The following is a 72,089-nucleotide window of genomic DNA, read 5'->3' as shown; positions in this document are numbered from 1 at the left end:
AGAAAACAAAAGTAGAAGAAAAAGAACACGTGAGAAGCAAGTAAAAAAGAAAGGAGCAAAGAAAGAATAGAAGAAAAAAATGAAATAGAAGAAACGAAGAGAAGCAGGGGTATGTTCATCCCTTTCAAACTCTCTTCGTCCCTCCTCTCTCTTCGCTCCACCTCACTCCTTCAAACCGCCTCTTCCACCACCTATCTCCACCAATGAAGAAAAAAAGCCAGCAACTTGCAAAGCCTACAACACCTGCGACCAATCAGAAGGGGAGACGAATTCGGCGCCGCAAATCACGACCAAGGAAAGGGCGGTTTTAGGGCGAAACTTGCTGCCCACTTCTCCTCTATAATTGGTTCGAAATTCTTCCACTTGGGCGGCGGAATTTGGGTATAAATACCCAATTGAATGTCCGAAAATGGGTTATGCAAGAATTTCCACAGAATTTCGAGTGAAAAAAATCAGAGAATTTCGCGAGGTTTCGAAGCTAATTGGGGTGCTCGAGTTCGACGAAGAAGACAACCTTTGGTTGGAGTCCTAGCACACAACCGGGAGGGTGAGATTCAAGCTTGGACGTAGGTGCGAAATCCGAAACCCGAAGGCGAATCTCCGCGCAAATTTATAAGTTCTTCTCTCTTTCTCTTGTACTTTCAATTTAGTTTCGAAATTTTCTGATTATACTATTGAATTTCATAGTAAGTTTGGATTGTATTATTTGAATTGAGTTGGATTGTTGTGTTAAATTTACAAGTTGAAATCAAGATTGGTATAGTTGGATACTCAAGTTATATTTGATTTTAATGTTCATATTTCAACTTAATGCTTAATTTGCTATCTTATTAGGTATAAAGTTGAGATTATTGCTAGTTATGTAATTTAGCCTAGTCTAAATTGTATAACAACAAGTGGCAACTAGTTTAATTTAGGCCTGCAAAGATGGTTGTAAGTTCAAAATAGAATATAACTTGGACTAGTTATTTAAACATAAAGATATGTTATGTTTAGATTAATTAGGGATTAATGATGTACTTCTCGTTCTATAATGCTTCTAGTTTAATCGTCGGGAGTTGCGAAATACTTGTGGTGATTAGATTAGTTTAGAATCGATATTCGGCCTAGTTCAATGTTGATAAAAAAGTATGGAAGTATAGGGGAGTTTGGCTACTTGAATTCCTACAGTTAATCTATCTGATCAATCTTGGATTTGTGAAATTCGAAGCATAATCAAGGTTAAGAAATTATATATCTCTGAAAATATTATGAGCGTAAAGTGGAATTACTTGTCATCACTTGTAAATATAGGATAGATTTATCTTTAGTAGTTTATAAATTCATAAAAACGTCTTGTGAACCCCCCAAAACAATGTGAATATGTATATATTAATAAATAACATGTATATAATAGTTAAGTACTCTTAATTAGTTGAACTTAGATTTTTGGATTATATAAACTTCTCTGTGGGATCGACCCTTATATAAAATAAGGTTTTAATTTGTACGCATAACGACACGTACCAGGCTCCCCTTTCCCTAACCCCCAATTAGTGTCGGTCTCCCCTTTCCCCTTCCCCTTGTCAGTGTCGGGCTTCTCTTTTCCCTAACCCCATGTTAGTGTCGGGCTTCCCTTCCCCCTCCCCCTCCCCCCTGGTTGTTAGTTTATCCAACTAGTTATGGTTGTTGTCAATTTGTCTAGTTTTTTCTTAAACTACGTGTTCAATCTCCGAATAATATGAGTGCGTTGTTTTTCTCGAGTTGCTAAAGATATTGTATGTGGTTGGTTGTGAGCCATCGACAACTGAGCCATCAACGAGTTGCTAAAGATATTGTATGTTCAAGGTTTTCATAATAGAATATGTCGGTTTTTGGGACTATGTGTTGAGGGACAAGGTGACTCAAGAAGTTTGTAAGCATGGACGAGGTGATGATAGTTTTTCACAGTCGGGGCGTATATTTTCCGTTTCGCAAATCAGCGGTGTTTTCGAGAGCTTAATTTGTTCGGCTCTCTTTTTAGCTTGGCATTGATCTTAATGGTCTTTGCCTTGACAACTTCAAATATGAAGGCGGCACCCCAGTTGCATCTGGGGGTGTTCAACACTACTGCTTATCGGTGTTTCTCCTACCTCATGGAGAAACCTAAAATACTCTCAATCGAGACTAATGAGTCGCAATGGAATGTGACTCCTCGCATGATCATGAGCTCGGAATCCCAAGCGATAACAGATTGTTGGGATTGCTCATGCGGCGAGACCCGATGCTCGCCGTTGGTTGTTCGTTGTCCGGATCGTGATCGTCATCCGGTTCTTCTTCCACTTCCATCATCCATCCGAACAGGCGGTGACTAGCGACGCGCCCTTTCCTAAGCGACTTTGTATCAGTTTTACTTATTTTTGTTCTAGGTGGAATGTACGAGCTCTTAAAGCTCTTTTAGGTTTGTTTCTTTGTTTTATTTGGGTTGTATTAGCATTAGGTTGTACTTCCTCTTTTAATTAATTGATGTATGATTTCTCATTGTCAAATAAAAAGGAACATATCTTCGTACCCGTAATAATGGTACGACTAGAATATCTCTCATTACCAACTAGAGCATCTCTTGGTTTGATGCTTGCACACGTCCCTTTATGGATTACACCTAGTCTCCTTTCAACATGGTACCGGTTTTTCTAGCTCGTTGTTTCTCTTTAACATTAAGAACTTATTTGGCCTCATAAGATTCATACCATTTTTCACCTATTCTAAGGGGAAAGATAATTCACCCCTTCTTATTTATATATGTTTATGATATATGGCTTATTGGGAATAATCCCACGCTTTTGTTCTACCTTTAAATTAAGAGGTTAAATATGTATTGTTGTTTCCAATTGAAAAGATTTGAGTCATTTAAAGTACTTTCTAGGAATTGTTTTGCTCGCTCTTTCATAAGTTTACATCTTTATCAACAAAAGTACACACCTTGGATATTTTCGGAAAATCAGGGCTTGTTGCTCCTAAAAGCATGGCCATTGCATGATCTATAGTCTAGATCATGAGGAGAGAAGGAGAAAAATATAATAAATAATTAGGAAAGAGAAAAAAAAAAGAGAGAGAAAGGGATGATCAGATTGTTGCAACGATCTGATCAAAGGTGGGATCGAAGCAAAAAGGAGACTGGAGAAAATTTGAAAAAGCAATGGCCAGTGAGACGCGTGAGAAGGAGAGCAAAAAACATTCTGCTGGCTCCACATTGCTGACAATTTAGCTATCCAAAGGCCAATATCATTTCAATCCTATGGCTCACATAATCAGAAATTTGTAATGTTGTAAATCTTTGCAACGATTTTTTTGAGCTGTTAACTTATTTTTTTAAAAATAAAAAATATACCAATGTTTATATTTTTTTTGTCTACAAATAGAGACCAATACTGAGTTACTTCCACAAATTTCATTTTCAATTAATTTTGCTATTGAAAGTTATATTTATTTTAATTTAACATTTATCCCATCTCACAAAAATATATTTTCTTATAGAAATGAAATTGAGGATAGAGAATATATAGTGAAGTATGGTAAAATGTAGAAGAGACAATGTGATGATCCAAAATGATAGATCATCCATTAGGGTAAACAAATGACGGTAAAATCAATAGTAGATCATGAATGAAGTGGAAGAGTGAGAAAATAATAAAGTAATTGATGATCCTAAATTTGGGATCATCCATTGGACATGCTCTAAGGTAGTCGACACCTCTCCTCCAGAACATCACAGGCTTGTGTCGTCAGTACTATCACATTGTATTTGGATCCAGCGCATTGTAGGCACATCATTGGGATTTGGGCGATTGATCATTTATCTTACTTTGACACATCCCGCGATTTCATAGTTAACAATTGTTTGTATAAGTTCATGCATGAGCCTATACGAGACTGTATTGATGATTCCATTAGCTTTCATATTATCTTTTTTTTTTTGACATCGAGAAAGTGTACATTAATTTAAAAAAACGAAAGTACAACCTAGGCTAATACAATCAACCAAACATAAAAACTAAACTGAGCTATAATCGCTCTTACATAACAGCTACAGAAACATAAAAAACGTAAAATAGAATAAGACCGCTCGATCTGGAGGGCTGAGTTGATAGAGAACTTTAATGAACCGCTTCTTCTGGTGGATGACAATCGCCAGAACCCTGATGAAAGAAGTGGACGGAGAGGGTTGATTTCATATACGGGGTAACCAAATACTTGCGAGATTAGAATCTCGCAATAGGACCAAAACCAGTGACCTCTTGTCACATGGAATTCTATGGTCATGTTCCCTGAAAGAGTCACATTCCTATGTGACTCAATACCCTTTTGGAAGGGTATTACTGGCTTCTCCTTTAAGGAGAAACGTAAATGAGTTGACGCGCTATAAACCCAATTAACAAATTGGGAAGCCGTCTACAGATATCGTTTTGTCAAGGCAATGACTGAAAAACTCATTACCAAGCGAGTTTGAGATCTAACCAAGGTTAGAACTCGAAGAACCGTCCGATTATAATAATCGGATAAGACAAACCCCAAACATGGAATCATTTGCCACGAAAACCCTAACCAACCACATGAACATAAACGAGAGCCAACCTTTTGAATACAAAGACTACCTCCAAGTAACAAAAAAATCAAGCAGACTAAATTAACAAACAACACCACCATACGAGTCCCACCAAGAACCCAAAAACGGACGTACTTCGAAGAAGCAAAGAAACAGTGAAGGAGTTTAGAGGCACAACCACCGGAGGACAACTACACAACACTAAAGGGGAAGGGGGAGGGGATGCCTGCAGCTTAACTAACTGCCTACAAAACACTAATAGGGGGAAGGGGAGGGGAAGCCCTACAATTTTTTTGTGAACATGACACAACACGAAGGGGGAGGGGGAAAGGGAAGCCCAAACCTGACAATTAGGGGTAGGGGGAAGAAACCTAACCACGAAACAGGGAGGAAGGGGAGGGGAAGCCCAAACAAACTAACTCACGGTGGGCGACAAGGGACGACGAGGTGCCGACGAGGGCGGTGGAAATTTAAATGAAGAAACGTCCAGGAGGCGGCGGGGTTGGAGGGACAGTGGCGCCCGAGAACAAACTGGACCGACCGGAAAACCGCGACAGGGTGGTGACGACGAACTGGACAAAAGAAAAACCGAGTGAATTTTTTATTTTTTGATTTTTTATATAAAAAAAAAAACGAAGTAAAAACACAAGAGAACTCGCCGGAGACCTGCGCGGCGTCGGATCTCCGGCGAGTTCTAGGGTTAGGAGGGTGAGTGGGTTTTGTTTTTAGAGAGAAGGCAGAGAAGTGTTTTCTTAGAGAGAGAGCTTTCACATTATCGATATTTCTAAAGGATATATAGACAATGTGGCTTATTATCTCGAGCTCATAATAACTTACACTTATATGTGCATATTGTGATTCTTTGGGCCATCTTCTTTTTATCACGTCATTCGGTGTCTGAATTTCTCATTTTCCTCAGGACATCTCCCACTTCTTGAGGACAGAGAAGTAGATCACGATGTCTAGTACTTTTTAGGAAGAGTATCATTGTATACGACATACATGTGTGTTTAAACTAGGGCTTTGTTTTGTTCAACTTATTTTAACTCATTTAAAAAAAAAAATCTTATAAGATAAGATAAGATGTTAGACACACACAATAAACTGTCTTATAAGATAAGATAAGATCAGATAAGATAAGATCAAATCAGATAAGATCAGATAAGATAAGATCAAATCGAAAAAGATAAGATCAAATCAGATAAGATCAGATAAGATAAGATCAAATAGATAAGATAAGACAAAATAAGTTGAATCAAACGGACCCTAAGTAGTTAATTATGCTACCCTCTTGCTTCTCTTGGTGTGTTTTATTGACTTATCAACTTGTTTCATTGACAATAACAAGTATCAAAAGTTATAATTGTGTACCATTAAAAATGTTTGAAAAAAAATACTTAACAATTAGATCCATTTAAAACACATTGAAGAGTTAAAAAATATACACAATTGATATATTGATGATCTCCTGTAAAATATCATATCAAATAAATTCTAAGTCATCCTTTTATATGATAGCTAGAAATATTACAATGTTCTTTAATTGTAGGTCACAATTATGATTTATTTTTCAACCCATGAATTACACAGACGTAAAACCATATAAGAGAATGCCTCATCTAAGACGAGTTTTTCCATCGTTAATGAGTCATTTCTCGTTGGAAAGGTCTTTTACAATCGACGAGAAACGCGTATCATTAGTCGATCTTCCGTCCATCTTTTAAAATTATTTTTCAAAATCCAATTTTTTTAACATGAAATTTTAACGACCTCAACAACTAATTCTATTACGGAAAATTTGCCAGGAATAATCTCACCTTTAGTCGATCTTCCAAAAATAATCACACCTTTGGATTATTCTGGAATAATCCTACCTTTGCTTACTAAATCGATTTTTTTGGTCCCAAAAACCTGTAACTTAGCAAACTGGTAACTTTTCTCTCCTAGATCCTGCCCCGGCCACCAGACCACGCACCAGGCACCAGGCCCCTCCCCAGCCACCAGGCCCTCACCCCCTCTTTCTCCCCGTCGCCGCTTCTCTCTTCTTCCTGTCTCTCTCCTCTTTCTCTCTCTCCTCTTTGCGGATTTCAAGGTGGTGCGAATGGTGGTGAGTTGGTGCGAATGGGAGGGGGTGGGGGCTGTGACAGAGGGAGGGGATGGAGAGGAGGGCTGCGACAGGGGGAGGGGGGCTGCGACGGGGGGAAGGGAGGGGAGGGAGGGGAGGGGGTTGTGACAGAGGAGGGGGATGCGACGACGTACGGGGGGAGAGGAGGAGGTGGAGCAGTAGGGAATTGGGGTGGGGGTGGGGGCTCTTGGGGTGATGGTGATGGTGGGGTGAGGGGTCGGGGTGGGCCAACAGAGGAAGGGGGCTGGTAACCTGTTGTTACCGGTCACTATGTTTTTGGGATCGAAAAATCGATTTAGTAAGCGAAAGTAAGATTATTCCAGAATAATTTAAAGATGGGATTATTTTTTGAAGATCGGTCAAAGGTTGGATTCTTCCTACAAATTTTCCTTCTATTACAATCAAACAACTCATATAATTAAACAACTTGTAAGTTTTACTTGCTATCTTTTCTGTTTCAACTAATTTATAAATTTCAACTCATTTTCGACTAATGTGACCAATTTTGACACATATACTACCTTTTTCTTTTTCCCTTCGTTCTCCATTTTTCCCCAACATTTAACCTCTTGCTTGGCGTTGATAATGATTCAACTGCACTCATAATTACTAATTTGCTAACAGCCAACTTTGCTATGATCAGCTTCTATCTTGTCGGTGCTAAATTTATCCGCATAACTGCATGTACGTAGGAAAGTCAACCAAATCCCCTTCATTTCCTTTTAAGGTGACACATACCTTTTCTACATTGCTATGTGGCACACAACAATATCTACCAATGTGTCACTTGCTCTATAATTAATTACATATAGGATCTCAATCCATATTATAACCTCATTCATACTATATTTTGGCAAAACAAAAAGTGCATAATGTTCATAGCAAAGATAGTAGTAATTCAACTAACATTTTTATGCATGTTTTTGCAAATTTCTATAATCTATTGCTCTTTATCACCCCAAAAGAAAGTGGCTAATGGAGATAGTGATGCAGCTTGTACAAATTGCACCATAATATGTCAATACCCATGTCATGCACCACCAACCCCAACCCCAACACCAAGGCTGCCGCCACCATCACCACCACCACCACCGCCTCCAAGTGACTCGGCCGAAGCTCCACCACCGCCTTCCGAATTTCAAGGGGTTAATTGTCCTCCGGGGAGTGTTCCATGTTGTCAATACCCAAATGGTCCTCCAATGAGTACAGTGCCTTATGTAGGACAATATGGTCCTCCTAGTCCTTACACTTATCTACCCTACAATAATTTTTCTGCTTCAACTACTAATGACTGCTTTGGAAAGCCTCTTTACTCTGCTATTTTCTTCATGTATTTCTTTTGTTTCGCTTAATGAAGAGATCCCAGTGTAAATATATATTGGTTTCAATTATCTGCAAGAAGAATATTGGTTTTAATTAACAAGTTGCTAGTCAGTGCTAGTGAAGGATATTGTTTTCGTTAGTGCTTTCCGGTTCACATTCAAAAATATGAATAAGTAAAAATTTGTGGACTCCAGGAGATTTTAGACTGCTTTGTTTGAGATAAACCTTCTATTTTTTTAGTAAAATAGAGGAATTAACTTACCCATTTACGTAGCAGATCCAGAATATTATATAAATGGGTTAAAAATATCATATTGTAATTTTAGTGGATGCAAAGTGTTTTTTTTTATAGAAAATTACAAATAATTTAGATTTAATTAAGATTACGAAGGAAGCTTCGAGCTCATATTGGTCATGGGTTGAGAACGGGAATTGAACTCTATGAGATCGAGTCTCCCAATTAAAAAAAAACAAATTCTAAGTGCTTCAAATGACTCCAGATTTGCAATAATGGTTTCGTCCTTGCTATTTTTTTAGACTAGTTTTATATGTATATATAGTGTGCGAAAATACGTAGAATATTTTTTTTGAAAAAAATTTATATAAACCCGGTATATACTAAGTTAGTGTACATCTTATCCATCTCACGTGAGTTTTAATGATTACAACTTTCCGTTTTTGCCGCGTCCAGTCTTCCGCTCTTTTATCTCTTCTGATAACTTCGATCACTCTCCTGATAGTGTATTTTTAAAATAATATAGTGTATTTTGAAATGATATAGCGTATTTTAAAATCATAGTATTTTGCTGAGTTTTTTGACATTATAGTGTTGCATGTTATAGTGTATATTGACATGATATAGTGTATTTTGAAATGATATAGTGTATTTTGACATGATAGTGTTTTGTTGTGTTTTTTGACATGATAGTGTTGTACGATATTTTGTGTTTTGACATATAATGTATTTTAAAATGCTATAGTGTAGTTTATTTGTATATTACACATAATTATCATAATCAACCGTTATAGTGTTTGACATGATATAGTGTATTTTAAAATGATATAGTGTATGTTTGTTCTGGACAACTGTTTTTGTTAAATTTTAGTGCGAGAGAATCTTATTGAAGAGAGAGAAAATCGCACAGATTTTGGAAAGCGGAAGTGACTAGTTTGTAGTGGGGCACGTGTCTAGGTCTGGTCCACACTATTTTTGATGTGAACCGGGTCCACACAAGACGAATTGATTTTTTTTAGCGGATATAGAAAATTAAATTAATTGTTAATTATATATAAAATTAGGGAATTTTGAATCGTTGACGGTTTATTTTTTATAATGTTTTTTTTTTAATTAATTAGGTAGTTCCCTTTTCTATTTTTAATTTTTTTTTTTTAATTAAAGTGAGTAGTTGCTCTTTTTTTTTTTTTTTTCTATTTTTTAGTGTCTTATTCCTTTTGACATATAGAATAGAGATAAGTAGAACTTTTTATGAGAATTTCACATGTGACCTCTAGTTAATTTTGAAATTTTCAAGAAATCTTTTTTCTTAATTTGAAAATTTCCTAAGAATATGTACTTCCTACATTTATAGTGAAATAACCGTTTAAAGTCGTGATACATTTATATGCTACTTCCTCCGTTTCATATTAATTTACTCATTTCACTTTGGGGGAGAACCAAGGAGAAAGTATAAAAGTATGAGAGAGAAACTAAAAAGTGAGAGAGAGAAACAAAAGAGTGGGTTAAAATATTAAAAAGTGAATGATATGGTTGGAAAAAGAGGAGAAAGTAGATGTGATACGTTATCAAATATAGAAAAAAACAACAGTGTGTAGATTAAAAAGAAACGGACTAAAAAAGAAAGTGTGTAGATTAAAAAGAAACGAAGGGAGTATAATATTATTGAGTTACTAGCTTGTAAAATTGAGTTACATGGAGAAAGTATTCTTCTATATTCAACATTGGACAATTGTCCCATATTATGGTATTTTTGTAATTACTAAACATGTGATATAATTCAATATAATATAACATTAACTTGATATGATAAGATGCATGCAGTCAAGATATGATATAATAGTCAATTGATATGATAAGATGGTGTCAAAAATAATATACTAGTCATCTAAAATATCAACTAGATTTCACGTAACAAATCCTAAATAAAAATATATAAAAAGATAATATCTTTTTATAATTTATAATTATATTTTTTGTCACAAAAATTACAAAATTACCATGATATTGGACAATTTATCCAATTTCGAATATGGGAATATCATTGCTCAGTCACATGCACTATGTGATCTATTGAATGGGTCACATGATAAAGATCATGTATTTCTTAAAAACACTTTATATCTACTTTAAGATTTTTCTAATTTTTTTTAAGGTAAGATGAAGGGGACTCACTTGAGGCGAGATAAGGGAAATCCTCAAATCAGTCCCATGACGTTTGATCCCTAAACCTCGGGGATATGAGGTGGGAAGCGATGTCACTACTCCACCACCTCAACCTCTATGATTTTTCTAAATATTGTAGCACTATTACTATAAAATGATTGTATCATATCCCTTCTATTTTTTCATCATCTTTACTTTTCTGTATACGTCTCTCAATACACGTTTTTGAGCTTAAATATCTTTCATTATATATTAGTAAAAATTATAATGGTTGAATATTAATAAAGTATTAATTAAGTCGAATCAAATAAGACCTCACATGACTATATTTTTTTCTTACACATCGAGAAGATTCTCTTTAATTATGATTAGTGTCAAACTTACAAGTGAGAAAGATATAAAAACAGAGGAAGTGTGTGATAGTTCATGTCAAAATGAAGTACATTGAGAACATGGATGAATTTTACGGCTCGTAAAGTACGGAATCATATGTGATAGGCAGTGAGAATGTCCTTCATTATGAGATCTATATATTATTAAAACATATGGGCGAACATTGTATACTATGTCATGTGTCACCCCCACCTCATATGTTAAGCGCCATACTTCATAGCTGACATGATGTAATCTTCAAAATGATCAAAAGACCACCAATGTACATCTCTTATATAACCAAATTCTAAATCTACTTCTTAAATCCTTATGCTAAATTGAATTTGTTAAATGTGCCTTGATTTCGTGGCCCAAGAGAAAAGAGAGATTGGGCTTTAAAGCCTTGCGTTGCACGGCCCGGATGAGCGAAGGAAACCCGTCCAAGCACAACAGCTCGGGCGGGCCATAGGGCTGCTCGGCCGGGCTCCACCACTCACCAAGTTTCTGCCTTCGAAGGCAGATTCCTCTACTTCCATCGGGCCCGGGCGAGCTGTGTGGCCCGGGCGGGCTGTGGCTCGGCTCGGGCGGGCGCACCATTTCTACCACTTTCTGCCTCGAAGGCAGAAGCTGCTGCCAAGGCCTGCCCCGGGCGGGCGGGCTGTCTGGCCCGGGCGGGAAGCTTGCCCTGTTTCGGGATTTTATTCTAATCCGGTTTTTTCCGGATTTAATGTATTGGGTTGAGGGTGATTTTGTAACCTTTAGGAAGTCATATATAAGGCTTCCTAAAGTCATTTGGGAAAAACAAGATTCAAATTAGCCACAAAATAACTCTCTCTCCTCTCTCTCTCTCCTCTTCTCCATTGTAATTCCTCCATTTTAGAGGCTAAAGAAAAGCTCCAAGGTTCTTGCTTGTGGATGTAGGTCAAGATTGACCGAACCACGTTAAATCTTTGTCTCTCTTTATTGCTTATATTTCTCATTTAAAGTTTACAACTTTGCATTTATTGTTGAACTTGAAATTGATTAGCAAACCCTAGGTCCTAGAAATTGCATTTATTGCTAACAATTGGTATCAAAGCTTAAGGTTTGGGTGGTTTCTAGTTGATTTTTTTGAAGAATATGTCAACAATGAAGCTTGATATTAAGAAGTTTGATAGGTCCATTAATTTTGGACTATTGCAAGTGAAGATGAAGGCAATATTGATTCAAAATGGTGTTCACAAGGCTCTAGAGGACAAGGTGAAGAAGCCTACTACAATGACCGAAGAGAAATGGGAAGAATTGGATTTGAAGGCCTTATCGGCTATACAACTTTGCCTCTCGAATGAAGTATTGAGGGAAGTTGCTAAGGAGGATTCATCGGCGGGTCTATGGTTGAAGTTGGAGTCTCTTTACATGGCAAAGAGTGTCATCAACCGACTTCTACTCAAGAGTAGATTGTATGCCCTTCGACTTGAGGAAGGTAATTCTCTTAAGTCTCATATAGATGAGTTTTATTCTATTATAATGGATCTTCAAAACATTGATGTGACTTTGGATGATGAAGATTTGGCTATTTGGTTGTTGTGTTCATTACCACATTCATACAAGCATTTTAGGGAAAACTATCTTATATGGTAGAGATGATTTGAGTATTGATGATGTTAGGGATGCTTTGAACCAAAGGGAATTGATTGATAGTCAATTGACATCTAAATCGTCAAACTCTAGTGATGGCTTGTTTGTTAGGGGTAGATCAAATGATGTTGCATCTACTCATCAAGGTGGTAACGGTGGTAAGAATAGGGGGCGTTCTAAGTCTAAGAAGCCTAATTCTAATAGACACAAGACTTGTAATTATTGTCATCTAAAGGGACACATTAAGTCCGAATGCTACAAGTTGAAGAACAAGCAATCGGGGAATAGTAAGCCCGGGAAAGGCAAGGAACCCATGAACTCCGCCGATGTAAGCTATGTTGATTTCGATAGCGAAAGTGGTGGATTGGTTGTTACTCATGATAGGCTCAAGAGCAAGAGTGAATGGATAATGGATTCGGGATGTTCTTTTCATGTGACACCCAACAAAGACATGTTCACCTCATATGAGGAGTTCAATGGAGGCACGGTCACCATGGGAAACAATGCTACTTGCAAGGTGATTGGCATAGGGTCCGTGGATATCACTATGTTTGATGACACGGTTAGAACATTGTCCAAAGTCCGCCATGTTCCGGAAATGAAGAAGAACTTGATCTCTCTTGGCACACTTGACAACAATGGGTGTAAGTACATAGCGGAAGGTGGAGTATTGAAGGTTATTAGGGGTGCACTTGTCTTGATGAAGAGTATTAAAAGGGGAAGTTTGTATGTGTTACAAGGTTCCATGGTTAGTGGTTCGGCAAATGTCTCCACCGGCACTATGAGTGATGATGATACCAAGCATTGGCATTTGAGGCTTGGTCATATGGGAGAGCATGGAATGTCCGAACTTTGCAAGCAAGGTTTGCTAGAAAATGTGAAGCTTGGCAACCTTGGCTTTTGTGAGCATTGTGTGTTTGGTAAACACAAGCGGGTTAACTTCAAGCCCGCAATACACAACACCAAAGAACCTCTTGATTACATCCATTCGGATTTGTGGGGTCCCTCTAGGAAGACTTCTTTGGGTGGTTGTAGTTACATGCTCACTATAATTGATGATTTCTCTAGGAAGGTGTGGTCGTTCTTCCTCAAGCACAAGGATGAGGTGTTTGATGTGTTTCTTCAATGGAAGACTATGATTGAGAAGAAGACCGACAAGAAGATCAAGGTTTTGAGAGCCGACAATGGTCTAGAGTTTGTTGAAAAGAAGTTCACTAAGTATTGTCTTGATGAAGGCATTGTTCGTCATAGAACTTGTGTTGGGAGGCCTCAACAAAATGGTGTTGCGGAGAGGATGAATAGGACTTCTAGAGAGAGCAAGATGTATGCTCTCACAAGCCAAGTTGGGGAAGATCTTTTGGGCCGAATCGGTTGCAACGGCATGCTATTTGGTGAACCGGTCTCCTCACTCCGCCCTTAACTTTAAATCTCCTCAAGTGGTATGGTTCGGAACTCCATGTGATTACTCAAATTTGAAAATTTTTGGTTGTCCGGCCTATATTCATGTAAAAGATGATAAACTTGAACCTAGAGCTAGAAAATGTGTATTTGTTGGCTATGGTTTGGGGGTTAATGGATATAGAGTTTGGTGTGAAAAATCTAGGAGGGTAATAACTTCTAGAGATGTTGTGTTTGATGAATCATGCATGATCACTCCGGAGAAGGAGCTTTCTATTTGTAATGATGTAGGTTCATCTCATGACACTGGGGAGAAGGTGGAGTTTGAAAGTGCTTCACAAGATGATGCTCTCACTCATGAGAGGCATGTTGAGGGTTCACCTAAAACCCAACGCAAGACACTTGCTAGTGAGAGACAAAAAAGGCAAATCAAGCCTCCTCAAAGATATGTTGAGGAGTGTGACTATGTGCAATATGCTCTCACCGTGGCAAATGAGGTGGAGACATTTGATGATCCATGCTCCTATAAGGAAGCAATGTCTCTACCCGATTCAAGCAAGTGGTTGATGGCAATGAAGCAAGAGATGGAGTCTTTGCACAATAACAATACTTGGGAGTTGGTTGTTTCACCTAAGAAGAAGAAGATCGTTGGGTGTAAGTGGGTGTACAAGAGAAAAGAGTGTACATCGGATTGGTAGGCGTGCGCGCACCTAACAAAAATAAATAACCTAACTAATCCTCCTAACTATGTAGTAGGGTAAGTCAGAGTCGATCCCACAAAGAGAAAGCTGTTCTATGATTAGCCCTTAAATAACGGTAAGACTAAGGGAGATTAATATCAAGAATAATGGTGGAATTAAACTATACTAATCAATATAAAAATAAAAGACTACAGTTAAGTATCCCCACTAGCACGAAATAATACAAAATAATTTCTACCCCAAACTAATAAATTAAATGTTCACAAGGAAAAGTACACCCTATAAAGTACCATAAACCTCTCCCGAGTATCTATGGCTTCTCTAATATGCATTCAAGCCTACTCCCGTGGAATCATGCAAATTAAAGACATTAAACACGACACTTTAACTTCCTAACAATCCATTCTACCTACTCCCGTGGAGAACTTCATGTCCTTAATTGAAATACTCAAATCCGTCAAAATCCAACTCCCGTTGTGATCAAGACAATGGAATCATAACAATACTAGTTATCCCTAATCTAGTATTGGGATATGCACAATCAATTAAGCAAGAACAATTAAATATTAATATGAGAATTTAAAGAAACAATCATGAATTAAATATACTAGGGTTCAACTTAACCATAGATAAAAGAAACTACTCTATCATGAAATAAATAATGAAATCTAAAACATAAAAGAAAACATAATTAAAGAAATCATGAAAGAAACTAATAGAACTCATGAATTAATGAAAAAGAATAAAAACTAGGGTTTCACTAAAAACTAGAGAGAAAGAGAGGAGAAAACTAAAACTAAACCTAAAACTAAAAATAGTGAAAGGGAGGAGGAGAGAGAAAGAATGAAAACCTATCTAAATAATATATTCAATAACCTAATATGACTTGGAAAGTAATTTACAAGATAAGGAAAGCTTAAATAAATCATTAATAGGCGGATTAGTGATCCGCGCGTACCGTGGCAGATTCCAGCAGAAACAGTGCAATCTTCCGAAAGGCATAACTCCTTGACTAGAAGTCTCCTCGGGGCGTGCCACCTATCGTTGGAAAGTCTTCAAGTCTAGTTTCCAAATATGTGGAATTACTCGATTATAAGAATCACATCAAAAATTATGATCAGAAGAGTAGACGTGACTCTTTTTCACATTTCTTCTAATGATTTTCCGCTTCGTTTTTGCTCAAACTCGTACTATGACATATCCATACGATCCTTATTCATTGTACTTCTTTCCAAGTGCTCCTAATCCTAAGCTTAGCAATCATACTCCAAATACGTCTCAATGCCTGAAATTCATCAAAACCAAGAAAACATACCGAATAGAAATAGAAAAACATAACTTAAGAATATAATGCATCAATGAACCTAAATATGAAACTAAATGCTCTAAAATGCAACCTAAATGCACCTAAAAACTATATATAAATATGACTTATCAAACTCCCCCAAGCTAAACCATTGCTTGTCCTCAAGCAATAAGACATAGACATCGGAAAAGTTAGACAACCTACAATATAGGACTACAACAGGGCTAAACACTCAATTGAAAACACAAGAGATATAATCACTACATAAGCCAAGCATCGAAACAAGCTCGAACAAAGCCGCATAGCATGTCATGTATCGCAATCGACTCTCCAATCAAACCACAAACCATCTCTCCCAAACTGGATTTAACCAAACCTGCAGACCTCACTATAGTTATGTGCACTCAAATCTCTCATGTGTTTAAGGGATGAATAATGACTCTCAACCTAAATCAGTCGACTCAGATGAAGCAAATATTCTTTAACTTTGACTTTTTGACTCACTTAATACTCAACAATACAATACATAATGATCAAGAGGACTTTTAAGGGTTGTAATGGGGTGAGGTTAAAGGTATGGAAATAATTTGGGAATTGTGGTGGAAAAACCAAGAAGGGGGAGCATCATATAACTGAAAACATGACCATGAAAAGTCAACAACTCCATGCAACACCAACAATCTCCAAATCTAATCAACAACCTTTTTACTTAAGAAATCAATCATAACCCTTTTTATTTCACTTTATTCACAACTCTTTTTCACTTCTTTTTCATTTCATTTTTCACCTTTTTTTTTTTCTTTTTTTTTCAAACTTTCATTTCAATTTCCAAGCTCACTAAACATACTTTTCCATCCTTCTAAACCACAAATAGAGCACTTTAATTCAATACAAACTAAACCAAAACTAATACTCGCTCCCCCAAGCTAGGCTTGGGACAAGAATCAAATGAGGCCAATGGCTTGTAATGTAGGTATCAATCAAACAAAGTCAGAAAAGGCTCAGCGGGGCTAAAGGAAGGATAATATGAAAACAAGAATAACTCTGGAGCTAAGATCATCAAATGAAACGCCTCAATCATATCAAAATGTATGCACTATCAAATATCAAGGAGTACCAAGTCAAAGTCAAGATCAATGCAACAACGAGGAACTAATCACACATGAAAGAACATAACTGACACAGATACGTCAGTTTATAGGCACCGAAGCTCACTTAGGTTAAGGTTGCATAGTAATGTTAAATCGAGCCAGAGAGAGATCAATCAATCTTACCACAAACAATCAATTGCGAAACAATCGTGCTATGAAGTATCATGAACAAGATGAGTGACACTTAACAAATGTAGTAAAATATCAACAAGGTTCTCAAAAGTTTTAGCAGTAGTCCCATAGATGCAACTAAAATGAGATGAAATCTAAATGAGATAATATATGCTAATGCAACTAAGAAAGCATTACAATTTTTTTGGTTACACGTAAACTCCCACTCCTGATAAGCAGTACAAACCGTGCAACATCCTACGAAAGCAATGAAATCTACACTAAAAAGCAATAAAAGATAGAATATTCCTCCCCCAAGCTAGAATTTGCAGTGTCCTCACTGCATAAACCAGTTTAGAAAAGGATCCAACACCAAACCAACAATCATCCAACACAGAGCACGCCCACAAATACCACAATCCACCACTAACACACCACACAAAACCCTCAACAATCCAATGAACTAATAATTAAATCAATGTGCCAAAATTTGGTAGGCGCCGGTTGTGGGGGCAGATTTTTTTTTTTTTGTTTCTCTGATTTGTTTGTTTTTTTTTTTTTTTTTTTGGAACTCGCTCCACCTAAAAAAAACACATCAAAGTGGTTAAAAACACTAGAAACAAAGTGGACAAAGTCAAAAATCAAAATAAAAAAATAAAGAAAAGAGAAAATAAGTCAAAACTCGGGTTGCCTCCCGAGAAGCGCAACTTTAAGGTCTTGCTTGACCGTTTAAGATTAGTAGACCACTCATAATAGTTCAATGCTCGAAGAAGCTTATCATATGTTCCTGCAAACATCTCAGAGCATATTATATAACAGTGAAAAGGAAAAATGAAAAATATTAGTACTCAAAAATTACTAAAACTACAAAAAGAAAATCAAAGAAAATTATATTTACAAGAAGAAAAAAGAAAAATCGTTAGTCTTTTTACATGACTCAAAAGAAGGAAAAGAAACGAACTGTACATTATTTACATTATCATGAAAGTCATTCAAAAGGGGAGAAAGAAGGAACGATGGAGGATATAATATAGGGGAAGAAGATATATCAAGTTTCTCAGAGAATGGAACATGAGACTCAAAAACAGTAGGTAGTACCGATAAAGACTCATAAATCACCTCACGCTCAACTTGACTTTCCTCCAAAGAGGAAATTTCAACCATGGCTTCTTCCTCCTGCAAAACATCCATCACATTAGTCGTTCTTTCAATCTTTTCATCATCCCAATAGCTCTCATTTATTATCCACCCCTCATTATCATCATAAATAAACGGATCGGGGTAGAATTCTGAGCAGATTGACATTCAAATTGGGAAGAGGGGTCGAAACCATCTATTAATGTCACATCACAAGAAGAAAATCATGATGAGAAGTAGCTGACAATTAGAACAATAAGGGGGTGGTGACATGTAAGTTTGGGGTGAAAGAGCAGATGAAGACATCTCCCACTCATAAGTATCTCTAGCCAACCACTCAATTAAATCCCAACAATAATCAGGCGATTGGAATAGAAATCCTCCATCACACATAGATTCTACCACCATCCTAGTTTCTTCATTTAACCCCTCATAAATCACTAGGCACATATCCCATAATTCAATTCCATGATTAGGACCTATAAAATCACCAAGTCTGTGATAGTATTTCCAAAACAATTCATTCTCATATTGAGGAAAAGAAAAAATTGCTCTAGAATTACTAGCATATACATGGGATTCACATAACATATGAGGTAATTCAGGAGAACTCATGCAAAAATTGGGAGGATTTTGATATGATGCATCAAAACTGTAAACATGAGAATCCTAAGAATTTCGACTATGTTTCCTAGCAAAAGAATTATTCCCATCATGAAAATAACATGACTCCATGATACAGAAAAGTTAAAAAAAAAATGTTCTTTTGAGAAAAAAAATATATTTACAATTTAGTCTCACCAACAATAAAAAAACTAAATAAACAAAACCGTCTCCCCGGCAACGGCGCCAAAATTTGGTAGGCGTGTCGCGCACCTAACAAAAATAAATAACCTAACTAATCCTCCTAACTATGTAGTAGGGTAAGTCAGAGTCGATCCCACAGAGAGAAAGTTGTTCTATGATTAGCCCTTAAATAATGGTAAGACTAAGGAGATTAATATCAAGAATAATGGTGGAATTAAACTATACTAATCAATATAAAATAAAAGACTCTACGGTCAAGTATCTCCACTAGTACGAAATAATACAAAATAATTTCTACCCCAAACTATTAAATTAAATGTTCACAAGGAAAAGTACACCCTAATAAAGTACCATAAACCTCTCCCGAGTATCTATGGCTTCTCTAATATGCATTCAAGCCTACTCCCGTGGAATCATGCAAATTAAAGACATTAAACACGCACTTTAACTTCCTAACAATCCATTCTACCTACTCCCGTGGAGAACTTCATGTCCTTAATTGAAATACTCAAATCCGTCAAAATCCAACTCCCGTTGTGATCAAGACAATGGAATCATAACAATACTAGTTATCCCTAATCTAGTATTGGTATGCACAATCAATTAAGCAAGAACAATTAATAATTAATATGAGAATTTAAAGAAACAATCATGAATTATAATAACTAGGGTTCAACTTAACCATAGATAAAAGAAACTACTCTATCATGAAATAAATAATGAAATCTAAAACTATAAAAGAAAACATAAGTAAAGAAAACAATGAAAGAAACTAATAAATCATGAATTAATGAAAAAGAATAAAAACTAGGGTTTACACTAAAAACTAGAGAGAAAGAGGAGGAGAAAACTAAACTAAACCTAAAACTAAAATAACGTGAAGGGAGGAGGAGAGAGAAAGAATGAAAACCTATCTAAATAAATATTCAATAACCTAATATGACTTGGAAATAATTTACAAGATAAGGAAAGTCTTAAATAAATCATTAATAGGCGGATTAGTGATCCGCGCGTACACGTGGCAGATTCCAGCAGAACAGTGCAATCTTCCGAAAGGATAACTCCTTGACTAGAAGTCTCCTCGGGGCGTGCCACCTATCGTTGGAAAGTCTTCAAGTCTAGTTTCCAAATCTGGTGGAATTACTCGATTCTAAGAATCACATCAAAATTATGATCAGAAGAGTAGACGTGACTCTTTTTCACATTTCTTCTAATGATTTTCCGCTTCGTTTTTGCTCAAACTCGTACTATGACATATCCATACGATCCTTATGCATTGTAACTTCTTTCCAAGTGCTCCTAATCCTTAAGCTTAGCCAATCATACTCCAAATACGTCTTCAATGCCTGAAATTCATCAAAACCAAGAAAACATACCGAATAGAAATAGAAAAACATAACTTAAGAATATAATGCATCAATGGACCTAAATATGAAACTAAATGCTCTAAAATGCAACCTAAATGCACCTAAAAACTATATATAAATATGACTTATCACGGATTCGGGAGGTCCCGTCTACAAGGCAAGAGTTGTGGCAAGGGGTTTCACTCAAGTTGAGGGTGTTGATTTTCATGAAGTTTTCTCACCGGTTGTGAAGCACTCATCCATTAGAGTTTTGCTTGCCTTGGTAGCTATGGAAGACTTGGAGCTACACCAACTTGATGTTAAGACCGCTTTCCTCCATGGGGACTTGGAGGAGGAAATCTACATGAAGCAACCGGAAGGTTTTGAGGTAGAAGGGAAAGAAGAGCATGTGTGCAGTTTGGTGAAATCATTGTATGGGTTGAAGCAATCACCTAGGCAATGGTATAGGCGATTTGATTCGTTTATGTTGGCTCATGAGTTCACAAGAAGCTCCTATGACAGTTGTGTCTACTACAAAGAGCTAGTAAGTGGTTCCTTTATTTACCTTTTGCTTTATGTTGATGATATGTTAGTTGCTTGCAAGCATTTTATTGAGGTCAACAATTTGAAGAAGTTGTTGAGTAGTGAGTTTGATATGAAGAATCTTGGTGAAGCCAAGAAGATACTTGGGATGGAGATTTGGAGAGATCGATCTAAGGGGGTGTTGTACCTTAGCCAAAGGAGGTACATTGAGAAGGTTCTTGAGAGATTCTCAATGAACAATGCTAAGCCCGTTTCTACTCCTCTCGGTTCTCACTTCAAGCTCTCAAAGGAGCTTTGTCCTCAATCCGAAGAAGAAGAAAGGGCCATGGCTCACATCCCTTATACTAGTGCCGTTGGGAGTGTGATGTATGCCATGGTATGTTCTAGGCCGGACATTGCTCAAGCGGTGAGCATGGTGAGCCGTTATATGTCAAGGCTCGGGAAAGGGCATTGGGAAGCTTTGAAATGGCTTCTAAGGTACTTAAAGGGTACCTCACATGTTTGCTTGGAGTTTGGTCAAGATGCAAATGGTGTGATTGGGTATTGTGATTCGGATTATGGTGGAGACTTGGATGATAGGAAATCGACTTCGGGTTATGTGTTTACCTTGGGAGGTACGGCCGTGAGTTGGCAATCTTCGCTACAAGATGTTGTAGCTCTTTCAACTACGGAAGCGGAGTTCATAGCAATTACCGAGTCATTCAAGGTGGCAAAGTGGCTCAAAGGGTTGGTTGGGGAGATTAGCTCGTGTTCTAAGGAGGTGTCCGTATTTTGTGATAGCCAAAGTGCAATTCACTTGGCTAAGAACCAAAACACGTTCCATAGAAGAACGAAGCACATTGATGTGAAGTACAACTTCATTCGGAATGTCATTGATAAGAAAGAGTTGACATTGATGAAGATTCGTACCGAGGAGAACCTATCCGACATGTTGACAAAGCCTTTGCCAACCACTAAGTTCACTTTGTGTATGAACTTGGTGGGTCTCTCCTCTTGTTCATTGTAGGCCCTTATGGGGTTGGGCCTTGGAGTTTGTTTAGTGTTTGTTGTTATTGGAGGTGTTTGGAGAAATTCAAGTCAAGGTGGAGAATTGTTAAATGTGCCTTGATTTCGTGGCCCAAGAGAAGAGAGAGATTGGGCTTTAAAGCCTTGCGTTGCACGGCCCGGACGAGCGAAGGAAACCCGTCCAAGCACAGCAGCTCGGGCGGGTCATAGGGCTGCTCGGCCGGGCTCCGCCACTCACCAAGTTTCTGCCTTCGAAGGCAGATTCCTCTACTTCCATCGGGCCCGGGCGGGCTGGCATTGGGCCCGGGCGGGCTGTGGCTCGGCTCGGGCGGGCGCACCATTTCTAACACTTTCCGCCTCGAAGGCAGAAGCTGCTGCCAAGGCCTGCCCCGGGCGGGTGGGCTGTCTGGCCCGGGCGGGAAGCTTGCCCTGTTTCGGGATTTTGCGATTCTAATCCGGTTTTTTCCGGATTTAATGTATTGGGTTGAGGGTTGATTTGTAACCTTTAGGAAGTCATATATAAGGCTTCCTAAAGTCATTTGGGAAAAACAAGATTCAAATTAGCCACAAAATAACTCTCTCTCCTCTCTCTCTCTCCTCTTCTTCTCCATTGTAATTCCTCCATTTTAGAGGCTAAAGAAAAGCTCCAAGGTTCTTGCTTGTGGATGTAGGTCAAGATTGACCGAACCACGTTAAATCTTTGTCTCTCTTTATTGCTTATATTTCTCATTTAAAGTTTACAACTTTGCATTTATTGTTGAATTTGAAATTGATTAGCAAACACTAGGTCCTAGAAATTGCATTTATTGCTAACAGAATTATAACATTATAAGAAAAAAAAAATGATAAATCAGTAGTATAATCTAAGCTACTATTATTATTTAATTAAAAGTGTGGACAAGAAATGTGGGCGTCTAGGGGGCCACATGCACCTCTTCCCCCCCTCAAACACTAAAGTATACGCCGCCATATAATTTGGGACTTGGCATCTATTTGGTCAATATAAAACTTTGAACCCACGACTTCAAATATGAAAAAGAAAGAGATTATTTCATTGTTTCAAGATCAATGATGATGTTATAATCGCCCATAATTTTAAAGGATTTTATAAATATATTTAATATTTATATGTTTATATAATTAAGTTTTAAAATGATTTGACTATTTAAAAAGGTTGACTATTTTAAAAAGTCAAATGAAGTTCTTTTAAGGATATAAGAAAGTTAAAAATATTATAATTAAGCATACTTTGATAAAAGTTTTAAATGCTAATTTATATTGGAAAAGAAGTCTAATGGACTTGAGGAACCCAATAAGGAAAATGAGTCATATTGATGATAAAAGTTCTAATTTCTTTATCCTATTCATCATCAATTTTTATTAAGTAAGCCCAATCTCCTTTTCCTAAGCCCAAAAGGGAAGCTCTTTGTATATATATCCTAATACCCAATTATTTTACCCCACATAAGAATTATTTTCTCTCTCCTCACCCTCAACTCTCACGGCACACACTCTCTCCTCTCTCTCGGTTTTCTCTCTCTTTCTCTCTTTCAAGTTCTTTCTTTCTTCTTCTTCAAGTAACGTTTCTTCCTCAACAAGAAAGGTCACAAGCCTTCCAAAACCACCGAAACTTGTGGACTGTTGCTGCTGCCGTGCGCTGCTATTGCCGGCGTGTTCTAAGCTTCTTCTTGGTGTGGTTGTTTTCTTTTTTCTTCTTCCTCAAGATTCCATTAAAGACTATGTTTTTATGCTTTCTTTTAATGTTAATCATGATAATTGGTTTTAATTTACTGTTTTAATAAATAATCTTGATTCTAATATATTATATATTATAAGAATAAAAATTCAGATTTGTTTATTATGGTTAGATCGAATTTTTAATCATTAAAGCATGGTTTTCACGACCCGTTTGGTAGTTGGTTATAAACGGTGGTAATGGGAATGAATTTGTGTGTAAATTTATGAAGAATATCATTGTCCATTCCCATGGTAATGCTAATTTATCCTAAAGTGTCCACTTTCCTTCTTAAATTTTCATTCCCATCCAATACCACCTTGTAGGTGGTAATGAGTGGTAATGAAAATTGCTTCCCCTTGAAGACAAAAACACAAGTTTAGGGGTGAGATTGCTTGCCCATGAAGAAAAAAAAGCCTCCTCATGGAGATTTTAAGGGTACTTACCTAATAAAATTACACTTGAAATTCATTCCTATTACCGCAATTTATTAACGACTACCAAACGGGCCGTTAGGGTTTTAATTACTAGAAAACCATAGTAGCATGTTAGATACTATGAGATTGATTTAGATTATGATTTTAAACATGTTTATATATGTTTAAAAAAGGTTTTATGATTTTTAAAGTTGCTGGAATTTCAGAAAGGATTTTATTTATGGAGTTTTAAGAATTTTAATTACTAGTATGGTAATATCATGCTAGGAATTAAAAGTAATTGAAGTTTTGATATTAAAATCAGCTTTTGAATTTATTTAAAGGGGATTTTAAATATTGTAGAGTTGCTGTATTTTTTATTTAAGAGTATTGATTTTAGTTATATTGATTTCTAGGCGGAGAATATTCTGTAGGAGACTTTTAAGAAGTTAAAAGTGGTATGCCGACTAGTTTACACAAGGTACGTATATACCTGTGTGTTATGTGATTAGTATCATGATTCAAGGAGAAAGAAATTTTAGTATCATGTATAGGAACTCTATATGTTCATATATGATTTATAGTATTTGATTTTTATATGTTTTATGCCTATGTGCAAGCATGCGATGTGAGATTCATTATGAGTACTAGATTGTATGTTTGTATGGAATATTTGATGCAAGCATGAAAAAGGAAAATGTATTTATTAATTCGCTTGAGGAATTAATATATGGTATAGAGATTGAATCATGTTATTCATGTATTCCCTGACAAGTATTATTTTCACTATCTTATGAGGATTGTGGGCCTTATTTGGTAAGTTGATAAGTTGTGTCTTTTTAAAGGTAAGATTATTGTTGGCTAGGTTCAACAAATAAGAAAGTTGAGACTATAAGAAAGTAAGTCTTGGATTGTACGTTGTGATCACTTATTTAATCCTAAGATAAAAGAAGTTTAGTTGTGAATGATTGATTTATATGTCTATGATTGCTTGTATGTGTGTGTCATAACAAGTGATAACATGTAAATAACGTAAAGTGTAACGAGATAGTGGTAGACTTCAGACTGGTGCACGTCTAGAGTTGGACATTAGGAGTTGAAGTACATGGTGGTAGCCCATGGTTTTTTACAGGAGATGGATTGATCACCATTCCTTTTTCAGTTAGCAAAAGTTCCTTGATATCGCAGGTCAACTGAAATGCGTTGTAGTGCCTAGTAGCACCCGTATTTCGTCTTCGTAGGTGAAGGCATTAGTAGATAAGACAACTCAGTTCCAATAACTATTTCATTAAAGTAATAAAAAGGATGTTTAGAGTTTTGTTCAGTTAAAGTTATCTGCAGAATATTATATGTTTATATTATTATTTAACCCTGCATGTTATTTATTAGTACTATGTTAGGAATGCTTATGTTTTAGTATGTAGTACTCAGCTTTGCTGATTACGTGCTTTGTTTGTGATTGTGATCATGGCTTTGCCTTATTGATCCTGTGATGATCCATTTTGGTGAGCAGATTCAGTATAACATTGACATTACAGGTTCGTAGATGTGCATCATTGGGAATCTGAAATGGAGAGAATGTGTAACTAGTTTATTAAGTTGGTTTGAATAAGACTCATTTAGATTGTTGATTTTAAATACTTGTTTATTTATTTACTTATTTATAATGAAAGGTTAAGTTTAGTTATATGTTTTCCGCTGCAAAATTCTAAATAAGCCGATATGTCATCACACGGGCGATAATACTTGGGTAATTCTTTACTTGTATATTATAAAAGTATTTCTGAAAAGAGAGAATTATCGGGGTGTTACATTATATGTATTTTTAATTGAAATCAATTAAGAGTCAAAGTCTAAAATTTTGAATGTATATTAACTTATTTTCATTCCTTTTAATAGATTTGGCATTCCTCTTGAAATTGATCGAAGGATTTGTGTAAGAGATCTAGCACCTTCCAATCTCTTGGTTCAAAGGTGATGATTTTGCCACACACTAAGCTACATCTATTATAAGGAACCAAAATTCAGTTGCAATTATTGAATAACTTATTCTCTTTTTGTTAACACGATTACACAAATAAGTCGAGGCGTCGTCGTCCTGTTCTAAACCCTAGTTTGATCTTCAAAGATGTCGGTTTTTTTTACATAGTTTAATTTCAGTCAATACCACCATCTACATTCTCGAGTACTCATGGATGCTAATAAAATTTAAAGAAGAAACAAAGAGATCTTACATTTTTTTGGTGGTAATAAGAGAAGGGGATATTCCATATGTACAATCATACTATTCGTTCCTATTTGATACCTATTTTCAACTTTCCTCCACATTGTACCACTATACTTTGGTATTATTTTCTACCATACCATTTCGTTAGATAAGAAGTTAGTTGGCGGTTGAATCGGGTTAGGGCTTTGCCACAATTTGTGTGCTTCAATTTACGTGTCATTTTCGCCCATAAAGGTCGATTTTGAGATCAAAATGGCAAAAAAGACCAGAAATGTCTTGTTTTGCATGCTACAATTTCATGTGAAGGAAAATATGCTCGGTTAAAGTGGTTAAAATTTTGGGGTCATTTTGACCCATATGTGTAAACTTAGAGGTCAAAATTGGTAGAATGAAAACGTCTTGATTTGTGTGCTTCGTTTAGCGTACTGGAAAAATGCGTGTACTAGACATGGAAAATTGAGGTGTTTCTGATCGTATTTGGCCAATTTCAATTTGAGTTCAAATTTGACACTTATATTAAGGGTCAAAATGACCACTTAAACCTTAGCTGAGCAATTTTTCCGACAAGTAAACTAAAACACGCAAATCGAGAGAAGCCCTAACCTTATTTAACCTCCAACTAACTTATTATCTAACGAGATGGTATCGAATATAATAAAACCAAACTTTAGTAGTATCATGTGGAAGAAAGTCAAAATAGGGTATCAAATAGAAATGTCAATATTAAGAAGGTATCATATGGACATCCCAACTCTTTAATTCTCTTAGTTGGTGTAATACACACATATATCAAGATTTTTTTTATGCAATTGCAATGTCTTGGCAATTGTTAAGTATAAGATACAAAAAGTAGATACTTTAAAATATATGTTCGTCCTAGTTCAATTGCCTATCATAATTATAACATTTATTTTATATACATTAATATGAAAAGATGTGTGGAGTTCATATATGAAAGTCAAAAGTGACATGAACTAAAATTTATAAATCTTTGAAACAAATAATTCGCTGAATTGAGATTATTAATAATATACTTAATTTTCACAAGTCATATGACCTAGGACCTAGGTGGTAGTTTAATAATATTAGTTCATCCTAAAACATTGTTATCTTTTCTTAGGGATATTTTTAAGGTTTTATCAAAGTCCACTGCTATGAACTTAACATTTTAACAAACAAATCTTGATCACTAAAACAAGAGTAGTTGAGCAACTGCTATTTGGACTTGCATGTTGCACACGGAAGCTGAGTGCCTGAGTTTGCCTCAATGTTGATTGAAACATAACATATTTTGGTTTCCGCCAACTAATTGTACTGTTGTTAATTTGTTATTGTACAAGCTCTCACTTTAATTATTAAGTATATGAGTTTAATTATTAATTATTAACTAATTAAGCTAGCAAGTCCCTGTCATAAACTTTCACTTTTGAAGTTTTAATTGGACAAGCAGTGCGATGTTGATGGGCGGTTGGCTGGTACTCATGGACAGTTTCAATCTCTATAGTATGGAAATGTGTTTTTATTTAGGTCCTGTTTGGTTCACTGAACTGGAATGGAATGGTATGAATGTCCATATCAGAGTGGTATGGATCCAGAACCCCATATCAGTTTCAAACTGTTTGGTTCAATCCTGTAATGGATTCAATGTCCATTTTTGCTGTTTGGTTCACTTTTGAAATGGAATGATATCCAGTTTTTATTTTAATATAATTGTACCAGCGATATGTATAAAAAAAGTAAATTTTTTCTTTCTTTAAAAAAAAAGACAAAAATTTATAAAATAAAAGGACAAAAATTGAGAACAAGAAGACAGAAATTGAAAAAAAAAAATAAACAATTCACATTGCCGGTAGAATTATCGCAGAATGAAATCAAATTACTCAACACTGCATCAAAGCATTGAATCACATTGACTACCCATCTCTCAACCTCATTTATATATGTAAAAAATGTAAAAAAGAAAAAATTAAACAAAAGATGAATCAAATTGTTTTTTTTTTTTTCAATTTCTGTCTTCAATGCTTTGAACCAAAAGATGAATCAAATTAAACTACGTGATTGCTAAAAGATGAATCAAATTGCCAGATCTTAGCAATCTTAGCAGTAATTGAACTAAATCTTAGCAGTAATTGAACCAAATCTTAGCAATCACGTTGGAACCAAAAGATGAATCAAATTCAAAAATCAAAAAGTAAATTTCCGGATCTTAGCCGTGAGACGGCCGGAAAGAGGACTTCCACCGTCGGCGCCAGCGCCGGCGCCAGGAGGAGTACGGCGAGCAAGGGTGGTCGACGACGGTTGGCTTCTCTTGTCTAAGGTTTTACCTCTCTCTCTTCCACACAAATTAGGGTTGGAAACTTGAGGGGAATGGAGTTAGAAACTTAGGCGGGAGGGGAGATTGGGATTCTAGGGGATGGGATGGAGATAGATACCCTTAGGTATGAGACACTACCCTAAATATGCCCAACCAAACAATGGAATGGATGTCATTCCATTCCATTCCATCAAAAATACCCCAACCAAACATCCCCTTAGTAATTCTTTAGTTTTGAAATAAGTGAAATTTTCTTTTATTTTATAGTTTTTTAATAGAAATCTTTCTCTTATTTTAGAATGAAGGAATCAAGGAAGTATGTAGGAAATTAAACAATAATATAAATGAAAGGATGTTATTTAGGAAAATTTGTCAGAAATAACCTTTTAAATACAATTTTTGGCGAGAAACAACATTTTGCAAAAAATCTGACAAAAGAAGACCTTCAGAAGAAAATATTTTGTGAGGAATAATGTCGACCCATATTCCGACATTGACTAACCATTTTTCAGCGTTGACTCGTAAAACCAAACATGTGCAGTGCACTTGAACTGCATCTCTTATATTTCAACCCTATTTTTCTCCATTTTTCGACATTGGCCAAGTATGTTTCGATGTTGACTTCATCAGTTATGAAGGGAAATCTAGTTGAAACATAAGAAATGTGGGTTATGTGTCTTGCCATGTTTGGTTTAGTGAGTTGAAGGCAAGCAGCAAAATACTTGGTCAATGTCCGAAAAACGGGTCAAGGTTGTTCCTTACGAAAAAAATTATTTTTAAGGTCTCATCTCAGATTTTTTATAAAAGATTGTTTATCGCAAAAACTTGTATTTAAAAGGTTGAATCTGACAAAATTTCCTATTATTTATACTGCAATTGTAACTGTAGTGAAATAGTAAGAGAGATTCGGTTGTTACTTTGTTAGGACATGTATGATATGTTTATCTATGTATTTATCTATTGGTTATGAAGGTTTTAAAAATCAAAATAGTCGAATTTAATCTATCAAGAATATAACAGTTTCTTATAGCAACTTATAAGGTACACACGAGTGTACCATATATGTAGAACAATGTATACTTTGAGCCAATTTTTGCTCATTTTATAAGCCATGTCGCTCATTATAAAGCCATTTACTCAATTCAAAGTTGTTCTTTCTCATTTCAAAGTTGTTCTTTCTCATTTCAAAGTTAATTTTACTCATTTGAAAATTACTTTTATTCATTTTGAACATTTCAAATTTATCCTTCTAATTTATTAGTAATTTTTTCTCATTTGACCTAACACCCCAAGAGCGGCCCCATGTGTACACTATAAGTCGAGTTAAACTCGAGACAGTTTCTCGGTTTCTTCACTTTGAGACTCGATACTATTCTTAAATTTATGTTTGATTATAATTTGTGATTAATAAATAAAGAAAAATATAGTCATGTGAAATAATATTTGATCGAAAATATTTTCAAATATGAAAAAGTAAAGTGTAACTATTACTAAAAAGAAATGAAAGAAAGTGTGTTTTTTTAATTGGGGGCAGTTGGTTCATTGCATATATAAAATTCAGAGTGGCGGGGGACATGCCTCACAATCAAAGTAGTCAGTGTGTGAAGTTAGTGACTGCTGACTAGTAAGTAGTAAAAGTTCTTGGGAGTTAGCGCAGAGCAACTATGGATGACATGCAGAGTAACTGGGTTAAGGTATGCTCCTTTCTTCTCAATTCGACCCATCTCTCCTCACTACTTTAATTTACGAGAATAATTTGTTTCATCCCATCTTTTTTCTGGATTCATGAAATTGTGATTCTGTTAATTTTATGAGGCAAGAAATGTCCAAACCGTCATCTGCATTCTGTGAATATATGCCCCAAAAAAGACATTGATTATGATCCAAAAAATTGGATTGATCCAAGTTGCAGGTCAAAGACTCCTACTTTTTATGTATATGATGCTATGTAATATGATTAAAGTCGTAATTAAGAAAGGAAGTCCAGTTTAATCTAAAGTGATCAGTACTCAGTAGTTCTTATCAAAGATTTTCTCTCATAATTACATAGCAGCCATAATCTTAGCAAATTACTTATATGATAAGTCAACATAAAACCAAGTGGTCTTGGCATAGTGGTCCTCAACCTTTGGGAACAAAAAGAGATTTGTAGCCCGCCCTTTACCCTTAAATGGAGGACAAGGGTATTAGTCACTGCTGTCAGCGGTGGATACCTTGGTTGTTTATGATATGTGACAGTATCATTATGATTATCATTACCGCCTACCTAACAGGCTTAAGGGTAAGACTTTCATCTTGTGGCACTATTAGTATGTTGTTCGTTAAATCATTAACACTCTCTTTGCAATTGTTAGTACAAGGCTATGTAAATCGAACGTCAAGTCCTACCATAGCTATAACTGTGTGCAAATGTTGTGGAGTTTGACTGGTTGCTATAAATTGTTTAGACACTTAGTTTATGTTTCAAAATATTTAGATATTTTTCTTTTGACTTCTCAAATTAAACGTGTTCATGTCAAATTGTGTTGGTTTTGTCCTGGTATATTGTAGTATTGCTTTCTGGTCTTGTTTGGCGAAGCCCAAAAGTGCCGATTGTTCATTAGTGGCATCCGGTGGATGGTATTGCAACGTATGATAGTTGGGAGGCTGCAGAGGAGTTTATGGTGATTCATTCACTTGGGAGGGTTTAATTTGTCTTTTAGGGCTAGATATGTGTAATATGGATCTGGATGCTTATAAGTTATACCCTTCCAAGCTCTTATGTTTTCGAACCATCTATTGTCAAAGGGACAATCCTAACTGGCATTAGTAAGTTTATTTTTGCAAATGTTCATCAGCATAACTGCTATCATGTTTAAAGTTATTGTCATATTTGCACATAATATCTAATCTGAGAGATCAGAGTTAGTCCAAACTCCAGAGTATGGATCTCCTTAAAACAATATTCTTTGGTTTTATCCCTAACAAGTGAAATATTTATTGGACTTTATGCATCTATATCCTTGTTAGCAGCTAATAGGGTCTTTTTCTAGCTGTTTTCTGATTAAATATTAAGAGATAGTCCTGAGATTCAATGATGCTTACTACTCATATATCCTATGCTTTCAGCTTGAACAGAAAGGTACTGGGCCTGGAGCAAGGAGTTCACATGCGATAGCCATAGTAGGAAGGAAGTTGTATGCCTTTGGGGGTGAATTCACTCCACGAGTCCCTGTTGACAACAAACTGTATGTATTTGATCTTGAGAAGCAATCATGGTCTGTCAACGAGGCCACTGGAGATTGCCCCCCACCACGTGTTGGTGTCACAATGGCAGCCGTGAACGACATCATCTATGTCTTTGGTGGTAGGGATGCCGAACACAAGGAGCTCAATGAGTTCTACTCCTTCGACACAACAACTAACATATGGGTTCTTCTTTCTAGTGGAGAAACTGGGCCAGCTCATAGAAGCTTCCATTCCACTGCAGTCGATGATCGCCACGTGTACATCTTTGGTGGGTGCGGTTTCTCAGGCCGGCTAAACGACCTTTGGGCCTTTGATACTGTTGATCAGAAATGGATCCTGTTCCCACTTCCAGGTGAGAATTGCAAAGGAAGAGGTGGGCCCGGACTTGCAGTTGTGCAAGATAAAGTTTGGGTTGTGTATGGATTTGCAGGGAATGAGGCTGATGATGTCCACTGCTTTGATCTCATCAAGAAAGACTGGGCCGAAATTGAAACAACAGGTGACAAGCCCAGTGCCCGAAGTGTGTTTTCTACTACTGTTGTTGGCAAGTTCATATTCATTCATGGTGGGGAGATTGACCCTAGTGATCTGGGTCACCTTGGTGCTGGTAAATTCTCAGGAGAAGCCTATGCTTTGGACACACAAACATTGGTGTGGAAGAAAGTGGAGGATGGCTCAAACTCAGCTGATCATCCAGGCCCGCGGGGGTGGTGTGCTTTTGCAGGTGGAAAGAGAAATGGCAAACCCGGTTTATTGGTATATGGTGGTAATTCACCTAGCAATGATCGACTCGAGGATATTTTCTTTTTCACCCCATGTGTAACTAATGAATAAGGGGTGTAGTCAGGATGTTCTCCTATATGTTTTACTTGTATGCTGAATATCGAGTCCTGAAATTAGTGTGTGCGGATCATTGGACATGGATTGAGCTTAGGCACCCAGTTGTTAAGCGCATGACATGGTCAGTTGCATATGTTTAGCGTGCACCATGTGAATAAGAAGTGAAGAAATGTTTGTGTGGTAAGCATCATTTATGTATTCGCCTAAAACCTCTAACTCTTTGCATAGAGGTACTTTGTAGTATTTGTGAATATCTGCTTCTTCAAATAATAGATGAGTTCTAGGGTATTAATCTGATTTTAGATTTCAACTGTGATTTGATTTGACTGAGCGATACTGATAAACTTCAAACTTGCTCTCAACTTCTGAGAAACATTGTAGTCTGTAGAGGTCTTAATCTTCTGGAGTTGCAAATTTGTATACATTTAAGTTGGCCTCTTCATAGTTTGGTCAGTTTTCGCTGCAATGATTATTCCTTTTTGAGTTTTTGGTTATTCCAGTTGTTTCTTTTGTCCTGCTTTTCTTCGTCACTGAATCACATTTCCTGCTAGAATGTTGTATTCTTTTCATTTCCCCTCAAATACCTGTATTAGTTTCTCGACACTTTGACAAGGACACCTAAAATTCTTATAATAATATTCCCCCTACCCTGTTTGACCATCAGTATGTACATGTAATAGTGTTTTACAAAAATGATTTTAAAAGTTGATAATCATTCAGTTCATCCTTGAAATTCAACTTAACTTGGCTTGGTATTACCCTTATATTGTTAGTTTGATACTGAAGGCACAGATCTAAAATTACTCTCTCTCTGGCTAAAGGCAAGAAAATAATCATTTTTTTGTTAGCCATGATTGTTGTGGCAAATATAGGCCAACACTTTCTTGTGAGGCCTAACATTCAGATTATTATGGATGGCGCTTGGGGTAGCTCCGCACATGTTGGATGGATAACGTGGGTGGCCCAGCTTCAATCGCAACGGGCCTATGCTAGACGAGCAGCTTCCTCTCTCCAGATGGAAGCTCTCGCGTGCCTCGATGCTTTGGAATGGGTCCAAAACAAGGGAAACCAACACATCTCCCTCCTAATTGATTCTGAGCTACTCGTAAGGTTACTTTCTAGGAAAGCCAGCAATGATATATCCGTCAAATGGATTATTGAGGACATCACTACAATTGTGCGCAACATTTTCCTGCTGTATAGTGAAAGTTTCACGCCACCGCATCCAAGCTGCTCATGATCTTGCCAATTTCTGTCGACATAATCATCTTCCTTCATTTGCATTTAATTAGTTTGCATAATTTCTGATGTAAAAAAAAGAAGAAGATATATTCTTAGAAATGGTAAAGTTTTCTCATCAAAAATCACATGTTGAGATATAATGATCTTTTGGTTTGTAAATTGAGGCATTTGTATCCTCAATGATTGCGAGGGTATCCTAAAAAGACACAGCGAGTGGAGCGGAGATATAGTTTAGGAGTAGTAGTAGTCAGATTGAGAAAATATAGACAATCAAATATCATAATATATGATTATAAGATGGAGTAATATGTAAAAAAAATACCTGAGTTAGGGGTAATATGAATTAATTGGAGAGCAAAGTTTGTGGAGTTAATTAGTAGAGGATGTGAGGTCCAGTGGCGTAGCAAAGATGGAATTTTTTATGGGTGCAAGTGGACGTGAGGTCTAATTGAAGAAGAATATGGCTTCTCAACCTACGCTCTTAATATCATGTTAGATTATGTAAAACTTCATAATTGTGGAATAATGTCTTTTACCCATGTCTCTATAGCTTTTGTGTTGGTTTATAGAAGTACCTTGTAACTCCACTCCCATTGTCTTTTGATTCTCTTGAGCATTTTCAGTGAAGTTACAATTGCATTTATGAACTTAATTACTGTTTTTATTGAGCTGTTACATCCTGCACTTGGTGAGACTTCCTACCTTTCCATCCATCAGTTTCTTCCCTCACATCAAAGTACTTTTCCTAAGCACCAAAAAAAATAAAGGGTGTACATTTCCTTCTCATCCTTGGTAAATGGCTTATATGACTTCACACCTTTACCTACAAGTACTATCAGCTATGTGTGAGGGTCATTGTGTTAACCTTGAGGTATGAACCGTGAATGCACTTATAGCCTCTCGAATGCACCAAATCTCGCTTTTTCAAGGCAATGATCACACTATTACACCACAACAATTCCATAAATTCTTATTGTGATTTTATTTTTCAAGTGTTTGTGATCTAAATAGCCTTGATAAACACTATTTCCAACAAAATAGTTGTACAGAATATTGAATCATTACGTTTTCGAGATGTTAAAAAAAAAAGAATGTTGAATCATACTAGAGCATAAAAATATTAAATATCCAACATGGACAAACATTTCAGAAGCAACACATGCTTTGCTTCTGTCTCTTTACCTCGTTCACATTGTACTAAAACAAATAATTGTGCGATTTATTGATTTCATAAAACAACATATTTTACAACCCTCCAAACCAAAAAAATAATAAAACCCAAAAGAATCGTAATTATACAAGTGAACCTTCATGTGGGCCAATTATTAACATTACACACAAAAATAATCAAAAATAAATCATATGATTAATCAACCCAAAATCGTCGGTGATCAGACATTGCCAAAATTTCATACAGCTCATACCCACCTTCACTTCACTAAATCCAACTCTAATTTCCACGTCATTATCACACCTTCGATATTTTCGGAAAATAATCCGTCTACCCACCAGAGAGTAATGGTAAGTGATGATAGTGGAATCCATTCACATGATTAATAATATTTTAATACTTCTATTAGTAGTGTTACTCACCGAGTAGATGTAGCAATGTCCGATATTTTCATAATTAAAAAATTCACAACGCGGCCAGCGCACAATAGCACAAAGCAAGCCCCACAGCAAGTAATCCTCCACCGTTGATCTTTCCAGCATCATTCCTACTACCACGCCTAGCCCTCTGATCAGCCACCTCATCATCATCATCATCATCAGATGTGGGTCCATCAGCTACAGGGCTCGGCGCATCTTCGGCTTCTGGAGCTGGTGCAGGAGCTGAGTCAGGTTTAGCTGACTTCTTAAACAGCTCACGTGGTAAAAGAACTTTGTCAAGCTTATAAGCTGCAACAGGGTCTTTATCTACTAAGGTCCCTGTTATTTTTGCTGTTACTACTTTTGTTTTTAATGTTACGGTTTCGTCGTCGTTTTGTACGGTGAAGTCGTATTTGTTTGCCCCGTCAGTTGCTAATGTGTTCATTATGCCGTTGCTGGATTTAAGCATTGCCATTGAGTTGAATACTGGGACACCGTGGTATAATAGTACTGCTGTCTTGTTGCCTGCTGTTAGGTTCCTGAATTTTGGCATGAAGGCTTTCACGGCCGCGTCGCCGGCGCAGAATACTGTTAATCCGCTGTCGATGTTTTCCTGGATGAATAATAATACACCCAGTAAGTTTTAAGTTTAATAAGTTCATATAAGTTTAAATGTACCTGTTATGTTCATCTTATTTTCAGTTTTCATTACAAAAAATAAGTTTAATAAGCTCAGTTCAGCAAAAATAATGTCCGACATTCTTACAGTTTACAAAAATAAGTTCAAAGAAGTTTGAAAATATTTAATAAGTTCAAATAAGTTTAACTCGGTAAAAATAAGGTTCAAACACCCAAACAATTCCCAAAATAAAGTTTAATAAGTTTAGTCAATGTTTAATAAGGACTAATGAATTCTTATCAACAAAGATAAATTGAATAGAACACACCTGTACAAGAACATAAGTACACTACATGAGAACAAAAAGAACTTCGAAAGATAGCCAAATACTTCATGAAATAGTAAAAGACAATAAAAGTTGTTAGGAAAAGATAAAAAGTGAAAAATTATTACAAAATCTTTTAAAGTTAAATATTATCTAAAAAAATATAATGTAAAAGTTAAATGGGTCCCACAAAAAAACAGTGATCTGACCAAAAATTCAGAGTACTAGCTAATAGTCTAATACAAAAATACTTGTGGAAAATGATCAATTCTATCACGATGTAGGTTATGTTCTTTTGGACTAAATAAGTCTGAACTGAATTGAATAAGTCGGAACTGAACTGAATAAGTCTGATCTGAATTGAACTGAATTTCCATTTATTTAGTCCAAAAGAACAGAGCCGTAGTTCCGTTCTTATCACTAGTTGATCCCGAATATAAAGGATGTTTTACTTAAAACTATGTGATAATAATAACCAAACCATCTGAAATTTCATAGAATTGGAACAAATGTACCTCCAACTTGTAAGAAATAGTGAAACATATTTACAATAATGAGACAGTTTGAACAACAAAAGGAATTACTAAAAGAGAGTTAGTTACCTGGAAGGTCTTGTCAGCGCCAGTAGAGGATAGCAAACGAGAAAATTCCTTGCAACCTTTAGCAGCTAATAATGAAGTCAAGTTAACTTTACTGGGCTCAGGTGTTGGGGCCTCAGCAGTTGCAGAATCAAGGACAGCACTTATTTGAATCACTGATAAATTGTAAGGCATCTCTACCAATGTCTTCACAAAAAAGGAGTTCAAGTCACCCGTGTCTGCCGGTGCGAACGCTACCTTCCCACCGTGCATATCTGTTATGTTCACGTACCCTGAGTTGCCGTCTGCGTCGCCTGACGACTGAAACAATGAGGCTGTCACCGTTGTCCCTGCACATTTTATATATACATCACAGTTTGTTAGCTAGGTAGATACATACTTACACCCATTGTATAGCTAGTAATCTTCTTTGTACGTGGAGAGATCTGACGATGAATGTAGTGTAAAAATTATGTCATTCGGATATGGATATGGACACTTCAGAACTTGATTAATAGTATAATTCAAAATTATCTGGAATTCTGAAAATTAAAACCCCACATATACTACTACATCTTATTTCATAGTTCTTCCACTTTGAGCATTAATTTAATTAATTATTGGTTAATAAATATCTAAAGCATTGATATCTTAAAAGAATAAATTAATTAATGATATTTATTTTTACATAAATTATTAAAAGAGACGATCTAATTTTAATATAGAAGTAAACCTAGTCATTATTCATTAATGAATTAAACTAGTCATCGAAATAAATTAACCGAGTCACTCTTGGGTTAATTCTTTTTTTGATATTGAGCTTACCATTGCTTAATTTTAATTTAAAAGTAAGCCGTCTCTTACGAGACAAATTCTTAATTTTATATATCAGTATGTGAATAGTGTAAACTTCAAGGTAGCACAACTAAAAAAATGAAAGGAGTATCAAGCTCTATAATAGACTTTGACTATTCTAAAAAATAAACGTATCAACAATAGAATTGCTTAGCTGCATACCATCGGTGATCTGGTGAAGCTTTTTGGCGCCATAGTAGTCGACAAGGACATGGAGGGAGAGCACATTACGAAGAGTGAAAAGAGTAAGACCCTTAGAGAGAAGGGAAGACATGGCAGAGTTGTCGAGGGCGAGGATAGTGATAGTTTGGCGATGGTTGATCTCATTAGCGAGATGTGTTTCTGTAAGGTATTGATTGAAGGTGGAGAATTCAGGGTGTTTTTTAAGGATTTTGGTAATGTTAAAAGCAGTGGTGGCGGGAGCAAGGAGGACAACAACGAGGAGAGCGAAGATAGCTGCCGCCATAGATGGCTCTGATTGTGTTGTTGCGACTGCGGGGGTGAGATAGAGAATATATGAAACAGAGAAGGAAGAGTGGTGGTGGTGGTGGTAGTAATCAGTGGAGCATGTGAGAAGTGGAGGTAAGGGAGAATATATAGTAGAGGAAGTATTGAAATATCGTGTTATTCTTACTGGTCCAGGGTGTTAATTATAATGCTGTTGTATTGTTGATTGTTCAAGTGGGACCCAAGGTAGTACACCGTAAGCAGAAAATCAATCATTTTTGAGGGGTTATTCATTTCCCAATTAGCATATCGCTTTTTAGGTGGGCTCACTGAGAAAGAATTTCTTGGTGGGACCCTGTGGTTTGTGAACCGACAGATTTAGGCCCTATTTCATGTACTCATGTCCTGGTATACCAAAAATTACTACTGATTTTTTTTGTTTATTCCTTTCATCAGTTCAATCCAAGTTAGTAGTAGTATTTTTTAGTGTAAATAAAATTAGGATCATATCTTTGTGTTTATGCTCCATATTTTAGCACGTAGATAATTTTTTGTCAAGATAAATATTTCACGATCCAATACGTTGTTTTGTTTGATTGAATTTGCTTCTAAGCAATATTTTACATGTTGGTTTTACAACCATCACCATAGTGAAAGTGACATTAAATACATAAGTATTAGAGTATGCAATAGCAAAATAAATATCGACCAAGCTATAAATATCATTAGCAACACGTAAAATAAAAAGGATTACTAAATGGCTAATTATACAAAGTTTTCACAATATAAATTTGGGATTTTTTTTTCATAACTATCTTACTTCCATTATTTTTTGCGAAAAACTACCTTATTTACAAAATTTTGTATAAAACTACCTTTATTACGTTATTGTTTGTTGACCACTACCTAAAAACTTTTTCCGACATATGCTTCTACTTTTTCGGTGAATAAAACTCATGTGCAGGTCACGTGGCTTGTTATTTTCCTTATTTTATTCCACCCTTCTATTTTTCCCCTCTTTTTTTTTTAACTAACACACTCTCTCTCTCCTTACCTGACGACGAATGCACATGGATTTTGTACAACATAGAAGGGAGGAAAAACATAGAAGAGGGAATAAGAAAAGGAAAATAACAAGTCATATGACCTGCACATGGGTTTCACTTACCGGAAAAACTACAGTCAAACTTCTGGAAAAAAATTTAGGTAGTGATCAACAAACAATAACGTAATAAAGATGGTTTTGTACAATTTGTAAATACGGTAGTTTCTCGCAAAAATTAGTGTAAATAAGGTAATTATGGACAAAAAATCCTAGAAATTGATATGGGATATATGTCTGTGTCTCTAATTAACTAAAAAATTTTAGCAAACAAGTGTATTTCTAAGGAAAACTTTTAAATATAATAGCCATAGAATTAGAAAAATTAGGTGCTTCGATAAACTCATCTGCTAAAAGCATAATGTAAATACCTCCGTATTTTTTTATTTGCATCATTTGGTTTTGTGGCACTATTCATCAACCAATTTTGTTAAACACTCTTGCATTATTATATAAGAAAAAACATAGTAAAATGAGATCTTGTTAGATTCGTCTCAATGCGAATATTCCAAATTTCAAATTTTTTTAATTTTTACTTAGACCCATAGAGATATTAATGTCCAAAGAATCGTCTCGACAAATGTGAAAAATTAAATGATGCAACTGAAAAAATACAAAGGTAGGGTTCTTCACATCAAAACAATTCTTGTTTCTACATTTTCAATATAAATCTTTATTTAATATCTTACTAATTTTTAGGGTTAGGGTTTCAAAACTTTGACTTGAATTATACTATGATACTTCTTTTAACTTCTTTTTTATACCACACCTTTTAATAATGTCAATAATAGAGCTTCTTTCTAGAGCAATGAAGTTTTAACAACAAATATAAATGAATGGATAAATATTTTTTGACAAAATTATCAAGTGATCTCAGGTTTTGGAGGTCCATTTCTGTAATTCCTTGTCGTTTTGTAGCTAATAATTTTAGTATTATAAGACCATCAAAAGTGAATAAGTGGGAAAGGGGGATCACTCTCATTTATCATAGAAGCTAACAATTCCATTGAGGACAAAAGTTTTTAACAAATAGTCTATTACTCAAAAGTATTAGATGCTTTTTCCTGACCCATAAAAAAGTGTTGATAATTTTTTGGAAAAAACTTGTCATTAATTTTTTCAAAGTTTGAACTTAATTAGTGTAAGGATTTGTCGGCAACCAGAATATTTAGCTCGAACATACTAGTGTTTGGTGCACTAGTTGTTGGTGAGTTAATATCTTGTTTATAAAATAAACATATAGTACTATATTATACTTTGGTTGTATAATAATAGCACAGCGAAACTCTGTAGAACGAGGCTTCATGACGCATGTGGCTGGCTAAACAAACACCAATAGAAAATACATATGAAATGGTAACTTGAAAAAAACAGCTAGCTAAATGAGCAAGAAGAATATGTTGGGTTAACACTGCGTAAAATGTAACTAATCGAAGAAGTGGTACTAAACCTCTATTAATCAAAATTTTGTTATGCAGTCAGCTGATCCGATAAAAGCGTACGAATATCAGTTGGAACTTTAAAGAATCCCGTTAGTTGCAGAACATGGCTGTGATTCTGGAGCAAATCTGTTAGCCGCAAACTACCATTTCTTCTCTTTATCTGCATTCTGCATCAATATGATTCCCACGTTAATATGATGGTTTAAGTATCAAACAGGATGACGACGTGATTGATATCTATGATCTGCCTATGTCTAACTGAAGGTGTAGTCAACACTGGACCTGGTTAGTGGTTACTAGGTGGCTTGTCACATCTATGTGCGCTACGAGGCAATAACACAAGGGCTAATCTATGAGATATGAGAGATGAGAATGAATCTCAACCACATGATTTAATTATAGTTATAACACTTGTTTATTAGATTTATACCTCTGAAAAAATTTGAGCCCAAAAAAAAAACTTAGCCCAATTTTTTTTTTCTAATTTTTTTTTTTTTTTGGGAGTTTTATCACTTTTTCATTAGAGTTACATCACTTGTTCATTAGAGTTATAGCACGTAAAATTCATTCTCATTTCTAATGAAAAAATGATGTAACTCAGAAAAAAGAATATTAGAAACAATTTTACATCACTTTGTTTTAGTACCAAATCATAACTATTCAAGAAATCAAGAGCATTATTTTTCCAAAACCATAGCAGTATAGCACTCTTGTTTTGCTTCCAAATATTTTCATATACGGAAATATATTCTCAACTAAAAAGAGGAAAATAGGTGTTTTACCTAAACAAGAAAAATGGACCTTTCCTCACCCTCCCTCTCTTTCGTCTAATCTCCTCCCTTTTCAACTATACACTTAACCGACGGAGTATTTTGCCTACCAAACACCAGTTTTCATTTACTTTAATTTAATCTTCATAATTACAAATTTCCGGAAAAAGTAACACTCACGACCCCGACTTTGTCCATAGATTTTATTAATTTAGAATTATACTAACACCTCATTCTCTCTCTTCCCCACCGCACAAATTCACCTCCACCACCATCATTCTCATTCTTTCCTTCCAGCCAACTACCCTTTGCAGCCAGTGTCAACCGTCTTTGGCCACCTACAAACACTCAATACCACCCACCACAATCACAATGCACTATCCAGAAAAAGAAAGCCAAAGAAAGCTCCTTGATCTCAAGTTATTTTGTATCTTCAATCTTAATTGCATCAACCCCGGATCATAGCTTGCCCTCAGTCGTCCCATCATTACATGTGGCCCTGTCATCTGCGAAAGTTGCTCAGAACTTTACTCTCTGTCGTCCACCACCTATTTGGCAATGTCCACTGCAAAAGTTACTTGTGTTTCCTGCCTACATCGTACTATTGCAGACCTAACCTCTCTCCATCTCCACTTATCTTCATTCTCCATCCCCCCTCCTTCACCCTGCCGCCACCGACAGTGCTATCTCCACCACAGCACCAACACCCCCCCCCCAAAAAAAAGCAGCCAATCCTTCCCCATCACCTCTAACCTCCAGCCAAACACCGCAATGACCATGGTCTAGCCATAACACAGCAGCCCCCATCCCAGTTGGTCGCACCAAAAAGTTCCTACTTGAATCGGATAGCAAAAATGTCAACATTGATTGGTGTCGGGACAAAGATATACCATAGCCACCATGAAGGCTGAGAGACACCAGTGAAAAAGGATTTTGTTGAAAGGAGCTCAATCTCTTTATAAATTTAGCTAAAACTAATTATGTGCTTAAAGGAAGTACAAATTAGGGTAAATTACAGGTCTTTAAGTACTAGATTATGGTAATTTAACAAAAAAGTCAAACTAGTTTGCAGGTAAACTGTTACGGACGACTTGATTAGGACTTGAGGGTGCTTTGCTTTAATAACATATAATAGTCATGGGTGGATCTTCCCATTATGGAGTATTGAACTCTTAGTTTTAAAAGGCACGAGGCACACTAAAGCACAAGGCAAAGGCGAGCACATCCCGTAGGTGAGGCGCACCTCTAGTGCCAAAATCCTTAAAAATCAATTAGAGTATATTTTATACTCATAGCAATAATAATTTAAAATTTTATATATATATATATATATATATATATATAACTGCTATTGTATTTATAAACATTAACTCCTTAAAAATAAAAAAGCGGTTAGTTTTTACTGAGAAAAATAATCTGACTAGGGGCAAGAACATCAAAAGCTGAACACAAGGGGGAAAAAAAGGAGAGGACAAGGTTAAAATAAAAACTGAAAAGAGAAATAAAAAAAAGGGGAGAGAAGGTTAAAAAACGAGAGAACTAAAAAGAAAATAGAAAAAAAAATACGTGACTACTTCTCACTCTTGGGAAGTAGGTCACATGTCGAAGAAAGAAAAAGAGAAGAGAGGATCGAACATAGAGAATCCTGACTGTCGTCGGCCACCGGAGATGGCAAAAAGTGTCGTGGGCCATCAGAGATGGCTTGCCGGCAACTTTTGTCGAACCGACAACCACCAATTTGGGTATTCGTTTGTTGTTTGCGAATTAGGGTTTTTTAAATTAGGGATATCAATTAGTGGGTTGAAATGAAGTAAATTCGTGCAATCAAATGAGGGCTTTTGCTTGATTTTGTAGGGTAAGCATAAGTCTTATTTTTAAGAAATTTTGCTTTTTAAAAGGTTTTTGGCTAAGATCTTCCCTTCTCACGCATCGAGCCTGAAAGCGACTGAGGCGCGCGCCTTGCGCCTCCCAAAAAGCTGCCTAAAGTGCGTGCTTGCCTGCGCCCATCATAGGTCGCCACGCCTAGGACTTCCAAGACGATTTTCCTTGCGCCTAAGGTTGCCTAGCGCCTGGTGCTTTTTAAAACTAAGATTGAACTATAATTCCTATTTAAACAACCGTGGAAAGGAAGACAAAAAATAGAAAAGAAGAAGCAAGGTAAACAAAGTATATTTCATTTTGTGGTCTCCTAGAAAAAATAACCCATGCTAAACCATTAACCACGACAAAGCATAAGAACTGAAAAGTCAAACTCCTACTTTCCTAATCATGAAAAATAAATCTTATTTTTCCAGTTAATTCCTTCCAGGCAATCACGTCAATCTCAGCGCATAGTTGCTTAAAAACTAGTCCATGGCCTTGAGTATAAACCAGAATAGAGCAAGAAAGTACAAGACATAAAATGTGCCATCTTCATGAATCAGTTAGAAATATTAACTAGAAAGAAAGACTGCAAAAAAAAAAAAGAGGTCTCTTCAATCGGGTTCATCCCCATCTTGCCTATCATACTATGTGAGCATGGTTTGGGGAGGCCAATCTCTCATCATGTTAATAGAAATTCTGAGTTCTTAGGTTTTACAATGTTTCTTATCAGCTTTAAGGTGCACAATTTTTTTAATGGCTCTCGGATATTAACAAATGCTTTTGAAACCAGTTGTCAATTAAGTCTTCTAAATACTGTTTTTCAAAGAAAAATTAACCATACCTCTTATAATCTGATAGCAACAGTTAAAGACGATGTAAAGTGCACTTTACGAGTACTATTAAGTTTCAGATGTTGTTCTGTTGTACATATTCAGATGATGAAAATCAAAATTAATGTGCTAAAAAAAAGAAACAAAGTGAAGAGCTACCTTCAATTACAAGAAGTTGAGCCATACGCTGCATCCCAGAAAAGATATGAATAAATCCAGCAGTAACATATCCAGCAATCAAGATGATCGGCCTTCTTTCCTGTATACATTTGCCGATAATCAGTATCACTGCATCTTCTTATTCTTTTTAATGACGAGTGTTTATCCTTAAGATGCCCAATGTGTACTCTACGGATCAGAGTGGAACTATCAGACTTACTTTCTCTTTCTTCGATCAATGCCACTAGTCCTTGTATCATTCTTTGAAACACCAGATCCAGGAGGGATTGCATATTGCATTGGAGAAAGAGCTGAAGGAGCAGAAGTGGGAGGAATAACAGAAGGAAGAGGTGGTGGAGCAGCAGTTGAAGCTAGAGATACAGGCGCAGGTTCAGGAAGGGATCTGGGTAAGATGTGCTTCAGCCTATTGTTTCTGTAGTTCTTCCAGAAATAGAACTGTTGTCTGTGTGCCAATTCCTGAAAATTTCAAGTATTTATAGATCATGTAAGAGCATCCTTGAAGCAGAACATTTATTGTCTGCAATCCAGTGGCAAACATTATTGTCAAATAACCCTTAATAATGTACTTGAGGGTAGAGTTCCATTACCATACATTACTTAACTTGCATTGCAACATCACACAAATTCATTATCATTGTTGCCAATATTGCTTAACAAACGGATCAATTAAAAATCATTTTGATGGCCGAGAATCGGATTGCCAGAAACATAAAGATTTCGATATCATGTTATAATCTGACATCCGAAAAAATGTTAAACCTCATGCATCTCCTCAATCCTAGTTGTTAAGGGGAAATATGAACTGATATTGGGCAGGCACCCCATTTGTGCCCTTAATAGTTGCAGAAAGCTCACAACTTCGAGACTGATAGTATTTTTTCAGAACAAAAGTTTGTCAAAGTATCATGGAGTCCAAATAGATCACACACACACTTAGTGACTCAAATTCTATTCTTTGTGCACCTTCAACCCCCTAGCACCCCGAGATAGGAGGGAGGAGGTCAACAAAAGAACAAATTAGACTCACAACATGAACAAGTCCAGCAGGCAGCACAGGAATGGGCTTTAAGACAAATCGTGGGTCTCAATTTGGATTATGAAGAATCTAAAAAGTGAAGGCGAAAAGATATGGTGAGAAAATAAATTTGGAAAACCACACTTTCATGTGGTGTAAGAGCATGTACAATGGTACATGGCTCTCCAACTATCTCTCCACTCTCTCATCTATTCTCTCTCTTCAAGCTACTCTCAAGAACTCTATCTAAAAACACCCAACAACAATAAAACTCTCTAAAGAGCTCTTCATTCAACTTTTCATTGTTTGGTGGTCCTCATATCAATAAAAAACCTCATTTCATATTATGATCAAAGTTATATAAATTAAGTTTTTCATGTAAATTAAATACAATTACAAAAAAAAAAGTATCTTTTTCATAATTTATGTAGCATGGAATTTTTTTTAAAAAAAATATTAATTTTGAATGTTGATATTTAATTTCATATATTACAAAAAAATCGTAGATTTTGAGCATGAATATATCCAATATTAGGCTCATTTTATAGATAAAGAAAAATTATCGTTGTTGGGATAATAATTATTACAATCTTTTCTTTTATTTTTATAAAAAATATAATTAAATGGTTGCAAGAAGAAAAGAAAACTTAAGTAATTGCAATAGTATGTAGACCCCGCAGATTGGAGAATCATCTCTCCCTCAACCCAAATGGTATCTCCCCAAGAACCACTTTGCAAAGTGTCTCCATGGAGAGATACCCAAAACACACCAAAGAGCCTCATTGTTGGGTAAGAGGTGGATCTCCATTTTCTCTCTCCTTGGAGAGCTAATTGGAGAGCTAGTTGGAGAGCCCCATTGCACATGCTCTAGGGCTGAGTCGAGACTAAAAGTTTTTGTACAATCTTCTAAGCACACAATTATGTAGAGTATCATTTATTCTTATGCAGCTTTAAAACTTACAAAAAAAATAAAGGCTGGGTTCCCCTAGTCAACTTTGAGTACCCCAAATCTCAATCTTTTGAACTAACCTGATTTAATAGGAGCTTTACTCTCTTAAGTTGTAATACGAAGTTGGTAGCTCTAATATGAACTTATCTCAACTAATTGACCATTAAACTTATTTCTTTGTAACTTATATTTTTTCAAGGCGAAAAGAACAAAGAATAGTTATTAAAAGAACTGAGTAAAACTAACTATTCTAACTAGGAAGTAGGACATACATAGAACCTACATATCAATACTAGCTCATGATGGCACATACACTAACACAAACCATGCAATTTATTGGTATATATATGTGTTACGTCATACTCCTCTTGCCTAAATTTAGAAAAGGAATGCTTGATGGGACTGGTCATATAGGGTTTGGACGAGGACAAAGCCTTCTTTTTGAAGGATTTATATACCCCAGCCAATGACATGTCAAAAACAATTATTTTCTTCCTTTTCCTTCCCAACAATTTAATAGGAGAAGCAACATAAAATTAACCTTGTTCCCAGGATGAGCCATGGCATTGCGAAAATTTGAATTTTGTAAGAGCTCGAGGAAGAATAAGCAGTTCGGATACCTGAAAATAGAAAGGGTAATGTGAGGCATGAACACACCGAAAAAAAAAAATTCATAATTAATCAGCAAAATGGCAAACTGCACATGTTTTCAGGAAACCAGCAATTAAAGTGAATATAAAGAAATACTTGCATTATAAATTTAAGATACTCTGGCTGCTGCCAATACTGAAGATACTTCATATAGCCAATGAAAGCTTCGTCTTCGAGGAAGCGATTCTGTGCCAAATCTGCACATAGTAAATACTTCGACATTTACAGAGTTCACACTGTACAACTCCAGGTTTCATCTCATTAGATATAAGTGACGTGACATACAATGGATGTAAGTTGGATTTGCAAAACACTGAACAAACTCCAACTCAAGCAAAAAGCGTTGGCGACCATCATCTTGATCCTTGTAGACATTTTTTGGCCTGTACATTAACAACCATATAGTAAAACCATTATCAGGCAGAGACTGACAGCAAAGAAGTGTCAAAGTGAAATTTACTGTGAGTGCAAACGAGAACTTAGCAGAGCGGGCAAAAAGATAAGAAACTTTACAAGGATGGGGAGTTAGCAGTGTCACCGGCATCCCTTGAAGAAGCCATAGATTAACGAAATATAATCAGCTGAAAAGTCTACTTTGGCTTGTCTGCAATCAATAAAAAGTGTTTGGATTACATACATGCCACATAATGCATATAGAGTTTTTGAAAGACTGGATCTTTGAGTGAAGAACTATTTTCATTCTACACATTCATCTCGTTGTGTAAGGGAACATGACCCAAGTACTACCATTTCAATAGGTCACTCCAGGACTTATAGTCTTTTAAAAAATATGTTGAAAATAACAATCTTCTGAACACTGCACCATTGTTAATACTACCTCTGGCTCGATTGTGGTAATTTTGGCTAACCTAAGCTCGTTTATGTCGTCATAAGGTTGTTGTTTTTTCATATTTTATCAAGTTGACTGAATCAATTTCAAAACCAAAAAACTAAAACTTCCTCCATCCAATAGGAGTACTACCCCCCTCTCTCTCCCCCACCCCCCCCCCCTCTTCCCCTCCCTGCTCCTCCTCCCTCCCTCTCTCCCTCTCCTTCTCCCTCCCTCACTCTCTCTCTCTCTATCTCCTAGAGAGCCAATATACAATTACCAAGATCCTAAAGACCATTCAAGGCTAAAACAATACTTCCTCCGCTCTTTTATTATTGCAACATTTTCCTTATTTGAAAGTTCTATATTAATTGCAACATACTAAAGGTGTCTATGTTTTCATTCCATCTCTCTCGGCATCACATAGGTGCCTAATTTCATCTCTCTTTATCTCTGTCATCTCCTAAAAATATGTGCAAACCCTATATGTTGCAATTATTAAGAACAGAGGAAGTACATCTATAAGAGATCATTATCCCTCATATACCATTTTTTTGTTTCAACCTCATTACTCTCCTTAATTGCATGAACAATATCTAAAGACCCCCTATAAATCCACATTCGCCACTTGAGTACCATTGGCATCAACTGCACCCTGAACATATTCTTGGTTTCCCCAATCATTATTTATCTAACCTATAAATTCCTTTGAGTCTCTCTTCGTCTTGCATTTGGGTTTGCAAACACTTAGATTCAAAGGTACATCAGAAAATAACATTCAAATCCTTCACAATAATCCTAAAACAGCATGCTGAAGAACGAACAAAGATCATATGCCCTAATCACATAGAATGTGATAGTCAGCTCAATAATAATGATAGTATGAAGAAGTATTCGGAGAAAACTTCCATCATCTTGGATTTAGAATCGAGAAAAACAATTGAAAATCTACAAAAGATTCATCATAGTTGAAGTGAGCAAATGTCCAATCGAGAGAGAAAAAACAGAATTCCTAAGTATTTTAACTAACAATTTTGGATTTTAATAAGATTAGTTAAAGTAATCAAATAACTTCGAAACAAATATACACTTTATGATGTCATACATGATATGATTACACACCTTTTACTATAGCATTATATTAGATATCAACAAGAAATTGATCTAAACTAGAATCCTAATTGTAAATTAATCCAATTGATTTCAACTCATAACTTGTACTATGAAAACCCTAATTACATTTTAAAAAAAGTTGGATTACAGAGCTACAATACCAGGTAATTGGTCCGTGTTCGATCCTCCAGAGTTGCGTACCTTCCGCTGCTATCTTGCTTAACTCAATCCATCAATGGCGGAAATCATCATATCGAAAACCAAGAATTAGAGAGAGGAACATCCAAGTTTTATCGGAAGTTGTTGTATAAAGGGGGCTTAGATTGGGTAATGGGGTGATAATGGCACTAGGACAAAGGAAAGGAAAGGAAAGGAAAGGAAAGGAAAGGCAAGGAAAAGAAAAGGGTTAGAGACTTAGAGTGGAGACTGGAGAGTGGAGTGGGAACTGGGAAATGCCTAGTTGATTTTAAACCCTCTTCATTGGCAATTGAATAGGAACTTGATCTCTGTTGACCTCTGTTTGCTATGATTTTTTTTTTTTTTTTTTTTTTTTTTTTTTTTGGACATCATGAAAACGTACAGGAAATAAAGTAAACAAAACAATTTAAAAGCAGAATAACGGTAGTTGTCCTTGTCTGGCACGATTAGCTAGAACATGAGCCATGTGAACCTGTGACCGATCGACCTTTGTAATACGACACCATTCAAATTGTTGAGCTGTCGCTCGGATATCACAGAGTGTCCAAGTAATCGAAATTGGATATGTCAGTGGTTTAAGTAGGCTGCGAATGATAATCTCAGAATCTGTATGCACTGATATTTTTTTATAACCTTGCTCATGTGCCCAAAACATCGCCTGAAGACATGCCTTGGCTTCAGTGAGAAGAGCAGAGTGTGCATGAATACAACCGCATTCCCCAGTCTGAGTGTGGTTGCTAATATCAGTTCCCACCCACGCAATACCTGCTAATGATGACGAAGAAATCCATGAACCATCAACCTGAATTTGTAGTTGTGGGACTCCGCCAAAAGAGGTGCCAAAATGTGCCATAAGAAATCCTGGTGGACCAGGCCCTTCAGCAATAAGTTGATGAGGCAGCATGGGCCTTGCAAGGAAGGTGATATGTTGCGTCATTGCTTGTTGTGCAAGTGAATGTAGGATGTCACCATCAGGCCTTACGTTGTTGAAAACCAAATTATTCCGACACTGCCAGATCGTCCACAAGGTAGCTATAAAAACAGTAAGACGGTTCCCAGAATATCCATCCATGCGGTAAAGATATAAAATCCATGCAATAAGCCAGTCTTTGAAAGCTACGTAACCGAGTAAGTTGGAAATAATACCCAACTGACTGGTCTGCCAGGCTGTAGTAGCCAGGGGGCACATTCTGAATAGATGTTGGAAGGTCTCAGGTTCCAACGCACAACAAGGGCACGCAGGCGAGACCGACATTCCGCGAGCTGAAAGATTAGCAACAGTTGCTAAACTGTTGTGCCAAAGTTTCCATAGAAAAACCTTCCACTTAGGCATGATGCGCAGACCCCATAAAATCCGGAAAAATTTCGAATTCAGAGGGGGTGTCATGCTACAGATTTCATTTTGTCGAGATAGTAAATAGTATCCAGATTTAGTTGTGTAGTTGCCCGAAGCAGTGTGAGGCCAGTACGGAATATCAGAGTGAGCCTGCAGGCTTGGCAATTCTAAACCTCGGATAACACAGGTCGTCTCTGGAGTGAAAAGACAATGAAGTCGGGGGGTATTCCACCCTTGCTGATGCGGTAAGATGAGGGACCCAACAGTCACAGTAGCCGCAGTGCGCAGGGTAATATTATCTCTGTATATCGGTTTTTGGCCATTGACCCATCTATTCTGACCTGCGCGGAGAGTTGAATTTGTGCCTATTTTCCAAGCATAATTATCAATAAGGATCTTTTCAGCTTGGTGTAAACCCCGAGCTCCCCAAGATCTCTGGCTTTTTAAAGCCTGTAATGTAGGAAAAGGCGAATGATTATGTAGCGGAGTGGACGCGAAGACCTTGCTAATGAGTAGTTTCGAATTTCTATGAATACGCCAGACTTTTTTTATAAGTAAGGCACGGTTGTGAAACGTCACACTACGTAGTCCAAGTCCCCCAGCACCTTTTGGCAGATGTAAAATATCCTTCCGTCGCCATGCAATTCCTGTACTCGAAGGTTTAGTCCAGAAAAATCTAGCAACCATGGCATCCACCTTGTTGGCAATGGTTGTAGGAAGCAAGAATACAGAGAGTATGTGAGCCAGTGAAGCAATGAGAATCGAATTGATAAGGATAAGCTTGCCGGCTTGGGATATGGGGGATTGACTCCATGCAGTAATACGTTTTGAGATTTTATCCAATAAATAAGTGAAATGTTGAGTCTTTTTCCCCTGAATGTCCACTGGTGCTCCGAGATATGTACCCATAGAACTTTTAGCCTCCAACTTGAGAATACTTTTATACTCAGTAATTTGAACGTGCGGTATGTTTGGGCTAAATTTGACGTAGGACTTGGTAAGGCTTAACATTTGACCCGATATCATGCAGAAACGATCCAGAAGTTTTGAAATTTTCGTACAAGAAGTAGGAGAAACCTTGAAGAAAAGAACAGCATCATCAGCGAAAAAAAGATGTAATATAGGAGGTGCATACCTGTGTGCTTTGATGCCATCAAAGTGTCGCATTTCCGTAGCTAGTATTATCATACGAGACAAGATATCCATACAGAACAGGAACAAATACGGGGAAATGGGATCCCCCTGACGTAACCCGCATTGGGGAGTGAAAGCCTCCGAAACCTGGCCATTTACCAGAATCCGATATGTAACAGTAGAGATACATTGATGAATCAATCGTATCCAATGTTCAGGAAATCCATATGCTCGGAGTACTTGTAAGAGGAACATCCAATTAACCCGATCATATGCCTTAGTCATGTCAATTTTGATGGCGGCAAGATGAACATTGCCACGTCGGTGTTTATTGATGACATGAGTGAGCTCATGACTAATCAAAATGTTATCATCCATATGGCGTCCCGGAATAAAAGCACTTTGATATTCACTGATCAGGTCTTGTAGCAGTGGCCGCAATCGATTGACTAAACATTTTGATGCACATTTGTAAATTGTATTACATAAGCTAATAGGTCGAAACTGCTTAACCTCTTCAGGATTGGAACCTTTAGGTAACAAGACAATAAGCGATTGGTTCCATTCCCGCAAAATGAATCCGGTATGAAGGAAGCGAATAACTGCCTGGAATACGTGTTCTCCTAGTAGGTCCCAGTGAGTTTTAAAAAATTCTGCCGTAGAACCGTCTAACCCTGGAGATTTAGCATTCCCAATGCCAAACATTGCATCATGAACTTCTGATTCTGAAAAATGAAGAAGGAGTTGTTGTTGCTGGATAGCAGATAGGTGTGGAAGATTTAGTTCTCGAAGCAATAAACCAATATTTTCCTCATACACGGGATCAGGATCCGTAGAAGTGGAAGGCGTATAGGCAGTTTTGAAGTGTTGTAAGATTGCAGAAGAAATAACATCACTATCATCTGTCCATTGATCTTCCGAAATTTTGAGGAGATAAATATATGCAGACCGTTGTTTCTGCTTCATCTTGTTAAAAAAGAACTTTGTAGAAAGTTCGCCATCCTGAATAAATTTATCCTTAGAGCGTTGTGACCAGTAAGTATGAGCCAAAGTAGCCCTATTCAATACCTCTTGTCTTTGGCTCATGAAAGCATTTCCTTGCTGAATATTGTCAATAGGAACGGCAGAAGTGGTTAACTGGTCAGTAATGTCCTTCCAATCAATACCCCAGACAATCTTGTGATCCAAACACCAACATTTAATTTGTTGTCGTAATAAAGAAAGATGTTTGGTAAAACAGTACATAGGAAAGCTCGCAATGGGGTTTTGCCAAACAGACGTAATGATACGGGGTATGTCGGAGTGTGTGAGGCACCAGTTTTCAAACTGATAGGGCCGGCGTCGAGGATTATGTGGCGGTGCTGTCTGGTAAAATATTGCTGAATGATCAGAATGTAGGATCGGAAAATTTTTGACGTAGCTAAGTGGATATTTGTCTAACCATGCTGGTGACACATAGGTCCGATCAAGACGTTCGAGAATCAACTCTGATCCTTCTCGATTGTTTGTCCAAGTAAATCGAGGTCCCACAAAGGGAATATCTTGTAATTCCAAGTCATGTTTCCAATTGGTGAAATCCTCCCATCCCTTTATAGTAACATCACCGCCTAATTTGTCCTCATAATGATCCAATTGGTTTATATCACCAATAATTAGTAACTCTGGATAGGGAGATAGTAAGTGGAGAAGGTGAGCCCACAGCAGTGGCCGAAGTTGATGACTCGGTTCCCCATACAAGAACAAAACGTACCATATTATTCCATTATTACCAGAGATTTTACAAAAAACATAATTACACATAGAACTAAGTACAGTCACATCGTAAGGAGCCCAACAAAAAACAACCACTCCTCCACTAGAACCTATAGCATCAACACCAACTACACTAGTAGGTCTAGTACTATGTAGCAAACCTTGTACATGAGTCACAGTACATTTTGTTTCCTGCAAAAACAAAAACATCGGACGTACTGTAGATGTTAACCAGAGTATATACGGTATTATCGGAGCATCTCTGGAGTTCAGCCCCCGACAATTTAGCGAAAGGATATTCATGGCGATGTCGGTGCCTGATCTGGGTCAAGCACAACCCTAGAACCCTCGTCAGACAATTTAAGCCTCAAAGAGAAACGTCGTTCCATATTAGCTGCATTAGTTGGTGACGACGTAGAAGCATCGTCATTGCCACGGAGTCTTTTGAATATCCACGTCCCCGCAGACATTGGTGGAGAGGTTGCGGCCACTCGTTTCTTGGACACATACGACATAACCTCGTCACCCGGTTCAACATCCATGGCTCTAGCCATAGATAAGTCTGTGAAAGCCTTTGTACCCAACCCAGCCCAGACAACAGACTGTGCCATATTGAACCCACCTTTTGCCTCCCATTGTTCGAAGCGCTGCCTTTTAGCACGTTTTCCATGTGACGGTGATGTAACACAGAATTCCTCTAGGGCATTTAAAGATGCACTGCGAAGTAAAGGTTCAGATTTTCGTTTTTTTTCGTGTGTAGCATATATTTCGGCACTTCGATACAACAAGGGAGGAGTGCTACTCCCTGGTTCATGTGGTTCCGGGGAACGACTTGAAGACCAACCTTGCTGAACTATGGCCTCCAAAGTCCCATTATTTTCAGCATGCATGCGAGCAAGAGAAGGATCAGGGCAATGAGGAGAGTGGTGCTCCCTAACCTCATCCCCCAGTGGTTGCGCAGTTGATGGTGAGTCCATCGAAAGCACGACCCTACATGGTCGTGGTGGCCGCGTAGTGATACCCAAGTGACGAAAAAAAGACCGAGGCTTGTGGTTAGGAACAACATTACTATCATTAACACATTGTGGAGAAGGCTGCGGATCATGTGGCGTCCGAAACGCATCATTCGACTGTGGCTCAATTTGCCCAGTTTGACCATATGTAAGCTCGTCCGTTCCAAATCGGCGTCCTGGGGAAAGTAGCACTTCATGAGGGGGTGTAGTGGACTGGTTGACACTATCAGCTGACCTCCTAGAGTATGTCATGGGTGGGTTGGTGTGGCCATCCGATTCATGAAAGGAGGGATTATTGGGTTGGGATGGCAGGTTAGGTGGTTCAGACTCTCCCTCATGGCCGTGAAACTCCCCGTCACCCTCGCCCGAACTGGAACTGGAATCGACGACATGGACATCGTCAGTCCTCGCACCAAAAACATACGGATCATGTGCAGGTACAAACCTAGTTAAATCCACTCGCGCATTCCGATACACAAACCTATCCGGTAAACCTTATATCAGGTTGGTGTATAGTTGTGTTTCAAGGGGTCCAAACATTAAAGTTAACCCGTCATCCTCAAAATCCAAAAACCGGCGATGAATAAGGTGGTGCGCATCATACCCGGACATGGGACAACGCGCCGTGCGGTGACCGACGCACCCACACTGTTTACAGAACCTGAACACGCCCTCATATCGAAAATACACCCAAACTACCTGACCATCATCAAGAGAAAAAAACACCCTGGGATAAGAGGCCTTGTTAAGTCCACTAGTATTTTTGCACGAAGAAAAGCTTCGTGCGGCAACCCATGTCCAATATTCTCAACAACCTCCACCACTCCCACATGGGACAAAATCCGAGTCGTCCAATCGTGCTCCAAAAACCTCCAAGGTAAGTTATGAATTCTAACCCAAATGGTTGCTAAACTGAAGTTGATACTAGAGGGAACTTGATTTGCGAAACTAGAGCGAAACGTGATAATCTTACCGTCGATAACAGTGTGTGTGGCGGTTAAGGATGGCCTCACGATCACGCGGATCTTGACATTCAAAGATAAAGTAATCTCCGATACGAATAATCCGAATAGAACCTCTAGTAATCCAGTGGTTATTGACGATATTAGTGATAAAACTCGTGTTTGGGGGTGCGAAATCAAAGAATCGCCCGACAACTGAATGTGTCCATTCAATATTTGGTAGGCGAGGAGGGTGAGAATTCGGGTTGGAGATGAAGATACCCATTCGTTTATGAACAGAACGAACTGGTAAGTCTTCAGTGTGAGTTGTGTGAGTAGCAGAAGAAGTCATGTTTGTTGGGAATATATACGTTATGGGTGGAATTAACTACAGTAGAAACTATTTTGTTTTTGGAACTGTGAATTTAAGGATCCAAGTAAATGAAGAACTGTGATAATAAAAACCATGCGAAAAGTAGAGTAGAACAAAATTACCACATCACGAAGGAAAGCCAGGTGCAAGTCATGCGGAGATCCAGGTGTCGTGAACTGCGAGACACCCAATGAGAAAGCGCCAGCCACTGAGGTCAATATTCCTTGCTGAAGGAATTGTAAGCCAGCTGGGGGTAACTCACGTTTTAGTGAGATGAACTCTCGATTTTAGTGAGAGAAAGATCTTTGAGAAAGGAGTGTCTGTGCTTCAACAAATTGAGAGTATTGTTTGCTATGATTTGATACAGCAATTTTTTTTTTAAAAGATACGGTTTAATTTTAATATAAAAATAAGACTTAGTCACTAAATGGATTAAACTAATCACCAAAAGAAATTAATATAGTCACTATTGAGCTAAATCTGTTTTAAATATTGGGCTTACCATTGCCTAATTTTAATTTAAAAATAGGTGGTCTCTTACAAGACAAACTCTTGATATTGTTGGATTTCTTTATGCTTTTTTATTCTTTATTGTGCATTTTAGGTATTTAAGATCTTAATTTAGCTATGGAAAGCAAGTCGAGTTATTTTTTTGCCTACAGACAGTCTAAGAAGTAAGACAAGTGCTTAGGATAGACATATTGAAGTCAGAATAGAGAAGCGGGCGAAAATCAAAGAGCCATACGGAGCGAAATCGCTTTGTGGGGCCAAGATCGCCTAGTGGGATGAAATTCACCTGGTTGATAGGGTGAAGTCTCTGAAGGATTTAGCGAGAAATCGCTTGCGCGCCTGACCGAGCGGGTTGACCGGCTGATTGGTCAAGTGAAGTGCTTGACCGGGTGGAATCTTGGAAAGTCATTTTTTTAGTGTTTTTTCGTAGTTTTCACAACGTTATATATAGTTTTTTATAGTAATGACGATTAAACTATCCTTTATTATCAGTTTATTAGATTAAACACTCTACTTTTCACTCTAGCTTTTGTGCATATTTTGATTTCGCTATCCATTGTTCTTCGATTACTCGGTATTATTTCTCTATTTTGTCCAATTTCATGGATTGCTTTACTTTGATCACGAGTTTATTCTTTATTACGATGAGTGATTAGTTTAATTCTAGGATCGAGTGAGAGATGCCATATTTATACTTTGGTTTTGCCATTATAAATCACCTCGATATTTGAGTTTTGATTAGAGTAATTTTAACTTATTTGTTATTATTGTTTAATTCATATAATTGTGCAACATCATGGTTTATCTTTGCCTACTGATTTTTAGACTTGAAAGATCTTACTTCTAGATACTTAGAACAATTGGTGAATCCGATTATGTTAGTGACTGTATTAAAATCCAATTGTAGGATTAACCTTTGATCTAATTGCTTTACCCTAAACCTAAGTATTGTTGAGTCATTTATCTCATTAGATTGGTATAAGCATGGTAGATCTTTTATTGATTAATACATCACTACTTTAATTCAGTCTTCTTTACTCTATTAATAATTTTCAATATCTTTTTCGCCTTGAAGTAGTTAAAATAGTTGAACTTTAATCTATAGAAATCATCTCCTTGTGGATCGATTAGTATCTGCTAACAACAGACATCGTGCACTTGCAACATTACTTTTCAAACTCATCACTAGTTAATACCTTTTTTTTTCCTTTTTTTATTTTCACTTTTATCTTGGCACTATTCACAATTAAGAATCTTATAAATTTTTCATAATATATAAGAAAAATTATAGTCATGTGAGATCTTGTTCAATTCGTCTTAATTAATACTTTTATTAATATTGAATCGGTACAATTTTTGTAATAAATAAAATTTGAGGTCAAAAAGAGTATACTGGCAAATGCACACACTTATGGTAGGAAAGATAAAGAATATGTTAGGGGTAACTTAATAATCTCTCTATTTTTTAGTTAATTTATTTGCTTTTTGCGCACATATTAAGGAGATGAGAGACAATTACAGATGAATTAGGTAATGTATAGGAAAAACCAAAGGATCCACCTCTCAAAAAACAAAAGGATCCACCTCTAAAAAAACTGGTTGTTAAGTCCCAGAAAAAGTTCCCTCTAGATTTCCTTGGGAAGGTAAGGTTTTAGTCCCCTGACTAGGTTTTCCTTCGGTGGAAGGTGGCATTCTTAACTTCGGTGGAGGAATTGGTGACTTCGATGGATCTGGCGAAGGCTACCATCGCTCAGAAAGAGAGCCTAGAAGCGAGTAGCGAAATAAACAAGGTAATTAGCGAGAAAAATAAAAAAAGATAATACCGAGATATTGTTTTGTAACGAAGAAAGTAATGATACAATAATTGAATGGGATGAGGAAGGGGTAGATGATGAAGATGCAAGGATTGAATTAAGTTTGGTTGGGAAGATTTAGACTGATCGAAACATAAATGTGAGCGCTTTTATAAATACAATGACAAAGGTGTGGAACCCTAAACATGGTGTGGAAATCATTATCATCGATCAAAACACATACATGTTTCAATTCCACCATTGGATTGATAAACAAAGGGTCCTTGATGAGCAACCATGGCATTCCGATAGGTATGTTGTGGTCTTCAGCGAGATTGATCTAGAAGTTAAGCCATTCGAAAACTTGATGCACGCATTTACAACCTTCCTGTCAAGGGTAGATTAAATTTGGCCAACGTGATGGATAATTCAAGATCGTTAGGAATTGATAAGTCCATCCGAATTAGGGTGAAGGTAGATGTGAGGAGACCACTTGTAAAGGTGGTTAAAGTCAAGTTAAGGGGAGGTTTGGAGGAGTCTTTTGATGTCAAATATGAACATCCTCGCCTCTATTGTTTTTATTGTGGTAAGATGGGGCATGGCATCAAAGATTGTGAAGAGTATAGGGATGTAGAAGAGCCGATGAATCACTTTGGGGAGTGGTTAAAATCTTCTCCATGGAAGATTGGTAGAATTTGATGCGGAGAAAAAGGTTGTGGACAAGGCAATTTGTGCAAAGGCTTTTTTGTAACAAAACTGAAGAGGAGTGAAGGGAAGTGGAGGGAGGAGATTTCGTTGACAAAGGTGACGGATAAATTAGGAGTTGTTGAGCTGGGGATGGAGAAGTGCAGGTGGAAAAGCTGACATATGGACTAGGAATTCATGAAGATATGGGAGTGAAGCTGGTTGAGGGATAACAAGAGGAATTGGGAGGGGAGCGAAGTGAGTGTAGCCTGGTAGTAAATGAAGGCCGCCAGGTTAGGGAAGGGGTGTGTGGAGACAATAAGGGAAATGGAAGAGAGTTAACAGGGGACAAGGAGGGAGTAGTAGCGGAAAGAATGAGCAGATAAGTGGGAAAAGGAAAGAGAGTGATAAGGACCATGACATGAGTGAGTATATATATGGAGAATGATACCATTATGTCTTCGAAAAAATGAGTTATAGAAGTTGTTGTTCAACAAGTGGTGGGCCCCACATCATGGGCTCTTGGTGATCAATGAAAATCCCAAAAAGCTCTTGAGATGGAAAAAATAAAACAAAAATTGAAGTTAAAAAAATGGTGGCCATAGATTATGTAGGGGAAGGAAGGTGTAGGCGTGGTGGTTTGGCGCTTCTATGGGGGTGATATGATGGACATTAGCACAAAGTCTTTTTCTAATAATCATATCGATGTGTGGGTTGATCATATGGAGCATGAAAGATGGCGTTTTACATGTATTTATGGCTACCCGGAAGATGACCGAAAACACAAAACGGGGCAGCTTTTGATGCAGCTCCGAGAAGACCAAGAAGAGCCATGGTTATGTGGAGGGGATTTCAACTTGATGATGATGTCTCATGAGAAGCAAGGAGGCATTAACTTCTGTATTGAAGATGCGGAGGTGTTAAGACAACAGCTAGCTTTTGCAATTTTGAAGATTTAGCTTAGATGGGGAATGACTTTACCTGGACTAATAACAGAGGTGTGGAGAACAATATAAAAGAACGACTTGATTAAATTTTTTGGAACCCCAACGTGGAGAAATCTTTTCCCAGGTTCTTTTGTGACTCATTTGTCAAAATGTAAGTCAAATCACCTCCTTATTCTGTTCTGCTTAAGTCAAATCACCTCCTTATTCTGTTGTGCTTGAATGGTAATGTTGAAGTGCAAAAGAAAATAAGGAAATGCAGATTGTTTAGATTTGAAGAAATGACTCTAGGACCAAAATTGTGCAGATATTATAGGAAGTGCGTGGAAAAAGAAGGTGATTTGTGTTCAAAAATTGCCCATACATCAAGAAGTCTTAGTGCTTGTGTAGAAATAAGTTTGGAGATTTTATGAAAGAATTGAAGGATTATAGGAGTAGAATGGAGATGCTCATGGGTGAAGCACAAACTGAGGATTAATTGTGCAGATGAAAACTCTCGATGATAGGATGGATGAACTAGAAAATAGGGAGGAAATGTACTGGAAACAAAGAAGCAGACAAGAATGGTTGAAAAATGGTGACAAAAACACAACTTTCTTCCATGCTAAGGTGAAACAAAGACAGGATAGAAATCACATAGCTAGCATCAAGGACGTGGCGGGAAATGAATTTAAAGATGAGAGAAGCAGATTACAGAAGTCCTTGCTGCGTTTTTTGAAGAACTGTTAACAGCGGGTGATCAAGGTGAAGCTTCGAAGGTGATGGAGAAGGTTGATGCTAGGGTCTTTACTAGTCAGTTCGAGCTTCTTGCTTCCCCTTTCACTGGCAAAGAAGTGTATGATGCGATCGGTCAAATGCATGCACCCAACAAAGGCGCCTGACCCTGATGGTATGTCTGCCAATTTTTTTCCAAAAATTCTGGAATGTCGTGGGTAAGGATGTTATTGAGAAAGTGTTAGACATCTTAAATAATGATGACAATATTGGTTCTATCCATCAGACTCATATAGTTTTAATTCCAAAAAAGAAAAAATGTGAGTCTCCTATTGAATTTAGACCAATAAGTATGTGTAATGTATTGTATAATATGGTATCTAAAGTCCTCACTTATAGATTAAAATTAATTCTCCCTGATATTATCCATGAAGCTCAAAGTGGATTTGTCTCGAGAAGATTAATAATTGATAATGTGTTGGTGGCCTATGAATGTTTTCATTATCTGAGAAAACAAAAAGAACAGGCAAAAAAGGGTGTTTGGGTCTCAAACTGGACATGAGCAAAGCTTACGACAGAGTTGAATGAGAATATTTGAAGAAAATGATGTTGCAATTCGGTTTTCTGGGGGCCTATGTCAATAACATCATGAAATGTGTTAGTTCTGATGAGTTTAAGGTGCTTGTAGACGGAATGCCTTCGAGAAATGTCAAGCCAAGCAGGGGGCTCAGGCAAGGCGACTCCTTGTCCCCATTTCTATTCATCATATATGCGCGGAGGGGCTCTCGGTCCTATTGCGAGACTCCAAGAAGAAAGGGAAGATTCACGGGCTTAAGATTGGAAGAAGAGTTGATCCTATCTCCTACCTATTTTTTTTTTTTTTGCAGATTATAGCCTGTTGTTGGTAAGGGCTAGTGAAGATGAAGCTGAAAATGTTTTAGATGTTCTATCTACCTATGAAGCTGCTTCAGGTCTGAACAAGTCAGAAGTGTCCTTTAGCCAAAACATTGAGCTTGAGAAGAAAAATTTGCTTCAGATGAAGTTATCTTTTGAGGTTGTCGATAGGCATGACAAATATCTAGGCCTTCCGACGTATATTGGGAGCTTTAAGAAACAAGTGTTCCAACTTATTCAGGATCGAATTTGGAAAAATCTAAAGGGTGGAAAGAAAAATATATATCACAAGCAGGGAGAGAGATACTTATCAAATCAGTGACACAAGCAATCCCTACTTATGTCATGCAATGCTTCCGTTAAGTATTTTGAAAGAAATTGAAAAAGTTTATAGACACTTCTTTTGGGGCCAAAAAGGGGAGGAAAGGAAAACATGTTGGGTGGCATGGGAAAAATGTATGGCTCAAAGAAAGATGAGGGTATGGGTTTCAGGAATATGTTGTTGTTCAACCAAGCTATGCTTGCAAAACAAGCGTGGAGTGAGGATTCGCTTATGGCTCAAGTTCTCAAAGGCAAATACTTTCCGAAATGTTCTTTTTTGGGAGGCGAAAGAAACACCAAATATGAGTTTTACTTGGAGATCTATTTTTGGGGGTAGGAAGGTGATTGAAAAGGGTTCTAGGAGAGTCTTAGGAAATGGAGCAACCACAAGCATATGGGTAGCGAGATCCTTGGGTGCAAAAATTTACCTAGCTTTAAAATCATTTCGAGGCATATTGATGGGGAAGAGGCCCTTCGGGTTGTTAAAGAATTGTGGAGAGAAAGAGAGTGGAATGGTGAGATGTTGGGGCTGTTGTGAGAACACCTCCATTATATGAGAATAGTTTCTTATGTGAGAACACATCCTATCTCTATTATATAAGCCAAGGGAGGAGCTATGGTGTCCCCATTTGAAATGACTAAAATACCCTCTAATAACGTAAAACAACATTTTTTTATAAAAAATTTAAAAATTAGAATCAATGCAACTTGCCATATGGAATAAGTCAAAAATGGAATATGCAATCACCATTAATAACTTGACTAGATCGACACAATCAGTTCACAAAATTAATTAAAATCTTCAATTTAAAAAACGTTAGTGATATATATATTCTGACAACATAATACTTCGCATTTACAAAGTTTAAACGATATGGTTTATTAACATCTACAATCTTTAAAGAACCATACTAAAGCCGCTGACAAAGAATTATTAAATCTCGACCAAAATTTTCTAACAATTAAAAATCGACCACCTTTAGTTCAAAAAGATAGTAACATCTACAAAAAAAACCTCAATAATTTAAATCACTACCAAAATAATTTCAAATTAAAAAAATATATGCCTATTCGTACATAATATTGTCGATGCACGCATCACGTGCTTATACAGCAAGTCTTCTATAAATTAAGTGATATGTTCTAAATTATGTCGTCTTCTCAAATAGACTCCATTAAAGTTTCAAACTCAAATTCAACCTAGATCTTCACGAATATTTCTAAATTCTTCATTAAATTTTCTGAAATTCAATCTTTTTAGCTTGCATTCATTAATTACGAATTTATTTCATCTCTCTCTCCTCTAAAAGACTAATTATCTCTCCTTTAGAATACCCATTTTCTTTCCTCAAGTAGACTTAGTTGAAGCTCCAAGTTCAACTTCAATCAAAGTTTTCACAAGTGCAATGAAATTTTTCATAAAAGATTCAACTTATTTAGAGTGAATTCATGTTTGTTCTCTTTTCTCAAGATGACTATTTTCATACTCAAGAATATCCATTCTCTCTCCTCAAATAAACTCTACCAAATTCAAGATATAATTCAACAAAGTTCTCCATATATAAATCAGCAAAGTGATCGACATGAATTCAAGAGAGGTTCTTACCAAGTTTAACAAATTCTTTATCAATTTTTTTGAAGTTTGATTTTATTTAGATTGGATTTCATGCTTTAAAAATTTGTATTTCATGTTCTAAAATTTGTTATTTCATGTTCTAAACTTTGAAAATTCGTATTCTAAAATAATTGCTATAGTTGTGTTGATGATATATAATTTTGATCATTTGATATGGTAGATGATGATGATTAGTTATTGCTAAGTAGCAATGCAAAGCTTGTTATAATAAGATAAGATGAGATAAGATGAGTTTGCCTCACAGCCTATGTAGTATTATATATGTTCTAAAAGTTAGTATATATGATATGAGATATAGTGCATATGTTCCACAAAATGGTGTACATGCTCTAAAATTTTATTGAAATTAATTTAGGATGTTCTGTAATCATGTATAACATACTTAAAATAATGTAGAACATATTAAAAATAATTTAGAACATAGAGTACTTGAAAAACTTAGAACACACTTAAAATAATTTTAGAACATACTTGAAATAATTTAGGACATAAGCTTAAAAATTTAAAAATATGTATATATCAATATATGTATATGTGTTGATTAGGTTCTTATGTAAAAATACGTGTTTATGTTCTAAAAATCATAGCATATGTTCTATAAATTATTGTTCTGAAAAAATGTTGTATATGTTCTAAAAAGTGTTGTATATGTTCTAAACATAAATATGTTCTCACATAAGATTATGTTCTCATATAAGGATTCATTCTCACTGGATGCATATATATACTTGGTTGTGATTACTTAGGATTCCTAGAGTATGAACACTAACACATTCATCAATCATCATATATGGACTGTATACAATCTTTCCCTAATCAGAAACAAAATCATAATATGTTCCTTTACCAACACAAATACAGTTAATAACAAAATTTCTTCAGATGCATAATATATCCTTCTCAGATTTTATTGCACTCTTGAAATTTTCTTACATTACATGAGCTTTTATTGTATTGAAAAACAAAACAGAACATCAACAAAAACCAAAAAAAAAAGAAAAAAGAAAAAAACGTCATCCAGATAGGATCCCACGACAAAGCAAGTAGCTTTCAGTGATTCCTTATTACTAGCCTATCTGGGGTATCTTTATTTTTGGCAATTTAAACTGAAAAACATCTTACTACAGTTGCATGTTTCCCAACTGCCTTGATTTTATTTCACTTCATTGTAGAAGCTTCTCAAGCTACTACTTTCATATCTGTTTCATTGTTGAAGGGTAATGGATCCATTGGTTTGGTTGCTTCTAAAAGTTCCTCCAATGAAATCTTTGGCTTTGACTGCTCCAATGGTATGACATGCCTTCCATAGTTTTCAGGGTTTGAACAGTATGCCTGGTAAAAATGAATGACAGAATATTATACTAATAATGAAAGATTTTGTCGTAATTTATCAATGTGATGCAAATAGTGGGACAAATATTGCATGTATTTTGTCGTGAAAAATTAGGGGTATTTTGGAAAGTTTTACTCTCTACTTTTCTCGTTAAAATTACAAAAATACCACTATAGTGCACGTTCTATCCCACAAAAAATATTACTTCCTCCGTTTCATACTACTCGATACACTTTTCTTTGTCGAGAGTTTTACATTACTTGCTACACTTCCTTTTTAGGCAATAAATTCTCTCTATCTCTGTCCTCTCACATGGGTCCCTTTTCATTTTACTCTCTACCTCTTTCTTCTCCAAAAACAGCCTAAGAGTCCGTGAATTGAGAAGTGTAGCGAGTAATATGAAACGGAGGAAGTAGTTATATATACTGATATTAAGCTGGTTACTTACTTGATCAGCATGCATTTTCTTGACAAATGCCTTGAATACTCCAAAGTTCCACCCATCTAGGAGCTGATTGGACAGACGAAGATATGTCAAGCCATACATCTTCAGTTTGGGCGGACCATCTCTATTAACACCATTTGGCCTAGCATTCAGCAGCATTTGATTATAAGCATTAGGATCATATCTGGGGAGTGCATTTTCACCTGCTACCTCTATATTTTCTCTCCAGCTTGCACTTAACACCTGCAATTTGCAAATATGATTTAACTATTAACCGTTCACTACGCAAATCACAGGTTATATATTTTTTGTAATCTGTCTCTGTAGCATATTTCAGTGTAGCAAATCACAGGTTATCTACCCCTACTAATCTTAGGCCTGTATTATAAACACTATGTATTAAATGTCAGCGTTAACGTAATCAGGTTAACACAATTATTATCCACACTTGTACATGGTCAAGTCATAATAGTTATGTCGCATCAAAAGTACATACGAATTTGGCATGGTTTATGGAACTTATATACTTCCTCCTTTTCATAATAAGTAAAAAACTTCTCTCTTTTATGTATGGAACGGAGGAAGTATGTTTCAATAGAGCATCTCTTGCATAGTTAGCAATTTGCTTTTGTTCTCATCAACTTACTTTGCTTAACTTCCTTAAAATTTGCTTAACTTCAACTTAATATTGCTGAAACGTATTTTATCAAGTTAATGAGCCAAATTTTGCATCCACTATTAGTGTGACATCGTGAAGGAACCTTTTATTCTTTTTCCTAATCATGTCAAGTTTTCATGTCTTTACCTGTTGCACAAGCTCTTGTGGAGCACTTGAAGCATAACCAGGCTGTTCATAGTCCTTCATCTCAAGACATGTAAAGTCTAAAACCCCGTAGTGTCGTGAAAGCATTCTTGCTATTGGTCGATACCCATCTCTGTCTCGCAAGTTGTAGTATCCTGCAGTTAGCTCTCCGGCATGACTGCCATCTTTGTACCACCAATGTATCCCAGAAACCTGCACATCGATCAATATAGATATAAAACATTATCTAACTGTAGGATAAAGTTTTCCTAGCCATCAGATGTTGGGAGCGCGCGCTATATGAACTTACTTTAGCTGCAACCTTGACTTTGCAGCCACAAAAGGCTTTAGTTGCTTCTTCTAGAATCTGATCACCATGGATCAGTAACTTATTTGAGTACCAAGTCAAGAAGAATCTTCCACGTTCAGTGACGTATGTCCCATTGTTTCTGAAAAACTCTGTTGATTCTGGTCTGTCATTATATTGTCCTGCATTCTCTGGCAGTTCCCACTCAGGATGGCCAGCATCAGTTGCTGCCTTTTTGAAATCTTGTTTCAAATATTTGTCATAGCACTACAAAAATGAATCATATGAAACTTAATTAATGAATGAAGAACTATTGAAAGATGTAACACTACAGCAACTTCATGTACAGCATATGCTTTTCCAACAAAGAAAGTCTCAACATCACCTGAAACTCTCCTATTCCCGGGTAGTTCCATCCTTGATTTTGTGGATAAGAAGGATATCGGAGCTCTCCAGCTGGGCCAAGACCTACTTCGATGTCAACTATCGTGCCAGCATCTAGGAAATCTGACATATTCTCCCTAAAACTCTTCATGTAATCGCTATAAGCCTGTCATGTTATAATAAGAAATTAGTGTCATCTGAATTTTACTAAGCTAAAACAAATTTACTGCTAAAATTGGTCTTCACTGATCATCAGCACTTATTGTACTCACTAAAACTGTTTTTTGATGATTAAAATTGGATATTTTACTCATTTGAACTTCTGTTTGCTCATTCTATGGTGTTTTTCTCTTATGCTGTTTATAGAAAATGAATAACTAAAACTAATTTATACTGAATATTAATACTTGTAGCTCCAATTTTGGATACATATATTCCAAAAGTAGTTACCTGAATGGGAGTTCTCCCTCCAATGATAGGTTCGTTATCGATACCAAGAGTAAGGTACTCTTTGTTCCTAGTACCCCTCCTGTTAGTATAGAAGATATCAGGGTTCCCATCTCCGACTTGAAGTACCCATTGAGGAAGTGGGATGAAAACACCATCTCCTACATTCCCTCCACATTGATGGAATGACATTATTGCTTGAACTTTCAAGCCACAATCCTTTATGACCTGAAATAAGCTTCTATACGCCTTCCAATCATACTGCTTAGGTCCTTTTGATTCTATTATTCCCCACCAGACATCAACCATGACTCCATCGACTTCTGCTTCCTTCAGTTTGTAGAGTTGTCTCTTGATGTCGTCCTGGTTCTGAAAGTTATTGTCTGGAGTAACCACTCCCAACTGTTTGACACAAAACAAGTAAAAAGAAATTTATTATTGCACTGCTGTTTGAAATATGACTAAAATGAAGAGGCTGATGCTTGTATTGCGTTATGAAAGGCTTACTGGTAGCATTGCATACACAGGGACATAGTTCAAGATCAAGTTTGCCATATCTCTGAGCTTAATTAGGTAGGACCTGCATTAATATTGTCAGAAATAGAGGTTAACAGCAGGCCATCTTCACTAGAAGTGGACAAAAAGTAGAACCTTTTTTACTAGGACTCAGATACATATCCAATTATCCAACTCCGCAATTTCATGAAAATTAGCCCATTATTTTGACTCAGAATGAAGTGTTGAGTGTCCACACCATGTCAGAGTTTTGAGGATCCGACAAGGGTACTTGAGGTATTATGAACAGTAAGAAGTTGATTTGAGATATGATGACTAGCTACTTGTTAGTACCAACCCATGCACTATTTACTAATCATATGTAGCATGCAACTTGGCTTTGTGGTAGCTTATGTAAGTTAACTTCCTCGAGTGTTTTTCAATATTTATAGTGCTTAAAACATGGCCATTGCAACAGTTGAAAGGTAAATGAACAACTTAACCTTCATAAGCATAAATTTACCACAAAATTCAAGAGAGCAAGAATATATGCTTCGTTTAGCATTATGATTTATTAGCTATAAAACATATGATTGTTATCAAACTAGCTATAAAACATGATAAACTTATACAATAAACATAAGAAGATGAAAAAGTAGTCTTACAAATTTCACCAATCGTAGTTACTGCTGAATGTATCCCTGTTTCAGAATGCAAGTTCCCCTGAATGTTTATTGCTTATGTTTCTTTGTTTCATTCCAAGTCGTCCTATTTATACTACTTAGTCTCTGAAGTTGTTGCAGAAACAGCCAAAATTAATATGGGTGAATGTTAAGATTGGAAAAACTAACACATGCTTTCTCTGTATCACTGGGTTCGAGATTGCGGCCTGCCGGCCACCTTTAGTTGTGGTGTGGTCATTTAAATCATCAGCTTCTGATCAGCCGCTATATCTAAAACTAATTCTTAGCTAGCCTTTCACTTTACAGACTGCAGTATATCCTGGTGCTTTTACTATAATTCTGTTGAGCTTTTACTATATCTAAAACAATCTTAGCTCGTAAGATATGTATACAGTGTATATATAATTCTAAATGCTGTATATCGAATCATGTAATTTTATGGTTTTTAATGTTGCAGATAATCGCATTCGAAGGTGTATAATGCTTATTGGTTATTATAATGATTACTTGTGAATTTCTGGGTTCAATTCCAGTTCATACTCCATTTCACTTCTAGTAGAGTTGTAGTATATGGGATGGATTCTTAACTTTTTCAGCCGAACCTGGATACTCGTTTCCGACACAACTAAGCGTAGTGATGTAGACGAGATTCGATCCTAGGTCTCGACTCTCGAGTACTATCCCACAAGATTTTACCACTTAAGCTAGATTAATATCTACTATCAGATATGGATAGAGATGAAATGAAGACCAAGTAACATATAATTTGAATGGAGAATCTGGACATGAAGAATACAGTGTAGACCAAGCAATAATTGGTGGTCTGCTAAGAGTCCTAACCTCCTTTTGAGAGACTCCTAACCTCTTATGGAGGCCAAAATCAATGCGTGCATTGTGCTCTCAGGAGCATAATGAGAATTGTGCTCCCACAATACAAAATAGAACATTTATGAATACGAAAACGAACATTTACGAATACGAAAACGAACATTTTACTGTGGAAGTGGAACATTACAAAATTCATTTACGAAAACGAACATTTTATTGATGAAATGGAACATTACAAGAATTCATTTATGAAAAAGAACATTTTACTGTTGAAATAGAACATTTGTTGAAATAGAACATTTGTTTATTGAAAATAGAACATCTTTTACGAAAACTAGAACATAATTTTTTTGCTGAAAAATAAGCTTAAAACGAACATTTGTTGAAATAGAACATTTGTTTATTGAAAATAGAACATCTTTTACGAAAACTAGAACATAATTTTTTGCTGAAAAATAAGCTTAAAACGAACATTTGTTGAAATATAACATTTATTTATTGAAAATAGAACATTTTTTACAAAAACTAGAACATACTTTTTTGCTGAAAAATATGCTTAAAATGAACATTTGTTGAAATAGAACATTTACTTATCGGAAATGGAACAAATCACTAGGTGCATGGTGTGCACCGTGCTCCCGGGAGCACAACAGAATTTTCAGGCCAAAATCGACTCAACATGCATTAAGATAAAATAAATCTTAGAAATATATCATGATGGGTTTAGTTGGTATCCACTCCGTATTACTTGGAACAAACAATTCGCAAACTATTCGGATTCGACTTAGTAACAGGTCGACTAAGGAGGGCTAAATTCGAGTTCGGATCGGTTCAACACCTTCGAGCATAAGTGTAATGGAGTTCGGGATCGACTCAAGATATTCACTAAATTTAAAATTACTATTCTGTATTTTTATTTTCAATCCAACTTATACCTGATTACCACATTGGTTGAGAAAGCAAGCATAACCTTATTATTTTTATGAATAGTTACTACTCCTTACATCAATTTAAAAATCTCGTTTTGTACTACCTTGGTTGGGAAACAAAATTTATACTCTATTTTCTTCATAAAAAGACTAAAGTGTATTATAAAAATATTTGATTATTTAACAATTAAACTATTTAATAATTGATTAATTGATTATTTAACTACACTTAGAGTTTTATGCTAAGAGCCTAAGACGTTGCAAAACATAAAAAATACAACATTTAAATCTTTGTAAAGTTCATCAAGATGGAAACCAAGTTATAGGAGCATATGTAGAGTGAGTTTTATTTCCTTAGCGAAACATGGAGTCTCGCATCGAAATCTTAGCAATGTTAAAAGGGGAACCAAATTATAAAAACATATGTAGGATGAGTATTTCTTTGTTTTAGATAGGATGAGTGTGCTTTTTTTTAACAAAACATGTAGTCGCATATTGAAATCTTAGCAAAACCAAATTATAAAAGCACGTGTAGAGTGGGTGAAAAAGTTCAACTACTTACTTGGGCTTACACTATTGGGCATACTTAGGCCTATATAGTTGGGCCTAGATCTAGGATTTAATCCACTCGAGCTCGATCCGAGCTCAAATATTTAAGGCTCGACGAGCTTCGAGCTTGAGTCCGAGCTTGACTTCAACCATTTTCGAGCCGAGCTGAACCTGAGCTTGAGCATATTCGATCTCGGTTCGGCTCATTGGTTCCCCCTATTTGGAATCTCGACATTATTGATTATTAATTAGAGATAATAAGAAACAATGTAATCATGTAGGGTCTTGTTCGATTGATCTCAATGAGTACTTTATTGATATGATGCAATCTTATAATTTTACTAATATGCAATGAGAGATATTTTAGGTTAAAAGAGTGCTTGGCAAACACATAAATACAAAACAGACATAATAAAAAAATACAAAGAGAGTACTAAATTTGTTTCGAGTAATAGAACAGCTACCAAATTAGCATACCTTTGGTAGTACTAAAAATTAAACTAATTGTAACATTTTTTTATAAATGAAAAAGAAACTTACATTTGATACAAGAAAGTACTTACTAAAACAATTTATCATCTTCTAGGTAATAATACTAGTACTAGTTTTATAATACTTAGTAAAAAAGAAAAATTTCCCCCCAACCAGGAAATCCTTTGGTAAGAAAAAGGACCATATTAGACCAAAACTTGTTGCAGGTCAATCAACCATGTACATAGGTCAACGCTTGAGAGTAGTGGGAACACTAGGAAATTCCTACTCCCAAACACAAATAGATAGTGAGGTTTGAACTTGTGACTCAAAAGCACAGGTGAATTCCCACCACCTTCTTCAAACAATCTTGGTTATTACTAATATTAAATGGTCTCCTGATTGTATCATCATTTTTGTAGAAGATGCGTTGGTAGGTAGTACTAGCACTCTAGAAGGTGTTTAACTGGTTTTATAAATTATGTTGTGGGTACTAATTGAAAATATATCAATAATACATCTAGTAGTGTATACTTATATGCGAGTGATACCAACTTTAACTTCAATGTCTATTACTCTATTCCTTGCAATAAAGCAAAAAAGTTTAGAAGTCTTCCTCCTCACCTCCTTTATTTTTTACTTTGTTTGGTGAAAAACCTTCTATGAAAAATTATTATAAGACTATTTCACTTTTAATAGAAAAAAAGTCAGTTTTAAAGTAAAAATAAAAATAAAAATCCATTTCAGAAAACGTTAAAGGTGTAACATGTGTAGAAGTGACCAAAACGTTACCCCAGTTTACAATAGGTCTCATTCTAGAATTTGCATATATATTAAGGTGTTGTTTGGTTGGAAGCTATTTCCCTTGGAAATAGAAATTCCTAGGAAATACATTATGGGTGTTGTGTTTGGTTGGAGGGAAATGGGAGAAGCATAGGAAATACAAATTCCAAGGGAAATAGAATTTCCATGAAACATGGGAAATCACTCACCAAGCTCCCCTTGGTGAGTAATTTCCTAGGAAATGTAATTTCCTATGGTGTCAACCAAACAATTTTGTCTAATTCCTAGGAAATTAACAAGGGAAATAATTTCCCATGAAATGT

The 72,089-nt window shown here is 36.4% G+C and overlaps 4 protein-coding genes across 7 annotated transcripts; 1 reads left to right on the top strand and 3 right to left on the bottom strand.

The window, feature by feature from the left end:
• Positions 1 to 30,134: 30,134 nt before the first annotated feature.
• Positions 30,135 to 32,964, top strand: LOC104903014 (nitrile-specifier protein 5). The gene is made up of 2 exons (XM_010690980.4): positions 30,135 to 30,293; positions 31,708 to 32,964. The coding sequence occupies exons 1-2, from the start codon at positions 30,264 to 30,266 to the stop codon at positions 32,659 to 32,661; spliced, it is 984 nt and encodes a 327-aa protein (XP_010689282.2). The 5' UTR covers positions 30,135 to 30,263; the 3' UTR covers positions 32,662 to 32,964.
• Positions 32,965 to 35,107: 2,143 nt separating this feature from the next.
• On the bottom strand, positions 35,108 to 38,471 carry LOC104903012 (fasciclin-like arabinogalactan protein 2). The gene is made up of 3 exons (XM_010690979.4): positions 38,039 to 38,471; positions 37,046 to 37,371; positions 35,108 to 36,112 (listed from the first exon to the last, which is right to left on the bottom strand). The coding sequence occupies exons 1-3, from the start codon at positions 38,340 to 38,342 to the stop codon at positions 35,546 to 35,548; spliced, it is 1,197 nt and encodes a 398-aa protein (XP_010689281.3). The 5' UTR covers positions 38,343 to 38,471; the 3' UTR covers positions 35,108 to 35,545.
• A 2,255-nt stretch (positions 38,472 to 40,726) lies between these two features.
• LOC104903011 (mediator of RNA polymerase II transcription subunit 31) lies at positions 40,727 to 49,538 on the bottom strand. Of its 4 annotated transcripts, none has more exons than XM_048636569.2 (8): positions 49,229 to 49,538; positions 47,639 to 47,729; positions 47,411 to 47,508; positions 47,226 to 47,322; positions 47,016 to 47,094; positions 44,710 to 44,966; positions 44,490 to 44,589; positions 40,727 to 41,034 (listed from the first exon to the last, which is right to left on the bottom strand). In XM_048636569.2, exons 2-7 carry the CDS (start codon positions 47,683 to 47,685, stop codon positions 44,568 to 44,570), a joined length of 600 nt encoding a protein of 199 aa, XP_048492526.1. In that variant the 5' UTR covers positions 47,686 to 47,729; positions 49,229 to 49,538; the 3' UTR covers positions 40,727 to 41,034; positions 44,490 to 44,567. The 4 variants fall into 4 exon arrangements, with proteins under 4 accessions (XP_048492526.1, XP_048492528.1, XP_057247926.1 ...); XM_048636571.2 differs by lacking the exon at positions 40,727 to 41,034 and adding an exon at positions 42,383 to 42,472; XM_057391943.1 differs by lacking the exon at positions 40,727 to 41,034 and adding an exon at positions 42,451 to 42,469.
• Positions 49,539 to 64,193: 14,655 nt separating this feature from the next.
• Positions 64,194 to 68,290, bottom strand: LOC104903010 (beta-amylase). The gene is made up of 8 exons (XM_010690977.2): positions 68,189 to 68,290; positions 67,536 to 67,608; positions 67,032 to 67,430; positions 66,583 to 66,747; positions 66,201 to 66,464; positions 65,894 to 66,103; positions 65,092 to 65,331; positions 64,194 to 64,642 (listed from the first exon to the last, which is right to left on the bottom strand). Exons 2-8 carry the CDS (start codon positions 67,581 to 67,583, stop codon positions 64,490 to 64,492), a joined length of 1,479 nt encoding a protein of 492 aa, XP_010689279.2. The 5' UTR covers positions 67,584 to 67,608; positions 68,189 to 68,290; the 3' UTR covers positions 64,194 to 64,489.
• Positions 68,291 to 72,089: the final 3,799 nt, after the last annotated feature.

The sequence above is a fragment of the Beta vulgaris genome, chromosome 9 (genome assembly GCF_026745355.1).
Source record: "Beta vulgaris subsp. vulgaris cultivar EL10 chromosome 9, EL10.2, whole genome shotgun sequence".
Taxonomy (NCBI): Eukaryota; Viridiplantae; Streptophyta; class Magnoliopsida; order Caryophyllales; family Amaranthaceae; genus Beta; species Beta vulgaris.
Note: the sequence above shows the minus strand (reverse complement) of the source record. Positions and strands in the feature narration are given on the sequence as shown.

Coding starts and splice junctions, on each gene's coding strand:
- LOC104903010 (XM_010690977.2), bottom strand. CDS start 67,583: ATGGCAAACTTGATCTTGAACTATGTCCCTGTGTATGCAATGCTACCA. Junction 66,748..67,031: donor GAGGGAGAACTCCCATTCAG/GTAACTACTTTT, acceptor ATAACATGACAG/GCTTATAGCGATTACATGAA. Junction 65,332..65,893: donor CACAAGAGCTTGTGCAACAG/GTAAAGACATGA, acceptor TGCAAATTGCAG/GTGTTAAGTGCAAGCTGGAG.
- LOC104903014 (XM_010690980.4), top strand. CDS start 30,264: ATGGATGACATGCAGAGTAACTGGGTTAAG. Junction 30,294..31,707: donor TGCAGAGTAACTGGGTTAAG/GTATGCTCCTTT, acceptor CTATGCTTTCAG/CTTGAACAGAAAGGTACTGG.
- LOC104903011 (XM_048636569.2), bottom strand. CDS start 47,685: ATGGCTTCTTCAAGGGATGCCGGTGACACTGCTAACTCCCCATCCTT. Junction 47,509..47,638: donor ACTGCTAACTCCCCATCCTT/GTAAAGTTTCTT, acceptor GTTAATGTACAG/GCCAAAAAATGTCTACAAGG. Junction 47,095..47,225: donor GAGTATCTTAAATTTATAAT/GCAAGTATTTCT, acceptor TTCTATTTTCAG/GTATCCGAACTGCTTATTCT.
- LOC104903012 (XM_010690979.4), bottom strand. CDS start 38,342: ATGGCGGCAGCTATCTTCGCTCTCCTCGTTGTTGTCCTCCTTGCTCCC. Junction 37,372..38,038: donor GCTTCACCAGATCACCGATG/GTATGCAGCTAA, acceptor TAAAATGTGCAG/GGACAACGGTGACAGCCTCA. Junction 36,113..37,045: donor GCGCTGACAAGACCTTCCAG/GTAACTAACTCT, acceptor TTATTCATCCAG/GAAAACATCGACAGCGGATT.